Source organism: Hoplias malabaricus, chromosome 2 (genome assembly GCF_029633855.1).
Source record: "Hoplias malabaricus isolate fHopMal1 chromosome 2, fHopMal1.hap1, whole genome shotgun sequence".
Classification (NCBI taxonomy): domain Eukaryota; kingdom Metazoa; phylum Chordata; class Actinopteri; order Characiformes; family Erythrinidae; genus Hoplias; species Hoplias malabaricus.
In genome coordinates, this window is record NC_089801.1 from 79,539,993 (window position 1) to 79,594,027 (window position 54,035).

A 54,035-nucleotide genomic window follows, 5' to 3' on the forward strand; every position below is an offset into this window, starting at 1 on the left:
TTCAAAAGTTGGTTCATAAAATTTAACCCTTCGATACTCGTGACAATTACGCCCAGTGATGATGTAATCGTCTGAGTGTTTGACACTGTTGGTCTCTGCTGTTTTAAACCTGTGTTGGTTCTGCTCATCTATCGTGATCTGTGTGTATCTGACCATAAAGCTGTGTTCTTTGATTTTCCGCTGTCGTGTCAACAGCGAGGGCAGCGTCAATCAACGCCAGTTTACATTCCAGAGCCTTAAAAACATCAGTCCTCCTGCTGTTATGGAGATGCTCAGTCAGAGTCCGGTACCTGATTGTTCAGATCCTGATTTGCTAGTGACCCACTACGACGAGACACTGTCACATATTTTAAACCACTTGGCACCTCTAAGAACAAACACGCTTGGCTCCATTTCCTCAGCCTGCTCCTGTGGTGGAGAAAATAAACACAAGTGTTAAGAACTGAACTCTAACAGAGCATTTACACTCAGAGAGTAGTTTATTAACCTTAAGGTGGTCCACACACAGTAGCACAGAGCACTATGTGAATGAGGACAGAGAGGATGTTTTCACAGAGAGTTTATGAAGGTAGTTTATACGTCATAAGCATGAGATAATCACTCTAAGTTTCTGCAAGCTTCGTTTCCTTAGAGACGTCCCAGTTTGATAAACAAGGTGGAGGACAGAATGTTTTGTTTCTGATAAAGCACTGACCTCGAGACTGACCCGACGTTCACTTAGTTTCTGAGTTCTGTTGATGATTAGAAATGAATATAGAGACAAAACAAGCACAGGGTCTTTAACAGAGACATAAACACTTCCACTACAGTCCTCCCCTTGTCTCGAAGGACACTGAGAACATACAGAAACTCTAGGATCTGCACAAGGAAACTCACATTACTGCACACAGAGGTTAAAAGAGGAGAAAATAATGTATAAACGTTTAATACAAGAACTGAACATCAGCTGTTACATGTTAGACTTTCTGCAACAGTTTCATAAATTCTCATTAAAAACAGCAGTAAAACATTGTAACAGTCATCACATTTAAACTGAGTGATTTGTTTGTTCAGTTTCGATACAGGAGGTGGTTTTAAAGAGTTCTGTCTCATAGAGGAACCTCTTAGTGAAGTGAAGAAGATGGACTGAGAATGGAGAACGGGGATTAAAATGTTCCTGAATGAATTTACTGGTGAGATTATAACTAATTTGTGTCTAAACCCATCCACGCTTTATTCACTTCATCAAATGTATTTTCAGAAACTGAAGATTCAAAAGGATCAGTGCTGGAATGTGGCGTTAGTGAACACACAGTGCATGTGTCATGGTCATTACCAGTTGTCTTCACTGTGAAGTTCACATATCGCCAGTAAACATTTTTACTGCAGTCTATGAACCTCTCTGTAGTCTCAGGTTTTCTTCCCTGCGTATTTTCACTGTCATCCAGATGGACGCTGTCAGGACGATGCAGATGAAGATGAGTGCTGTCACCTTGCAGAGGTTGAACAAGACGTGAAATTGTCCTGCCATGGTGAATCTGTGGTGTCTGTTCTGGGGCTGGGGCTCTTTTACAGTGTGAGATGTGGACCCACGTGTCCCTCTCAGCAATCTTCACTGCGGTGTGAGTAGTCAGGAGCCCCTGGAACGGTCCTTGACAGCGATCCACTTTCCAGTTCGCCCTCCTGTAGACTTTAGTCAGGATCCAATCCCCAGGCTTCACTGTGTGTCCTGTAACTGCTCAGTAGAGACTCTCTCACCCTCCTGTGCACATCAGACAAAACAGAACACAATGTTGCACTGTATTTTTGCATGTGATCGTCTTCCAAGGCCAGCGTTTCTCTTTTGGAGCACATCCTGTATTTGGCGGACGGTCAAACATTATCTGGAAAGGGGAGAGTTTGGTCCTGGACCACACTCTTTGTCTCAGACTCGTGCACACACCAGCGGCAGGGCTTCCACCCGATTTAGCCCTGTTTCCTGACACACTTTGATCAGGTTTTGTTTTATTGTGCCATGTGCTCTTTCTACCGCCCCTGCACTCATAGGGTGATAGGCACAGTGTTTGTGTAGTGGCATGTCAGTTACTTCACTGATGTGTGTTAAAATGTTGCTAACAAACGATGGCCCATTGTCAGATGAGGTTTTCCTAGGAACGCCAAACCTAGGGGCAGTTTCCCTCAACAGTATTTTTGCTACCGTTAGTGCGTCTTGGTGAGAAGCGGGGAAAGCTTCTACCCGTTTTGAAAACATGTCAACGATCACAAGCACATACTTCTTTTTCAGACGTGGTGTTAATTCAATAAACTCCCATTTGTAGGTGATCAAAAGGCCTGTCAGGTTCTGGATGTCCATGTGTGTGTTCATTTGAAATGGCTCCTGTTGAGTTCACCTTCAGACGGTGAGACACTTTTTTGAAAAATGTTGTGAGTAATTTGAGAAGCCTTTTACAAACCACTGTTGATTTACTGCGTCTACCGTTCCTCCCCTCGAACAGTGCTCCACTCCAGGGGCCATTTTCACAAAGTAAGGAAAGTAGTAGGAGGGTAGACATGGTTTGTTGTTTGGTACCAACCAGATTTTCCCATTAAACGTACGCCCTGAGTTTCCCCATGTTTTCACATCTTTAGCTGTTCTGGTTTTTGAATTTCCTCAGGTGTAACATCCTGAGGTTCAACAATGGGGGCTTGTATTAAAAACACCCCAGGGTCAGACGCTGCCTTCTTAGCTGCAGCATCTGCTCTCGCGTTCCCCAATGCTCCTGGGGTTTTATCACTTGTGTGTGCGCGAACATGTGCTACTGCCACCTGTTTTGGTGAAAGAATGGTGTCCAGAAGTGCTGACACTAGTATGTGATGTGCAGGGGCCTTACCTGATGATGTTAGGAAATGTCTTTGTTTCCACAAGGTCCCAAAGCTGTGAACAGCCCCGTAACTGAACCTGGAGTCTGTGGAGATGGTGACTGCCTTTTCTTTGGCTAGTTTGCATGCCTCAGTGAGTGCAACTAGTTCAGCAGCCTGTGCTGAAAATCTGGAAGGTAGGCTGCCTGTAAACACAGTGTCTGTTAGTGTAACAACAGCAAACCCTGTTTTTGTCACGCCTTTAGAGTCTTTGTAGCTGGATCCATCTCCATAGAGGATTAAATCAGGATTATCGAGTGGAACATCTTTCAGGTCGTGGAGAGCAGACAAGGTCCAGTGTGTGCAGACGGTCATGGGGCTCCCCGTCCTGTTCTGTGGGAAGGAGAGGAGCTGGGTTCAACACCGTACACCTTTTCACTGTAACATTTGTCATTTCTGTCAATAACGTGTGATATTTGAGGCACCTGGCTGCACTGAGATGTGATGTCTATTTTTCCAGAAAGATCATGGACACTGTGTGTGGAAGGTGTAGGGTGATGTCTGCACACCCCACTATCTCTCTAGAAGCTACGATGGCCTTCTCTGCTGCTGCTACGGCTCTTAAGCAGTAGGGATAGCCCTGAGCTACGGTGTCTAGCCGCCCACTGGTTGAAGTTTGTACCGTGTTCTTGTAAGAGAACAGAAGTCATGTGGCCTTGTTTTTCATCTACAAATTGTTCAAAAGGTTTGTCTGGATCAGACAGAGCTAACACTGGTGTGTTCTGAAGGGCTATTTTTAGATTTACAAACGCCTCCTCCCCTTCAGGGGTCCAGGTTACTTTGGACGAGGCTGTTAGACCCTTTTTATGTGCTGTGTCGTGTAGTGGAGCAGAGGTTTGTGCATAATTTGGAATCCACATTCTGCAGTATCCAGTCAAACCTAGAAAAGAGAGGAGCTGCTTTTTTGTAGTTGGTTGTGTGCGATTTCAGAGACTCTTTCTGCACACAGTGACTTTCCCTTTGCTGACAGATCATGTCCCAGATGTGTGACTGTTGGTTGCACAAGCTGCATCTTGTACCTCTCCACTCTGTGGCCATTCTGTGCTCGGAAATGAAGCAGAGAGACAGTGTCAGTTACACAGGTGTTCTGATCAGGAGAACATCTCAAAAGATCATCTACGTACTGTAGAAGTGCACTAGGACCTGGGAGAGAGAGCTTAGCTCAGTTACCCCTCAGGGCTGTACTGAAAAAAGATGGTGACTCAGCGTATCCTTGTGGGACACGTGTGAATGTGTGTGATTTCCCTTGAACAGAGAAAGCAAACCAAACCTGAGAGTCTTTGTGCACTTTCAGACTGAAAAAAGCATTTTCCAAATCTATCACCGAGAGCCACTGTGAATTTTCTGGGACCTGACTCAGAACAGTGTGTGGGTTTGGAACTTCTGGAGCTCGAGCACGAATAGCCTTGTTTACTGCCTGCGAGTCTTGAACAAAGCCCCACTGCTCTGGTTTTTCCTGGAGCCGTTGATTTTATTACAGGCCAAATTGGAGATCTACACGGTGAGTCCGGACATCCCATAATAATCCCTCTCTCCAACAGACTGTTCAAAACAGGGGTTATTCCATCGATGGCCTCCTTTTTCAGAGGATATTGAGCTGTGCACGGCCTGTAATCACTTTCTGGAGTGATTATTAATTCTGGAGCTCCTTTCATAAGACCATCATATTTGCCTTTGGACCACAGCCAAGGTTCAATGGCGTCTAGAAAATCTGCTTCGTTACTGACACTGATTTGTTGAGACAAAAGTGACCCTTCAGCTCGGGCTGAGAATGACACATTTACTGTTGTTCTGTGTGTTTTTGGACGTCTTTAAATATTCCCAATGTTCAGTTTCACTCGGCTGTCAATCAGTGATTGTTAAACAAGTTAAAATTAAATTTGACACGTCTTTCCTTTGTTTATTTTTTCCCTTTGCTGAGGAAATGTGAGGTACCTCCCCTCGAAACCACTGACTCTGATCTGAGGTTAAATTCACTGCGCAGTCCGTCCACTGCTCTCCAGTAAATAGAGTGGTTACAGAGACTAACACACTGTCTCTACCTTGGGACACACACATTTGTTCCACATCAACAGGCCAGGTCTCCACACTAGCAGTGCACTGCACATCCCCTGAGGTTGTGACGTTATCGTAATTAAATGTTGCCCGTAAATGATTTAAAAAGGGGAACCACAGGTTTGATTTTTCTAACTGCCGTCCCATCCACACGTGTGTAAGATCGGATGGAGTTTGTGGCAAATGTAACACGTTTATCTCAACACCCTCCTTCGTGCGTGACACTTTCGTTCCTAATTTACACATTAGGTCCCGAGCTAAAAGATCCACAGGGCAGTTTGGTGATAGAAGGAAAGCATGTTTCAGGGCTGTGTCACTTCCTGCACGGTGACACCAAAGCTCCTCAGTGTAAGAGTCCATTAAAGGAGCTCCACCCGCCCCCAATACAGGTGTTTTCCTCCCTGATAAACGTGGGTCGGGTGTAAGGCCCCTGTTTTTATGATGTGTGTGTGGTGTGTGTTCTGACCCCTGTGTGATTCATGCCTCCTCTCCCTCAAGCTGTGTCTCTCTCGCTGCTGGTTCTCAGGACGATTAACAGCAGTGTGTCCCACTTCTTTACAGCTGTAACTCTTGTACTGAGAGAAGTCTCTGAAGCCAGTGCCACCTCTTCCACGTCCTCCACCTCTTCCTCTGTCTCCTCTGAAACCAGCTTTTGCCGCCTCCAGCACCGCACACTGCAGTTGGTGCTGCTCCTTTTCTCTCTTCTGTTGTCCTTTCTTCACTTCCTCATTCAGTCTTTTTTCGACGTGTAAAGGCCAGGACGGTCTGTAGTCGCCCTGTGTCCACTTCCACACAGTCGTCTCTCACCTTCGTCTGAATGTCGGATTTCAAACCACTCATGAAGCGTTCTTTTAAGTGTCTTTCCCACGGGCTCCTGTCGTTTCCGGGACAGTCGGCGGGTTTCTGAAGTCCGGAGCGAGCTTCGTGGAGTTGTTCCAGTTCATGTAGATAATCAGCGACAGTCTGTCCTTCTTTCTGCTCGCACTGAGACAGTTTGTCCAGATTCAGTCTGAACTGGAAACGCTGCTGCGATTCTTGTACAGAGGGCAGTCACTGAGACTCGAGAGGGTGATCCAGGCCCCATCACCTGGAAACTCTGCGTTTGAAGCGAGGTGCTCGGTCCCTCTGGGCTTTTCCTGAGGCGCTGCAGTGGGAGGAGGTCTTGCTGCTTTCTTTTTCCTGCTTCTTTCCTCCAGCTCTGATTTGCTCCTCCAGGACTTTAGCACGTTGCTGCAAACGTTCAAACTCTTCATTCTTCTGCTGATGGAGGAGGATTCCTCTCGTCTTCATCCCTTCTACCACTTTGGTGTTGGGTTGAGCTTGTGGTGTCTGGGGAGTAGCTGAGGTTAGAGGAGGGTTGATAAAGGCTTCATTGGCAGCATTCTCTTCTCCCTCTTCTGCTGTTTCATCTGCGTCATTATAGAGGAGGAGGAGGAGGAAGAGGCCAATCATCCAGGGATTCTTTCTGCAAATTCAAAAACTGACCACAGATCACTGTTTCTTTTCTCTTTAATGTGAGGTGTCTGATGTGTGTTTACGCTCCTGGGCCTTTTCCTTATCTGCCTCTTTCTGCGCTGCCTTTCTCCACTCTCCATAAGCACATGACACTCTGGTTTCCATGGGAACTCCTCTGATTTGTGTTTTATTGTGTGACTATTACAGTGCTCTTCAGGTTTATCAGACCTGTCGTGTTGAGCTTGTGATTGTTGTTTAAAGTCGACTAGTTCATTTCTATTTAACGTCCCCTCGGGGGGAAAGTGACAGTATTTTTCCACTCGTCTGATTGAACGCAGCTGTCTGGTTCCCTTTGTTTCATGCCTCTATTTATTCACCAAAAGGAGGGTCATTGCAGTGCACTATTGGGGCTGGGGAAGGTTTCCCTTTCCCTCTCTTTGAATGACTGTGACCCATTTCTGAGATTCTTGGAGCGACCAATAACTGAATCCCTTCACACAGACAGTGTTCTACAGACGTCACACGTATAAACTCCTTCTGAAACGAAAGACACTCACCAAGGAACTTTGAAAATAAATGTTCAACCCCCAGGTTCTGTCCTGAGTTTCAGCACGTCAGGGGACGGGAGGTCGGTCCGTGTCCCGTTCCTCAAACAGGTGAGATGGGGTTCAAGGGGAGATCAGTCCCTTTCCACTGGAAACCATCCCCCCTCCGAGACAGTGTTCAATATCCTGCCGACAACGACACACTGTGGTGGAGAAAATAAACACAAGTGTTAAGAATGAAACGTCCTGGAGTCTGATCTGCTCTAATCACAGTTACTCTGTCCTTCTACAGCGTCTCCACTGACACACACACACTCACACACACTCACCACCACATTCACTGAACCCCTCTGTGCTGGGTTTTATATGTTTATAGTTGTATTTTATTTTAATTAGGGGTTTTTCGAAGACAACATTTGTCACATTAGTGCACAATTTTATGTTCAGATGTAAAAGTTTCCATTAAACCCTTTGTACAGAAACGCCCTCTATTGTTAATCAACATTAATTAGTTCATAGCGTCAAATTATTTGATCAAAAAGCCCTCAACACCACCTCATATGTCTCAGTAGTAACACCACTACACACACACTGACTTTCAGCCCCCTGCTCGGTACTGACTGTTTACACCTGGAGCAGGACGACATTTAAACTCGGACATTTAAACCATAACAGACTGTAAAATCTCTTCAAATTCTGTCTTTAAAAAAACACAGTCTCAGGAGAGAGGCGCCGCACCGGTGAAAAGCTCCAAAAGACAATCCCTTACTCACCACGCCACAGTAAACGTGCCTTTATTTCCTGAGTAACGGTAACGCACTGTTCTGGAGCTCCTAGCGCCCAGGCAATGGTAAGTTTTGACGTAAAGTCTTCGTGAATTCAAAGTTGACGGCGTTCCTTCTTAGATTCAGTGCAGCTGTGGACCAATGAGCGGCTGCCGGCTGTGAGCGGGGTCCTATTCCCCGGGGGAGGGGTGCGCTGCTGGACGCCGCTCTCCACAGGGATTCGCTCACAGCTCTGGGGGGGCGGGTCAGAAGTGATTGACACCTCAATAAACCAATAGCAGGGACTCAGATGAAGACAAAGAGAGTCGATGTACCGAGATCACTCACTCTCTCTGGGACTGGGAGAGAGAGGGACCGCCTGGGAACATATTTTAGAGTAAATTTAAATTGACTTGTTTTATCGCAGAACAACCAAATTAAACCTTTATGTTTGGTGACAGACTATTTTAAACGTTTGGTCACTTTGAGGTACATACGGTCTACTTTCAGTGTTAAAGTCTACTTTTAAAGTGGAACCGCTCTAAAATGAGCCGAAAACTGCATCTGTGTAAGAATGAGTGTTTTAAAATAAGAGCGGTATTTCCAACGAGGGCCACAGGGGGGCAGTGTGAGCCCGCAGCGCTTTACCTCCTCTCCCTCCTTTAATGATTTTGCTGGTAGTTTTATGGAGAGAGATTAGTCTCAAAATACTTTACAAATGCGTAAATGTTAATCCACAAATTAAACACAAGTCACAGATATGTTTCACTGTTCACAAATGAACACATCACACTCTGTGTCTCACGGTCTGCAGTTTGTACAAATACAGTTACATTCATAAACACGTGTTTGGTTTTCATAGATATATCATCATTTTATGTGAAAATAAATACATTTGTTTAAATTTACATTGAATAAATTTGTAAAATCTCTGTCTCGAGTTTAAAATGTATTTGTAAAGTGTTGAATCTGCGTTTGTGGAAGTCACTGCGTTTATTTGTTTATTTCCTCTCGAGGGTTTTTATTTGGAGCAAACTGGAGGATTTCCTTTAATAAAATTTAGAATAAAAATGACAGGAACACGATGATTTAAAGATCCTTTATTGAAGCGACATGTCCTGATATCTTCATTACATTCACTAAATAGGACACATCTATAATTAAATTATATTTACAAACTAATTTAGGGGGCAGTGTGTTCATCTGAACACAGAGTAAAACATAATAAACACTCTTCACAACAAGGACACACTTCCTTAAAGAGTCATTTAAAACCATGCAGAGAAACTAGATGAAGTACAGTGCACTTCTCTGAACGTCTGTTTATATTCTTAGTTTAAGTTGAGCCACATTCACCTGAAAAGGGTGCACCACTGTCTCAGAATTCATTAAACCATCACTACATTACAGTGAGTTTCCACTTCACTAAGTTCACCTCACTTGTAGCTACATGCACTGACTACACTGTCATACACACCCACTGTGACTGAGTGCTCATGGTAGGTTTGCTGAATATTACGACTGTTTGTAAGTTATTAGCACCATTTCTCCCATTGTCCATTAATGGAGAGGAGCTGCTATAAATATTCATTTCAATAGTGGGCCATTTTCGAGGGTGTTAATTAAGGGTTTACACATTTAAACTGATTATAATCCAATACTGTGCTGAGTACAAAACAAATACAGTCCCATAATGTTCTGTAATCACATTAAATACACACTGAAAATAAACCCTACTGTTGATTATACACATTGATGTACAGTCGTCTACAACAAAAAGTGGACAGGGAGTGTTCTCCAAACACATTCAATATTTTGGATTAAAATTTCAGTCCAGAATCCCTCAGTCTATTTTACTACATTACTTCATGTCTCTGATCAACGTCATCATGCCATATAACACACAGCACTGTATTATTTAAACTCTTACCATTTCCCATCATTGGTCTCTACATTTTAGAGCTGTTTCCTGGCTGTGAAACATGTTCTGTTACGTCACTGTGGACATTTACATCACACAGTTCATCTCATCTTCTTATCTGTTTTGTCCCTTTAAGTGTGGCAACAGGACAAGCAAAGAAGTCCAGACTCTACTCCGAGCTGCTCCTGGGTCGCTGAGCTCCTCACACCATCACAGAGAGATGCCCAGTAACCCACCTCAGTTCCGCCTCTCGTATCCACAGACTTGTTCTTTTAACCATCATTGTCTTGTTCTTTTGACCATGATCTTTGGGTGGACACACAGACTGAGTGTAAAACTGAGAGCTTTGCTTTATGGCCCAGCTTCTTCTTCACCACCACAGTCCAGCACAATGACCACAGGACTGCAGCCACTACACCCAGCCTATGATCAATCTCACACTCCCTCTTCTCATCGCTCCTGAACAACTGACCCCAAGATACAGAGACTCCTCCAATTTGAGTGGGTTCTTGACCCCTACGTGGAGGAGCACACCATCTTTTTCTGGGAAATAACCATGGCCTCTTTGAGGTGCTGATTTGCAGACAGACTGCAACAAAAGCTCAAGTGCACGCTGGAGTCCTCCGTACACCATCATCTGCAGAGGTGACACCTCCCAAATCCCCTGAGAGAACACTCCTGTCCCATTAATATTTATTGGTGAATATAATTTCAGCTGGGAACCTGTTCTTTATCAAGTACATTACACTCATTAGTGGTGTCAGTGTAAACACACGACTGATCTGAAATGTTTTTAAATATTAATTTAAAATAAATTAATAACTCTATTAAATTTGACCATGACTTAATTGACCATCAGCTCAGAGAAAGTTAAACAAAGGGTCTGGGCCTGAACTGATCCGGCCAGAGATGCTTAAATACAGCAATGTGAAGCTTCAGATGGATTTTAAATACTGGTGAATTCCCTGAAATCTGGAATTAAGGCATAATCACTGCCATCTTCAGAAATGGAGATAAATATTGATCCAGCAAACTAAAAGTCTTCTGTAACAAAATCAATCACAGGATTCTAAATTTTAAATAAGTGCCAGATAATCAATAAATCACAAACTGGAGTCTTACCAAAACATAGAGCATCAGATCAGATCATCTACTCACCCTCCAAACCCTGATAAAAAATCAAGTCCATGACAGATTTTGTGGGATTTTAAAAAGGCTTTTGACACAAAAATGTTTTAAATGAATCCAGAGTGGTGTCGGGAGTCGAGTACAGCATCAGAAAATCAGTGCACAGTAACACACAATGTAAGAGTAAAAGTTGACACAAAAAGAACAGAGTGTTTTAAAGAAAGTAAAAGGTAAAGCAAGGCTCCAACTTTATTTAATAAATGAATTGACCAACTACAGGATTCAGCTGCTCCTGGACTTGCTCTAGACGACCAAGAAATCAAATGCTTACTTCACGTAGATGATTTCGTGATCTTAGCACCAACAGCAGATGCACTCCAACAGAATCTGTTCATCCTAGACAGTTACTGTAAAGATTAGGCCCTTAAAGTGAATATGGATAAAGCAAATGTTATTACTTCACAGAATAAACCTAGATTATAGGGGAATAAACACCTGTTCTTTCTTGGTGATATTTAAATTTCTCACATCAACAACTACACATACTTGGGTGAGCTATTAACCTCAAAAGGAAATGTCAAATCAGCAATTATATCCCTGACAGAAAAATCTCATGAGGTTTATTGCGCAATCAGAAAAAAACTGCTTCCACTGCCGATCCGGAGAGATACCAACAAAATCCCCCCATTCTTTGGAGGAGGAGGGTGTGTTGGTCTTCAGCAGCAGTATTTACTTGTTCTGTTGCTGTTACATATTGCAAGCTTTGATTCAGAGAAGAGCCTGAGTATAACCTCAAACCAAACCAACTGTGGGAATTAGGCCAAATCAAAGTCCCATTCTTAATCCAGAGACACTGTAGCAATTAAAATATCATATTTACTGTAAACCAGTGGTTCTCAAACTTTCAGCCCATGTGGATGTCTTATTCTGTACCTCGTGTTCCTGTCTTCTTCAGGTGCTTTAGCAGACCTCGAGTCACGGTGATCAGACTCCAGAGTGAAGAGGAATATAACGGGTTCTACACAAAACTACACACTTAAAAATAATGTTTTTCAAAGGTTCTTTTGTAATGAAAACATTTCTGTATAGAACCCTGAACACTTGAATGACCTTCTGCTTGATTATAAGGTGTGAATTGTGAATGGGTTCTTCAGACTGATGGACAATGTGCTATAGATGATTCTATATGGCACCTTTTAGAAAAGGGTTCTATACGGCAATGAAAAGGGTTCCTCTATTGTTACGCTCAGTGTGTGTCTGTGAACCACGTTTTTTTCTGGTCAAACAGCTATTAAGTAAAGTTAATTTATTTTGGTGACACCTGGCGTTGAGCGAGGTGAACTCGGGCTCATGTGCAGCTGCTCAAGAGCATCCCGCTTTCTTTTAAACGTTTCTATGACATATTTAAGCAGAATGTAAAAATGAAATGTGGGCAAAACCACGTTCCTAACTTCACTCATCAAAAGAGACGTCTTTAAATATTTTGACACAGTTTGTGTGTAACTTAGATAATATAATGCACCTTATTTTCAAATTAACTTTTTTTATTTTCTACTCTTTTATGACCACTAACTATGTCCCCTTTCAATGACTGGGTTTAGCTGCATTATTGCTGCACAGTTCAGTTGTTCCCGTTCACTCTGTATAGGCCAAACCGCCACAGAAAAGCAGGAAATGAAATGGGATGTTCTGGAGCAGCTGCACATGAGCCTGTGCTCACCACACTTAAAGCAAAGCATTGTTCTTTTAACACTTCACAGTTACACTAGGACTTTACAACCATTGACTGTTGCACAAAATGATAGACGGGTGCTTCCTGTTTGATTGGACGATAACATTTCTGATTGAAAGTTGGTGTCTGATAAACCATTGGCTGACGCTAGAAGTGATTGTCAGTGTCTCCGCCTCCTCATCACTCCCACTTATTGTCTGGGCTTGAGTTACATTAATGTAGGGAACATAACGGATACAGGAAGAGGGAGCGAGGGGCAGCGGGTAAGAACAGAAAGTAAAAATATCTTTGACCGCAGGAGCATTTACGGAAGGAGAGAGAGAGGCTGTTTAACGCGGTAAGATAAACTGTCTTTATTAACTGTGTACACATTTAATGTCGTATATTAAAAGCTGAAACTCAAACCACCTCATACCTGTGTGTGTTATCAACGTTAAAATAGTCGTGTTCAGTGCTTAGCTCCTCTCTCGCAGTGACGGAGACGTCCTGCCGTATCGCACACCACTGTCAGAAAATGTTTCCAGGATTTAAACTACAGACAGACAAATACGACACTTTAAATCCGTGTCCGAAAATGCTCCCAGCATTAAAAAAGAATCCGTCAGACATTTTGAAAGGCTAAATCCCTCTATCAGGCAGGAAAACCTAAAGAACACTGGAAAAGTAAAAGTGAATTGGGTTTATATTTTATACTTGATCAGTGGCTCAGTGAACATAATGTACTGGAAAAACAAAAGAGGAACTCTGTACTGCTGAAACAATGAACCCGTGACTCAAACCAGAAGTAATAGAAGTTTGCTGTTCCTAGATCATTGTTTTAGTACATTGAACCACATTAAGCGTTTTAGACTCTTCCACATTAAAATCTTACAAAAAGCTGAATATCTTTAAGGCCACGGAAGTTGATGTCAGAACCATCGCCGGTATTAAGCGCAGACTTGATGCTGTTGGAGTGGACTACAGAATGGTGCCAGGATGAAGGAGCAAAACCAATTCTGTACCCCACTCCGTGTTTTGTGTATGTTTTGCTTGGATCTACGTCAGCTGCGTGGGAATCATAAACGTTGTACTGATGGCCACTGCTTTTTCTCTAAATATAATTATATAACTGTTTTACAGAACAAGTCACCTAGGCAATGTAAACACAGCGTTATTACTGTTGTTCTCATAAATCTCATAACTAACGTTCACTCTCGCCGTCTCTCTCTCGCGCACGAGCTCACAAACAGCTGCTGCTAGAGGTTTGGCTCAAACCTCAAACAAAAAAGGTTTGTTGTTCCCCATCTTCCTCGCTTAATCCACACATTCATCTCTCAGAGTTGTTGAAGTTAGATAATGGAGGTGTTTTATCGTCTGAGCTGTGAGCTGCAGTTTTCTCAGTTAAATGAACAATACCTTAGTATGACAACAATGTTCCACTGAGCTGTAACAGGGAGAATAGAGCCTCTGTGGCTGCTACACTGGGTCCTCTGCTGGTTTACTGCACTAAGAAACTTCTGAATCACAGGGTGGAGGACTCTCCCGAGAAATGCGTAACGCTTTGCAGCACAAATCTCCTACGAGAAGAGTCTAGCTCAGTATTTCTGGTACAGAGGTTATATGGCAGAGAGAGTGATATATATATATTTAAAAATAAGGCCTTAAGTGCAGTAGAGACTATACATTTTACTCCTCCCTTAGTCCCTTGAACGTGCAAATGTAGACCAGATTCCTATTTGGAAAGGTTAAGAATCATATAGATCAGGGTCCTAGCCAAGAGCTGGCAGAGAGAAAATAGAGAGAAAATGGGAAGAGACGAGAGCACGCTGAACACCGCTGACACCTCTCTCACAGGATCCTTAAGAACCAGTAAGACACTGTTTCTGTAAATAAAGATGTATTCACACCTTTAACCGTGTCTGCAGAGATTATTTTCCATCACCTGTCTTCACAATACAGCAAATAAACAACAAGAGCAAGGAGAGAGAGAGAGAGAGAGAGAGAGAGAGAGAGAGAGAATGAACGGTCATACAAGTGTTAATACTGGACTGAATTTACACAGTAGAATACATCCCAATCTGTTTCTCACTGTCTGCAGTTTGTACAAATACAGTTAAATACATAGATATATCATCATTGTACACTTGTTTACATCTACATTGTATATATTTGTAAAGCCAAAGTCTCAGGTTTAAAATGTATTTGTAAATTGTTGAATCTGCGTTTGTGGATCAAGTCACTCAGCTACATACAGACTTTGTAACTGTGTTTGAGCAACTACACACACGTAAAATCCACAAATGTATTGGAATGATCAAATGTAAAACAACAACAACAATAATAATTTAAATTCACATATGTTTAAAAAAAAGATTTGCATTTGTAAATCAAATGTCGTAAATGTGTGAATCAGTACCTTCTCAAACGGCTTAAAATGTGCAAGAGCAAACCTTTTTAAGGTTCCAAATGGGACAGTGGGAGTTTTTGAATGAGGTGGAAATAATCCACACATTCGCCTTCTCTGCTGCGTGCGAATCTCTTTTTGCAGTTGCGGATTTAAGACCCTGTTTTGACGGCCAATTGATAGACCAATAGGACAGGCTTTAGCTGGACCAATCAGATCGCGAAGTTTGTTTAACTAATCGGAATCATTGAATCATTGATTTGTTTCTGTCAACCATAGCGCTTTTCCACAAAATGAACTCAGGTTCTTGAACCGGTTCCGTTCCTGATTCTTGGAACCTTGGTTCTTTCCAGTGAACTGCCGCGCGGAGAAACGTAACCAAGAGTGGCTTTTGTCCTATTATTTAACTCCGGTAAAGTTTGTTTCATATTCGCATATTCAGAATTCTTTCTTCAATAGCTCTCAAACGGTGCATGCAAATGACTTAATACTTGCAAAGTATTGTTTTTGGGATCCAAGACAAGCAACTACAACTCAGTTTATGTCAGAAATGTTTGCCATTTAAAAAACACGAAATATATTGTTTTCTATGGGCTGCCGCAATCTCCGCGAGAGCTAAGGGACCGTTTACAAACTACACTACACAGTAAAAACGAAGGTGACGAACCTCACACATGATGTATACTACATCTCTTACCTTGATAAATTTAACCCTTACTGGCCCGTGGTGATACATTTTTCATTATAAATGTCAATAGCTTTTGAACCTTTGATGATATGGTTTCTAAACAAGTTGTATTTGATCAAGTGCCACCCACATGACATACTACACCTGTTATTTTGGCAAATGTAACCATTGCTGGCCCGTGGTGATACATTTTTCATTATAAATTTCAATAGCTTTTGAACCTTTGATGATATTTTTTCTAAACAAGTTGTATTTGATCAAGTGCCACCCACATGACATACTACACCTGTTATTTTGGTAAATTTAACCCTTACTGGACTGTGGTGATACATTTTTCATTATAAATTTCAATAGCTTTTGAACCTTTGATGATGTGGTTTCAAAACAAGTTGTATTTGAACAAGTGCCACCCACATGACGTACTACACGTCTTATTTTGGTAAATTTAACCCTTACTGGCCCGTGGTGATACATTTTTCATTATAAATTTCAATAGCTTTTGAACCTTTGATGATGTGGTTTCTAAACAAGTTGTATTTGATCAAGTGCCACCCACATGACATACTACACCTCTTATTTTGGTAAATTTAACCCTTACTGGCCCGTGGTGATAAATGTTTCATTACAAATTTCAATAGCTTTTGAACCTTTGATGATATTTTTTCAAAACAAGTTTTATTTGATCAAGTGCCACCCACATGACGTACTACACATCTTATTTTGGTAAATTTAACCCTTACTGGCCCGTGGTGATAAATGTTTCATTACAAATTTCAATAGCTTTTGAACCTTTGATGATATTGTTTCAAAACTAATTGTATTTGATCAAGTGCCACCCACATGACATACTACACGTCTTATTTTGGTAAATTTAACCCTTACTGGCCCGTGGTGATACATTTTTCATTATTAATTTCAATAGCTTTTGAAACTTTGATGATATTGTTTCTAAACAAGTTGTATTTGATCAAGTGACACCCACATGACATACTACAACTCTTATTTTGGCAAATTTAACCATTGCTGGCCCGTGGTGATACATTTTTCATTATTAATTTCAATAGCTTTTGAAGGTTTTATGATATTGTTTCTAAATCAGTTGTATTTGATAAAGTGCCACCCACATGACATACTACACCTCTTATTTTGGTAAATTTAACCATTGCTGGCCCGTGGTGATACATTTTTCATTACAAATTTCAATAGCTTTTGAACCTTTGATGATATTGTTTCAAAACAAATTATATTTGATCAAGTGCCACCCACATGACATACTACAACTCTTATTTTGGCTAATTTAACTATTTCTGGCCCGTGGCGATACATTTTTCATTATTAATTTCAATAGCTTTTGAAGGTTTTATGATATTGTTTCAAAACAAATTGTATTTGATCAAGTGTCACCCACATGACATACTACACCTCTTACTTTGGCAAATTTAACTCTTTCTGGCCCGTGGTGATACATTTTTCATTACAAATTTCAATAGCTTTTGAACCTTTGATGATATTGTTTCAAAACAAATTATATTTGATCAAGTGCCACCCACATGACATACTACACCTCTTATTTTGGGAAATTTAACTATTTCTGGCCCGTGGCGATAAATTTTTCATTATTAATTTCAATAGCTTTTGAAGGTTTTATGATATTGTTTCAAAACAAAATGTATTTGATCAAGTGTCACCCACATGACATACTACACCTCTTATTTTGGCAAATTTAACTATTTCTGGCCCGTGGTGATGGGTTTTTGAAAATACATTTCAATAGCTTTTGAAGGTTTTATGATATTGTTTCTAAACAAGTTTTATTTGAACAAGTGCCACCCACATGACATACTACACCTCTTATTTTGGCAAATTTAACTATTTCTGGCCCGTGGTGATGGGTTTTTGAAAATACATTTCAATAGCTTTTGAAGGTTTTATGATATTGTTTCTAAACAAGTTTTATTTGAACAAGTGCCACCCACATGACATACTACACCTCTTATTTTGGTCAATTTAACAATTAATGGCCCATGATGATGCATTTTTGAGAATACATTTCAATAGCTTTTGAATGTTTAATGAAATTGCTCAGAAAGAACATGTAGCTGTTTGAATGAAGTAATGGTGGGGTAGGCAATAATTTGAGCAGCTTTTTTTAACAGGTTTTAAAATATTTTTATTGACCAACTGTCAATATTTTGCAGAATGTAAGTATATACACACAAAACAACAGCAATAGTTATAATCCAAAAAAATTACTTTCAATGTAAAAATTAAGTTGTCTGACTCATGAGAGACATAACTTTTGCCAGAGGTGTACATACAGTAGGTGTATGCAAAATGTTGGTGTTTCCACAGGATACATTTAAAGAAAGCTGGAGCAGACATTCCCAGAAACAGAGACTACCTTATGTAATGCATAACATGAGATGTGTTGCTACTTGTCTTGGACAATGTCCTAGATCCACAATGGCCCTTTACAGACAAACAGTCTCTGTTTCTGGGAATGTCTGCTCCAGCTTTCTTTAAATGTATCCTGTGGATACACCAACATTTTTGCATCAAATACAACTTGTTTAGAAACCATATCATCAAAGGTTCAAAAGCTATTGAAATTTATAATGAAAAATGTATCACCACAGGCCAGTAATGGTTAAATTTATCAAGGTAAGAGATGTAGTATACATCATGTGTGAGGTTCGTCACCTTCGTTTTTACTGTGTAGTGTAGTTTGTAAACGGTCCCTTAGCTCTCGCGGAGATTGCGGCAGCCCATAGAAAACAATATATTTCGTGTTTTTTAAATGGCAAACATTTCTGACATAAACTGAGTTGTAGTTGCTTGTCTTGGATCCCAAAAACAATACTTTGCAAGTTTTAAGTCATTTGCATGCACCGTTTGAGAGCTATTGAAGAAAGAAATCTGAATATGCGAATATGAAACCAACTTTACCGGAGTTATTAACCCTTCAATTTTGGAAAATATACTGGTCAACCAGCATGGTGTCGGCGGTCCTGCTGGTCGACCAGCGGGGTCAAGCTTGGTCATAATGATTTGATTGTTTTGCTTGGTTAAGTTAATCATGCTTCACCAACTATATTATGAAACAAAACAGTTTGGTAAAGAGCTGAGTTGGTCAAACAGTTGTTTTTATTCTGCAGGGATATGTAACTTACAGAGATGCAGAAAAAAAAGAATAAATATTTCATTATTGTGAAACAAGCTTGACATTGTAACAAGAAAAGAGCTTTTTTGGTGGCGTACAGAACCCTTCTTGATGCAAAGAACCCTTTAATCAGGCAAAGCAAACCACCATTTGCTGTGTGTAGGCATTCCTCTGTTAAAGGTTTTCAGTGTTATGGCTGGTGTTGGCCTTTAGCTGTAATATTCTGACATCCTTTTAAAGTAAGAGTCTCATAAATCAAACAAAGATTAGATGTTGTGTGCTACAACATTTTTAATGCTGAAGAAAAGAAAACAAATGCTACTTTTATTTTATATTAGATTAAAAAAAAAGACATGAACTAACCTGTTTTTGACTCGCATCAGTTGTTTAATGTTTTTAACTGATCTGTCCTATCTGGGAGGGCAGGGAACATGTCTGATTTGATTTTTGAAACCATCTGATGTCTGAAACCGTCTGATATTAACAAACTATGTAGTAAGTGTTGACGATACTGTTCTGGGAAAAAAAGTCACTGATTCTATAGATTTACACATGAGCTCGATGTCCGCATCCGTTTTACCTTCATAACAAATTTGCCCCAACTAGAAATATTGTGTTGATGCACCAAGTACTAAAACATGCTAAAATCCCTCCTGTCTGCCTCCCTAAAAAATTCAAACCAATGTATAATTCATAGACACATAGTATGGTGAACACTGAACTGATATCTGATTATTGTGTGGGCTACTTATTAAAAATCACCATTGTATAAAGCAGTAAACTTGACTCATCTTTAAAAACAATGGACAATGATGGGGATTTTAAATGCCATTTACTCAAACAGTATTTTCACTCCATGTTTCATAGGTACATAGTATGGTAAACACTGGACTGATATCTGGTGGTTGTATGGACTACTTGTAGTAACTCAGGCAGCTTATTCTTCTTTGTTTACCTTTAATGTGGTCTTGGCTTATCTTTACAGAGGCATGGCAAGTAAATCTCACTCCATATGAGTCAAACTACCAACTGATTCCTTTAGCAGACAGAATCATTCCTTTTACCTCAGAAGGATCAGAGACCCCCTACTGGACAATATATATGTGGCTATACTCCCGTTAAACCAAACATTTTTATACTGCATGTATCATAAGCCACTATAGCACACTACTGATTAGAAATGACAATTTTATGGAGCATTAAACTTTACCAATCATTAAAAACCACTTAAAAATCTGGGGATTTTGGAAGCCATTTACTCAAAAACTATACAGTAATGTCACTTCCTATTTTACAGGTACGTAGTATGGTGAACAATGAACTGATATCTTTTGAATTTATTAGAAATGATCATTTTATAAACTAATCAATTGTGATGGCTATGCCCTTAAAATTAAGTGGTTTTTTTCTGGACTTCACGCACGTTGAGTATTACCACTCAGTCAGTAGTGAGGGTTTCTCAAACGGCAACTGTCTTAACCGCAGTTATTTAATTGTGTTTTTTGTTTTTTTTTGTTTGTTTTTTTGGCAAATGTTGGATTTAATGTGAAGGAGACAAATATTTTGACGTTCACAGTATGTCATACTTTATACATCAACTCCTTGTTCAGCGATGACTTTATAAACACAGTTTCTATCCTGTGGTTTAATTTGTTTGTTGTGCCTCAGAACAGAATCCTGTTGAAACAATTGACAACTACATTTTGATGTAAAGAAATTCACATGTGAAGTCAGATAAGTTAGGCAGGGTCCTTGGTTATGTACCCTGTGGTGTGAAGTGGCTTCTCAATCAAGAGTTTGTGCATTTTCTGTTCCTTAACATGCAGAGTGTGATCTAAATGTGATCCTAATAACTTTACAGCCTATATTTATTTTATAGAAGTGGACCGTTTTTCATTTTGTCTTCTTACATAGTACTTTTATCCCCATCCCATAAAACCTGGAGCACCACCATTCTGACTCCTTTATTCAGGAAGGTGCCATCATCTATATTTCCAGGGAGTCCCATCATTCAAGCTGAGTTATAGGTGTTTAGTGTGTGCTCTATTGGTAATATTACACATGAAATTAAACACTCTTAAAGCCATACATGGTTTCCTTATTAAAGACAGTAGTTCTGTGTAGAAACACTGACATGCTTTGAGTTCTTTGATGGTAAAAAGGTTCAGATTGATGGAGGATGTGTTAAGGACAGAACCTTAATGAAAAGGGTGGGGAGGCACACTAACAGACACCAGCTGGGACGAGGTGGGAGTGACTTTTTTTTTCTTTAGATAGAAGCACCTCCAGCTGAGGAAGAGCAACAGTGTTTGTCTCAACCAAATAGTTTTTTGGTAATGTCCTTACCTCAAAAATACAGAACAAAGCACATCTGTATCGGTTCACTGCGTATTGTATTGTGAAAATACGGGACGTGCTGCACCACCGACAACGTCAGTGTAGAATGAAAACAAATGTAATCTATAGTTTATTTCCGAATAGAAAGCAGGTGTTGAACAATGTTGCAATACCAACGTTGATTCACCTTTCAAAATGGAAATATAATTCAACGATGATTCACCCCTGTCCTGTGACATTGATTTAACAGTGACTCAACATTGAAAGGCAGCTTTTAGACGAAAATGAGCCACGGCTCACTTCAGTGTTCACTTGGTTCTTTTTGTACTTCTTTTGCATATTCACCATATTACATCAGTAAACTTGTTTCTCTGCACTTATGTTTTGAGTGAAACAGAAGGAGATGAGAATGTTGGATTAAATGGGGAGAAAGGGACGGCAGGTGGAGCTAGGGAGAGAGTGAATTAAAAATGGTGCGGAGGAAGAGAAGAAATAATAAGGGAAGGGTGGGAGATTTTATAACCGGCTTTGAGTGTTCTCTCTTGAAAGAGAGAGAGAGAGAGAGAGAGAGAGAGAGAGAGAGAGAGAGAGAGATTCAACTGTTCATTACGATCTGTGTTTCAGAATCTCGGTCAAAAACTCTTCACACGGAGCAGACAACAGCATCTCCAGGGTCCAGCTGTGTCTGTGAATGTGAAAACTTCATGATGGAGCCTCCTAGCACAACAGACTTCAGCAGTGGAACCTGTGACACCAAGTGAGTTAGGAATTATCAATAATATAAATGAGCAATTTGTTATATTTCCACAAATAGGAGCAGGTTTTAAAATAATAACGATCATTTTTTACCATTACATTCATTTTCACCTTGTTAAGCCATTTTCACCTTAAACTTACATTACACTTTCCTGTGACTTAGTTAACGGTGGTCTTTGCTGTCACTGCGCGAAGATAATATAATATTACACTTATCATAATTTCACTTCCATCTACCAACTTGTATTTTATATAAACCACAGTGGATAAGCAGACTCATGTGTCTCTTGTTTTCATGTAAACAAAACAGTACTTCCACAAGAACCAGTCTCCATTCCTGTGTTCTATGGGACACAAGAACCTTATTCCTGATTTGTAGATTCTGTGCTAGTCACTGCTTGTTTGAATAAAGGTAACTGAGCTGAACTCTGTCCATTTTATCTTCAGTTAGTTCAAAATGCAGCAGGCAGAGTGCTCACTAGAGCTAGAAAATCTGACCATATAACCTCGATTCTGTCGTTCCTAAACTGGCTACCTGTAAAATTTCACATTGATTATAAAATACTCCTCTTAGCTTATAAACCTCTAAATGGTTTAGGCCCACAGTATCTTACTGAACGTCTCATACCCTATCTCCCATCACATACACTTTGTTCACAGGACGTTCGTCTACTCTCTGTTTATTACACATTATGAAAAACACTGCAGAAGGAAGAGCATTTTCTCACAAAGCTCCTCAACTCTGGAATAACCTCCTGTTACTGTTCGGGGCTCAGACACACTCTCAATCTTTAAATCTAGATTAAAAACCTAACTTTTCAAACAAGCTTTTGGCTCTCCCTTGCCTGCTTTCTTTCTCCTGTCTCTCTCATACCTCGAAATGTCCTGCTGCTCTCCAGGTGCTGCCCTGATCCAGCCCCTGACCCTGTGTATTCTGTACAAGATCTTGGCAGCATCACACTTGGCCTTGCAGAGAAGATATTTTATCCCAAATTAACTCTGCACCTGCTTTTACCTTTACACAGAATCACTGACCACATCCTCCTTCCTCAGACTCATATATCACTAATATTTTACCTTCACATTACTATAACTCATTTATCTCTGTCAGTTTCATTTTTACTTCTGTTCTCTGTTGTGTCTCCGGTGTCGACCCAAGGAGGATGGGTTCCCCATATGAGTCTTGGTTCCTCCCAAGGTTTCTTCCTTGTGCACTGAGGGAAGAACACACAAGCAGTGACCCAAGTCAAAGTTTGAACCTGCAACCTCAGGACGCTGGAGCTGTGCGACAGAGACACTGCCTGCTGAGATCTGTCTTCAGGCTTCACCGCTATGTTTCCATTGACTCTCTGTGGATGTCACAATATCTTCAACTAAATCAGGAAAACACTGAATTGCAGGCCCCTTAGATACATTTCTAAAATCCAAAGGACAAAATCTTGGTGTAATTTCAGACTGGTTAATTATCTTTGATCATGACTGACAGTAATGATGCTGATAAATAGAACAATTCTTCCAAATATGACCTTTAGCTTTCACTAAATATCCAGACTGAACTCATTCTCATTTCTCCACTTTATTTATTTCAGACGGCAGACGTTCAGAGCAGAACCTCCAGAGCCCAGTGGTGTGTCTATGAAGAGCAATGACTCAATGGCTTTTCCTCTTAATTTCAGTAATAAAGGAACCTGTACTGACCCAAGGTGAGACACAAAAACACCACATCTTCACTTCTTACTTTGGTGTACACTGCTGCTTTGCTGCAAGACTTTTTTTTCTTTGATGCAGTTGTTGCTGTTGAATACAGTCTTCATGTTTGAAGTGTCTGTAGGGATGGGCAATAGACAATAATTGAACTGACAAAACATTTGAGCCCGGTTTTTGCCATGTGAGCCGAAAGGAAACACACCAAGACGCTACTCACATTGTTTATAAATGTGTCTAGAATAATTACAGGATGGAGACGTTAAAAGTGTAATATCTGGGACCTCATGTATTTGGCCGTGTAGACCATGGGCAGTGCCACTCACAGCAGCATAAAACCAAGCTTTTTAATAATTCTGTTAAAATACTGAGAACTTTCAGTAGTCCTCAGTGCAGGAATTATACTGAACCTCTTCTGAAATCACCATATAATCTTTCTTTCTTCAGCATGAAGGATCACGTATAATTAGATATTTTTATTAATTGCAGCATTCATGAAATGAAGAATTAATTGCTCTGTATTCCCAATGACCCAGGTTATTCTCCACTGAGTAAATTATCCATAGATTTATTAAGACCATTCAGATTCAGATAATTTCCAACTGCTTTTATCACTGGCATTAAAACAATACAAAAAAGGCATTAAAACAATACAAAAAGAAGGATTTTTGTGGTGTTCCACATGGTTCAGCCAAAGATGTTAATTTATACATTTCCATTCCTACATTCATTCATTCATGTTCTGTAATCAGTTCATCCTGTTTAAGGCCATGGTGTGAATCACGGTGCACAAGTCAGGAACACGGCCCCAGTCCATCACAGACACTCACACTTATGGACACTTTTAAACAGCCAATGCATCTACCATTGTGTGGACTGCAGTAGGACACTAGAGCACCCTGAGGAAACCCTGACAGGAGGGCGACAGGCGGATCACACCACACTCCTCACAGACTGTCACCTGAAGGTGTGACTCAAACCCAAACCCCAGGAAACTGGAGCTGTGTGACAGAGACACTGCCTGCTGCTCTACTGCATCCTGTTATACATTTCCATTCTTTCTGAAAATCAGTGATCGAGATCTGTCATCAGGCTTCAAGGCTATGTTTCCAATATCTCTCTGTGGATGTTTCAGTATCTTCAACTTAATCAGGAAATATACTGAATACTGGATGGTAGACTCCTGTAGAGTTCAGTTCAATTATTAAACTAATCTTTCTCATTTTTACAGGTTATGTTTCAAGCAGCAGACATTCAAAGCAGAATCTCCAGAGCCCAGCTGTGTGTCTATGAAGAGCGACATCTCGATGCACCATCCTCCTTTTTTCAGTAATAAAGGAACCAGTACTGATCTGAGGTGAGTATTTCTCTCTGTGGAAATCTTCAGTAACTAAATCAGGAAATATAATGTGTATGGAGTTGTAGGCTTCTCTTTGTATTATGTTTTATCTTTTATTTAGTGATGCACAATACGTCGGGGCCTGATATATTTTTTGCTGATGTGTGGATTATTTTAGTTTTGTTATCGCTGCAATATTGGAATTTTAGGTGATATTACAACCGATAATGTAAACCTCCCACCCTGGATTTTTTTTGGTGCTTGCTCATACGCCCTGGCGTCTAGTGTGTGGAAGATTTTACACATTTTCTGCAGAGAACCGTCTCTGGGATTCTCCATCGCTACAACAGATGTCAACAGATGTGTTAAAATATCAGTGACACTCGGTGTATATACATTTATAGCGGTGTAAACAGCACACACACACACACTGGTTTAAATGAAAGAAAAATACTCTCAACCACCACAGAGTCATTCAGCATCTGAATTTATTACTGAAACACACTCACTCAATCATTCCTTCTGCCCTTTTCTCTCTCTCTCTCTCTGTCTCTAGCTCTAGGAGGGATGTACTACTCCAGGATGGTTCCAGGTGTGGAGTGTGTGAGCAGATTCAGACAGATCCAGTCTCTATCACCTGTGGACACTCTTTTTGTAGACAGTGCATCAGGAGCCTTAGGGACCAGTCTGTCCAATCAGGAGACTTGACCTGTCCCTGCTGCAGAAGGAGGTTTAAAACAGGCTCTGTTCAGTTTCCACACACGGAGGAGCCCATGGAGCTGGATGAATACAAACCAGTGAATGACGTCCTGCTCAGTGTCTCAGAGAGAAACAAAATCAGCCTGAAGAACAAGTACGAGAGCTTATTTGAGGGATTCAAAACACAAGAGAATAAAATCCTCCTGAACAGGGTTTACACTCAGCTCTACATCATCGAGGGAGAGAGGGAAGGAGTGAATGAGGAACATGAAGTTTTACAGATTGAGAACAAACCCTGGAAACAAAACCTGCCAGACACACCAATAAACTGTTTAGACATATTTAACCCTGTACAGTGCACGATGGGAGAAATGGAAGAAGACGACACCAGAGCTGTGATGGATGAAGATGTGAGACGTGAAGAAGGAGAAGAAGATAAAGATCCACAAGTGGAAAAACTTAAAAGCGTTCTGACTAAAGGCATTGCTGGCATTGGAAAAACTGTCTCTGTGCAGAAGTTCATTTTGGACTGGGCTGAAGGAAAAGCCAATCAGGATATAGAGTTCATGTTTGTGCTTCTATTCCGAGAGCTGAACCTGATTAAAGACAAACAGTACAGTCTTCATGGACTTCTGTGTGCCCTCCATCCTGAGCTCCAGGGTCTGGACACAAAGGAATATGACGTGTGTAAAACTGTGTTCATATTTGACGGCCTCGATGAAAGCAGAATTCCACTGAAGTTCTCAGAGTGTGAGAAAGTGTCAGACGTGACCAAGGTGTCTTCAATGGACGTGTTGATGACAAACCTCATCAAAGGAGACCTGCTTCCCTCTGCTCACATCTGGATAACCTCCAGACCAGCAGCAGCCAATCAGATCCCCTCTCAGTACATCAGCCGTGTGACAGAAATTCAGGGATTCAATGATCCACAGAAGGAGGAGTACTTCAGGAAGAGGATTAGTGACCAACACCAAGCCGACAGTGTCATCTCCCACATTAAGACGACGAGGAGTCTCCACATCATGTGCCACATTCCAGTCTTCTGCTGGATCTCAGCAACTGTGCTTCAGCGAATCATGAAACAAGGGACCACAGAAATCCCTAAAACTCTGACTGCAATGTACTCACACTTCCTGTGCACTCAGACAATCATGAGGAAGGAGAAGTATGAGGAGGAAGATGAGAGAGGAACTCTACAGGAACACCTGAGATCCAACAGGAACATGTTTCTGAAACTGTCTGAACTGGCTTTCAAACAGCTGATGAAGGGCAATGTGATGTTCTATGAAGACGACCTGAGAGAGTGTGGGATTGATGTCACTGAGGCCTCAGTGTACTCTGGGATTTGCACTGAGATCTTTAGGGAGGAGTCTGTGCTTTACCAGAGGAAGGTTTACTGCTTTGTGCATCTGAGCTTTCAGGAGTTCCTGGCTGCTTTCTATGTGTTTCACTGCTGTGTGAGCAACAACAGAAAGGAACTGAAGTTTCTGAAGCTGAAAACCAGGATTTGGTCTTATAGGGTTTCACTGGACGAGCTGCTGAAGGGAGCTGTGCGTACAGCTTTAGAGAGTAAGACTGGACACCTGGATCTGTTTCTCCGTTTTCTGTTGGGCATCTCACTGGAGTCCAATCAACAACTCCTGCAGGACCTACTGAAACACACAGTGAGCAGCTCTAAGAGCATCAAGAAAACAGTTAAGTACATCAAACACATAATACAAACAGAGGATCTTCCTTCTGACAGATCTATCGACCTGTTCCTCTGTCTCACTGAAATGAACGACTCCTCTTTATCCAGTAAAATCCAGGAGTATCTCAAATCCAAGAATCAGTCAAATGAGAGACTGTCTGCTGATGAGTGTTTAGTGTTAGCCTACATGCTCGTGAACTCAGACGAGGTGCTGGATGAACTGGACTTGAGGAAGTACAACACCACTGAGCAGGGTTATTGGAGACTGATCCCAGCTGTGAGCAACTGCAGAAAGGCCGTGTGAGTATTGTTTCTACATGTTTTTTTTTATGTATTCCAGTGTTGTTGTTGACTGAGACAAGTTTCCAGATTGTTTTACGGTGAGTAGAAGTTCCTCACTGTGTGTATAATTAGGATGTGATAAATAAAATGAATGAGACATTACAGAACAGGTGGAGTTTGATGAACATGGATAAGACTGATGTCTTTCTCTTGTTTTCTCACTCACACTGTATCTCACACAAATCCCCCAAGTTTATAAAAGCAGCAAATCTAATCATTTTTGATTCCTGTGAGACTGAATTTCAAGGAGTGTTCAGATTGTAGTTCAGTCTCCTTGGGTTGGACCAAATATGTAAATTCATACATTGATATATTTTAGTCCAGGTTTGGTCCTGTACCAAATATGTATTTTAAAAAAAAAGCGATGATGTATGATGTATGCAAGTGACACATGTGTGACATTAGTTTTGTCGTCTGAACAATGCCCCACACTGAGCTTAATGCACTTCTCTGGGCTGTGTACCTGGTGGTATATTTTCAACTGGAAACACAACAAGACGTGGTCAAATGGATAAAGGAGTCAAAACAGCACCTGAAATTCCTCCACTGCACAGAATAAAAAAGGAGTTGCTGCTTGTTTGATGAGCACCAGTGTCAAAAGGAAGCGTTCACATTTGCTCTAACAAACCAAACTAACAGACAGTTCCTCACCTTCATGTTTTTTACTGTATTATTCACTGTGTTTACATTGTGTTGCAGATTGTGTGGCTGTAAGCTGACCATGAATTCCTGTGAAACTCTCTGCTCTGTTCTGAAATCATCAAACTCACCCCTGAAAGAGCTGGAGTTCAGTGAGACTGAGCTGCAGGATTCAGGAGTGGAGCTGATCTCTGAGGCACTGAAGGGTTCAAACTGTAAACTGGAGACTCTCAGGTGAGATTTTGGATGAAAGTCCATGTGGATAATGAGTGTATTCTCCTGCTCTGATTGGCTGTAGTTTGCCCTCAAAAAGCATTCATTGATTTTACTATTTGTGTTTGTACTATATTCCATTAGTAAACTGACATTTATTCCCAAAAGAAAACATTATTCTCAGGCACAGAGACAGAGAACCATTCCTGCAGAGCAGAAATCAGAGAAACGGCATTTTACCAGTGATAATAATAATAATAATAATAATAATAATAATAATAATAATAATAATAATAATTTACAGCATTGTAGCGCAGCAGGTTAGTGTCGCAGTCACACAGCTCCAGGGACCTGGAGGTTGTGGGTTCAAGTCCCTCTCCGGGTGACTGTCTGTGAGGATTGTGGTGTGGTCTCCCTGTATCCACGGTCCAAAAACACACATTAGTAGGTGGATTGGTGACTGCAGATGTGAGTGTGTGAGTGTGTCACCCTGTGAAGGACTGGTGCCCCCTCCAGGGTGTGTTCCTGCCTTGCACCTAGTGATTCCGGGTAGGCTCCAGACCAACTACGACCCTGAACTGGATAAGGGTTACAGACAATGAATGAATGAATAATAATAATAATAATAATAATAATACTTGCTGCATTTCAGAAAATCTATGATGATTTGGAAATCTATGATGAGAAAAGGAAAAAGGGAGACCAGGTTTTCCTTGATTATTCATTCATTCATTCATTCATTATCTGTAACTGCGTATCCAGTTTTTGACACATTTCTTCACAGGCCTAACACGGTCAGTGCTCCATTTGCAGTTCTCTAAAAAGCCGTGATAGAGCACAACACCATAGTTTATCTGTGAAAGGAAAATGGAAATGTGCTACAACCCACTGAAGACGTTAACAGAGTTAGTAAAGTAATGATATTAATGCTGTTGTGAACAGAGGGACTACTACGACTACATAAGACACGACAGAAGACGATCAGTTCAAGGAAGGACTAGAGACTAGACCCTGGGCTAAAGTGAGACTAAGACCAGTCACTCACTCCCCTGCTCTTATGTGTGTATTCTCCTGCTCCAGCCGACTGTAGTTTACTCTCGCTCTGTTTCTGTTTGTGAAAGAACAATAAAGAGTGTTTAGTTTGGAGTGAATGTGGAAATAGAATGTAAATAGCACTAAAATATTCAGAATAACATTCAGAACCAATGTTCAGATTGAGCTCATAATGTACACACCCCTGAATAATTAATATTGGAGAAATACTGATGTATGAAAATCTCATAATTCCTGATTCACATGAGTCTGAATTTCACATTCTCTATTTTAACTTCACTTTCTCCTGTATTTACTTTACCTTGCAGACTCACAGACTGTAAATTCACCCTGAATTCCTATGAAAGTCTCTGCTCTGCTCTGAACTCACCAAACTCACCCCTGAAAGAGCCGGACCTCAGTCAGACTGACCTGCAGGATTCAGGAGTGAAGCTGGTCTCTGAGGGATGGAGGAGTTCACACTGTACACTGGAGATAATCAGGTGAGATTTCTGTGATTTCATTCCTGAATGATTCAGCTTTGAAGAAACAGTAAACTACGCTCTGTTTATAAAGAGACCATTTAATAAAGGCGTGTCTTTGATTTGGGCAGAGATTAGCCAAAAATGTTTGATATTCAGAATGATTTCTGTTTATGGGGCAGGGAATGGCTACCAAACTGTTTATGAGTTAGAAGGTTTTACATTAACAGCTGAGTGTATGTATTAATAATGTTTGTGTAGATATAGCATTTTTAATGTTCTGTGATATTATTTTCTGACGACAAAATATTAGTTTTATTAAGGTGTTATAAATGTTTTTCTTTCTAAAGAGCTCTGTTTATATTGTTTTGATTCAGATAAAAGAATATCTCATATCAACTAAACTCCCTCAAGCATTGACCATGACAGAGGAGAAAAATCAGAGGCTAAGATGCAACACTTTAAAAGCTTTATTTATAACAACAAGCACAATTCAATATATAAGTAAATAAATGGTATCTGTCAGACGTTCAGACCTTACATGAGCCATAGACACGTCAGAGCAGCCAATCTGTGTTGAAATAGAAATGGAAAGAGCGGAGTACACACACACACACACACACACACACACACACACACACACACAAACATACACACACAAAATACTTGCTCGTGATTCAGGTCTCCTTTCAAGATGCTTCTTTATTTTGACTTGTTTTAAATAACAATCATTGTCCAGAACATCACAGCAAAGCAGAGGTTGTGAAAGCAGAATTTAATCATTCGTTGTCTGTAAGCGCTTATCCAGTTCAGGGTCACGGTGGGTCCAGAGCCTACCTGGAATCATTGGGCGCAAAGCAGGAACACACCCTGTAGGAGGCACCAGTCCTTCACAGGGACACACACACACTCACACCTACGGACACTTTTGAGTAAGAACACACCACACTCCTCACAGTCACCCGGAGCAGGACTCGAACCTACATCCTCCAAGTCCATGAAGCTGTTTGACTGCAACACTACCTGCTGCGCCAGCTGTAGCCGAGATGTTACTGTGCTGTCGCCATGTGTCCTGTCACACTAATACTGGAAGTATGTCACAGCGGCTACTGTGCCTGTGTAGCGGAAATAGTTATGCACACGTTGCGGTGGCATAAGCACTCCATAGCGGAGTCAATTATAATTAATTATTCTTTTATTAATAATTCATTATTATTTTATTAATAATTAATTATTTAATTCATTCTGCTAAGCTCCATGTTTGGGAGCCATTAACTAAGTTTAGCATATTTATTATAGTTTTTATTTAGTATAGTTTATCCCAGGAAGTATTTCAGTACCAACCCGTGAAAGGAATGAGACCATGTGACCTTAAATATCCGTGAAGGGCTGGAGATAGTTGGGATCATGTCGCTGATGTGCGGTGTTTTCCGGCGTGGCTTCCTGAAGAATTGCAGACGCTGGCTGTGTAGTTTGCAGCCGCGGGCATTCCTTTTCTCTTGAGACTTTCAGACACAGCGACATTTCAGTCGGCTGGTGGCGTTTTGAATGTCTCGGTGGGGATTCTCCATCATCGCTGATCTGCCGCCTTGTGAGAGAGAGACACACCCATGCAGGTCTCTTCTGAGGGTGCGTGCAGCCGTCTTCATCGTTGCTGGACCGGAGGCGTTGTCGTACTTACACACAGTAGAACAGCGGCTCCTGTGCCGGTACACACAGCAGAACAGAGGGTCCTGTGCCGGTACTTACTGCAGCACATCGGGTCCTGTGCCGGTACACACAGTAGAACAGCGGCTACTGTGCCGGTACACACAGTAGAACAGCGGGTCCTGTGCTGGTACACACTGCAGCCGCTGTTCTACTGTGTGTACCAGCACAGGACCTGCTGTGCTGCAGTGTACACCGGCACAGTAGCCGCTGTTCTGCAGTGTGTACCGGCACAGTAGCCGCTGTTCTGCAGTGTGTACCGGCACAGTAGCCGCTGTTCTGCTGTGTGCACCGGCACAGGACTCGATGTGCTGCAGTGTGTACCAGCACAGGACCCGCTGTTCTACTGTGTGTACCGGCACAGGAGCCGCTGTTCTACTGTGTGTACTGGCACAGGACCTGATGTGCTGCAGTGTGTACCGGCACAGGAGCCGCTGTTCTACTGTGTGTACCGGGACACACAGTAACATCTCAGCTACAGCTCCTACTGGAACCCTTAGAGCATCTAATTCTGTTAAAAATGTCTTTATTTTGGAAATATTAGTGAAAAAGCCACAGATTTAAATGTTAAAAAATTTATTTAAAAACCCATTTGATACATTTAGAGAATCATCTCATTACTCCCTTTTTTTGGCGACCGACTGGGGATTTGAGCCCCCAGTTTCAGAACTGTGCAGTTACCCTTCACTACTCCACCACCCATTCTTACTCCTCCTCCTATGTTCCTCTGTTACCCCTCACTACTCCAACACCCATTCTTACTCCTCCTCCTCTTCCTCTGTTACCCCCTCACTACTCCACCACCCATTCTTACTCCTCCTCTGTTCCTCTGTTACCCCCTCACTACTCCACCACCCATTCTTACTCCTCCTCCTCTTCCTCTGTTACCCCCCTCACTACTCCACCACCCATTCTTACTCCTCCTCCTCTGTTCCTCTGTTACCCCCCTCACTACTCCACCACCCATTCTTACTCCTCCTCCTCTGTTCCTCTGTTACCCCCCTCACTACTCCACCACCCATTCTTACTCCTCCTCCTCTGTTCCTCTGTTACCCCCTCACTACTCCACCACCCATTCTTACTCCTCCTCCTCTGTTCCTCTGTTACCCCCTCACTACTCCACCACCCATTCTTACTCCTCCTCTGTTCCTCTGTTACCCCCTCACTACTCCACCACCCATTCTTACTCCTCCTCCTCTGTTACTCTGTTACCCCCTCACTACTCCACCATCCATTCTTACTCCTCCTCCTCTGTTACTCTGTTACCCCCTCACTACTCCACGATCCATTCTTACTCCTCCTCCTCTTCTCCTCTGTTACCCCTCACTACTCCACGACCCATTCTTACTCCTCCTCCTCTGTTCCTCTGTTACCCCATCACTACTCCACCACCCATTCTTACTTCTCCTCCTCTGTTCCTCTGTTACCCCATCACTACTCCACCACCCATTCTTACTTCTCGTCCTCTGTTCCTCTGTTACCCCTCACTACACCAACACCCATTCTTACTCCTCCTCCTCTGTTCCTCTGTTACCCCTCACTACTCCACCACCCATTCTTACTCCTCCTCCTCTGTTCCTCTGTTACCCCTCACTACACCAACACCCATTCTTACTCCTCCTCCTCTTCTCCTCTGTTACCCCTCACTACTCCACGACCCATTCTTACTCCTCCTCCTCTGTTCCTCTGTTACCCCTCACTACACAAACACCCATTCTTACTCCTCCTCCTCTGTTCCTCTGTTACCCCTCACTACTCCACCACCCATTCTTACTCCTCCTCCTCTGTTCCTCTGTTACCCTTCACTACACCAACACCCATTCTTACTCCTCCTCCTCTGCTCCTCTGTTACCCCTCACTACTCCACGACCCATTCTTACTCCTCCTCCTCTGTTACCCCCTCACTACACCAACACCCATTCTTACTCCTCCTCCTCTGTTACCCCCTCACTACACCAACACCCATTCTTACTCCTCCTCCTCTGTTCCTCTGTTACCCCCTCACTACTCCACCACCCATTCTTACTCCTCCTCCTCTGTTACCCCCCTCACTACTCCACCACCCATTCTTACTCCTCCTCCTTTGTTACCCCTCACTACACCAACACCCATTCTTACTCCTCCTCCTCTGTTCCTCTGTTACCCCTCACTACTCCACCACCCATTCTTACTCCTCCTCCTCTGTTCCTCTGTTACCCCTCACTACTCCACCACCCATTCTTACTCCTCCTCCTCTTCCTCTGTTACCCCCCTCACTACTCCACCACCCATTCTTACTCCTCCTCCTTTGTTCCTCTGTTACCCCCTCACTACTCCACCACCCATTCTTACTCCTCCTCCTCTGTTCCTCTGTTAACCCCTCACTACTCCACCACCCATTCTTACTCCTCCTCCTCTGTTCCTCTGTTACCCCCTCACTACTCCACCACCCATTCTTACTCCTCCTCCTCTGTTACTCTGTTACCCCCTCACTACTCCACCACCCATTCTTACTCCTCCTCCTCTGTTCCTCTGTTACCCCCCTCACTACTCCACCACCCATTCTTACTCCTCCTCCTCTGTTACTCTGTTACCCCTCACTACACCAACACCCATTTTTACTCCTCCTCCTCTGTTCCTCTGTTACCCCTCACTACTCCACCACCCATTCTTACTCCTCCTCCTCTGTTCCTGTTACCCCTCACTACACCAACACCCATTCTTACTCCTCCTCCTCTGCTCCTCTGTTACCCCTCACTACTCCACCACCCACTCTTACTCCTCCTCCTCTGTTACCCCCCTCACTACACCAACACCCATTCTTACTCCTCCTCCTCTTCCTCTGTTACCCCCCTCACTACTCCACCACCCATTCTTACTCCTCCTCCTCTGTTACCCCTCACTACACCAACACCCATTCTTACTCCTCCTCCTCCTCTTCCTCTGTTACCCCCCTCACTACTCCACCACCCACTCTTACTCCTCCTCCTTTGTTCCTCTGTTACCCCTCACTACTCCACCACCCATTCTTACTCCTCCTCCTCTGTTCCTCTGTTAACCCCTCACTACTCCACCACCCATTCTTACTCCTCCTCCTCTGTTCCTCTGTTACCCCCTCACTACTCCACCACCCATTCTTACTCCTCCTCCTGTTACTCTGTTACCCCCTCACTACTCCACCACCCATTCTTACTCCTCCTCCTCTGTTCCTCTGTTACCCCCTCACTACTCCACCACCCATTCTTACTCCTCCTCCTCTGTTACCCCCTCACTACTCCACCACCCATTCTTACTCCTCCTCCTCTGTTCCTGTTACCCCCTCACTACTCCACCACCCATTCTTATTCAACCTCCTCTGTTCCTCTGTTACCCCATCACTACTTCATCACCCATTCTTACTCCTCCTCCTCTGTTCCTCTGTTACCCCCTCACTACTCCACCACCCATTCTTACTCCTCCTCCTCTGTTCCTCTGTTACCCCTCACTACACCACCACCCATTCTTACTCCTTCTTTTCTGTTCCTCTGTCACCCATTCTTACTCCTCCTCCTCTGTTCCTCTGTTACCCCCTCACTACTCCACCACCCATTCTTACTCCTCCTCCTCTGTTCCTCTGTTACCCCATCACTACTTCACCACCCATTCTTACTCCTCCTCCTCTGTTCCTCTGTTACCCCCTCACTACTCCACCACCCATTCTTACTCCTCCTCCTCTGTTCCTCTGTTACCCCCTCACTACTCCACCACCCATGCTTACTCCTTCTCCTCTGTTCCTCTGTTCCTCTGTTACCCCCTCACTACTCCACCACCCATTCTTACTCCTCCTCCTCTGTTACTCTGTTACCCCTCACTACACCAACACCCATACTTACTCCTCCTCCTCTGTTCCTCTGTTACCCCTCACTACACCACCACCCATTCTTACTCCTTCTCCTCTTTTCCTCTGTTACCCCCTCACTACTCCACCACCAATTCTTACTCCTCCTCCTCTTTTCTTCTTTTCCCCCTCGCTAGTTCAACACCCATTCTTACTCCTCCTCCTCTGTTCTTCTTTTCCCCCTCGCTAGTTCAACACCCATTCTGACTCCTCCTCCTCTGTTCCTCTGTTACCCCTCACTACTCTACCACCCATTCTTACTCCTCCTCCTCTGTTCCTCTGTTACCCCTCACTACTCTACCACCCATTCTTACTCCTCCTCCCCTGTTCCTCTGTTACCCCTCACTACTTCAACACCCATTCTTACTCCTCCTCCTCTGTTCCTCTCTTACCCCTCACTACACCACCACCCATTCTTACTCCTTCTCCTCTTTTCCTCTGTTACCCCCTCACTACTCCACCACCCATTCTTACTCCTCCTCCTCTGTTCCTCTGTTACCCCCTCACTACTCCACCACCCATTCTTACTCCTCCTCCTCTGTTACTCTGTTACCCCCTCACTACTCCACCATCCATTCTTACTCCTCCTCCTCTGTTACTCTGTTACCCCCTCACTACTCCACGATCCATTCTTACTCCTCCTCCTCTTCTCCTCTGTTACCCCTCACTACTCCACGACCCATTCTTACTCCTCCTCCTCTGTTCCTCTGTTACCCCATCACTACTCCACCACCCATTCTTACTTCTCCTCCTCTGTTCCTCTGTTACCCCATCACTACTCCACCACCCATTCTTACTTCTCGTCCTCTGTTCCTCTGTTACCCCTCACTACACCAACACCCATTCTTACTCCTCCTCCTCTGTTCCTCTGTTACCCCTCACTACTCCACCACCCATTCTTACTCCTCCTCCTCTGTTCCTCTGTTACCCCTCACTACACCAACACCCATTCTTACTCCTCCTCCTCTTCTCCTCTGTTACCCCTCACTACTCCACGACCCATTCTTACTCCTCCTCCTCTGTTCCTCTGTTACCCCTCACTACACAAACACCCATTCTTACTCCTCCTCCTCTGTTCCTCTGTTACCCCTCACTACTCCACCACCCATTCTTACTCCTCCTCCTCTGTTCCTCTGTTACCCTTCACTACACCAACTCCCATTCTTACTCCTCCTCCTCTGCTCCTCTGTTACCCCTCACTACTCCACGACCCATTCTTACTCCTCCTCCTCTGTTACCCCCTCACTACACCAACACCCATTCTTACTCCTCCTCCTCTGCTCCTCTGTTACCCCTCACTACTCCACGACCCATTCTTACTCCTCCTCCTCTGTTACCCCCTCACTACACCAACACCCATTCTTACTCCTCCTCCTCTGTTCCTCTGTTACCCCCTCACTACTCCACCACCCATTCTTACTCCTCCTCCTCTGTTACCCCCTCACTACACCAACACCCATTCTTACTCCTCCTCCTCTGCTCCTCTGTTACCCCTCACTACTCCACGACCCATTCTTACTCCTCCTCCTCTGTTACCCCCTCACTACACCAACACCCATTCTTACTCCTCCTCCTCTGTTCCTCTGTTACCCCCTCACTACTCCACCACCCATTCTTACTCCTCCTCCTCTGTTACCCCCCTCACTACTCCACCACCCATTCTTACTCCTCCTCCTTTGTTACCCCTCACTACACCAACACCCATTCTTACTCCTCCTCCTCTGTTCCTCTGTTACCCCTCACTACTCCGCCACCCATTCTTACTCCTCCTCCTTTGTTCCTCTGTTACCCCCTCACTACTCCACCACCCATTCTTACTCCTCCTCCTCTGTTCCTCTGTTAACCCCTCACTACTCCACCACCCATTCTTACTCCTCCTCCTCTGTTCCTCTGTTACCCCCTCACTACTCCACCACCCATTCTTACTCCTCCTCCTCTGTTACTCTGTTACCCCCTCACTACTCCACCACCCATTCTTACTCCTCCTCCTCTGTTCCTCTGTTACCCCCCTCACTACTCCACCACCCATTCTTACTCCTCCTCCTCTGTTACTCTGTTACCCCTCACTACACCAACACCCATTTTTACTCCTCCTCCTCTGTTCCTCTGTTACCCCTCACTACTCCACCACCCATTCTTACTCCTCCTCCTCTGTTCCTCTGTTACCCCTCACTACACCAACACCCATTCTTACTCCTCCTCCTCTGCTCCTCTGTTACCCCTCACTACTCCACCACCCATTCTTACTCCTCCTCCTCTGTTACCCCCCTCACTACACCAACACCCATTCTTACTCCTCCTCCTCTTCCTCTGTTACCCCCCTCACTACTCCACCACCCATTCTTACTCCTCCTCCTCTGTTACCCCTCACTACACCAACACCCATTCTTACTCCTCCTCCTCCTCTTCCTCTGTTACCCCCCTCACTACTCCACCACCCACTCTTACTCCTCCTCCTTTGTTCCTCTGTTACCCCTCACTACTCCACCACCCATTCTTACTCCTCCTCCTCTGTTCCTCTGTTAACCCCTCACTACTCCACCACCCATTCTTACTCCTCCTCCTCTGTTCCTCTGTTACCCCCTCACTACTCCACCACCCATTCTTACTCCTCCTCCTGTTACTCTGTTACCCCCTCACTACTCCACCACCCATTCTTACTCCTCCTCCTCTGTTCCTCTGTTACCCCCTCACTACTCCACCACCCATTCTTACTCCTCCTCCTCTGTTACCCCCTCACTACTCCACCACCCATTCTTACTCCTCCTCCTCTGTTCCTGTTACCCCCTCACTACTCCACCACCCATTCTTATTCCTCCTCCTCTGTTCCTCTGTTACCCCATCACTACTTCATCACCCATTCTTACTCCTCCTCCTCTGTTCCTCTGTTACCCCCTCACTACTCCACCACCCATTCTTACTCCTCCTCCTCTGTTCCTCTGTTACCCCTCACTACACCACCACCCATTCTTACTCCTTCTTTTCTGTTCCTCTGTCACCCATTCTTACTCCTCCTCCTCTGTTCCTCTGTTACCCCCTCACTACTCCACCACCCATTCTTACTCCTCCTCCTCTGTTCCTCTGTTACCCCATCACTACTTCACCACCCATTCTTATTCCTCCTCCTCTGTTCCTCTGTTACCCCCTCACTACTCCACCACCCATTCTTACTCCTCCTCCTCTGTTCCTCTGTTACCCCCTCACTACTCCACCACCCATGCTTACTCCTCCTCCTCTGTTCCTCTGTTCCTCTGTTACCCCCTCACTACTCCACCACCCATTCTTACTCCTCCTCCTCTGTTACTCTGTTACCCCTCACTACACCAACACCCATACTTACTCCTCCTCCTCTGTTCCTCTGTTACCCCTCACTACACCACCACCCATTCTTACTCCTTCTCCTCTTTTCCTCTGTTACCCCCTCACTACTCCACCACCAATTCTTACTCCTCCTCCTCTTTTCTTCTTTTCCCCCTCGCTAGTTCAACACCCATTCTTACTCCTCCTCCTCTGTTCTTCTTTTCCCCCTCGCTAGTTCAACACCCATTCTGACTCCTCCTCCTCTGTTCCTCTGTTACCCCTCACTACTCTACCACCCATTCTTACTCCTCCTCCCCTGTTCCTCTGTTACCCCTCACTACTTCAACACCCATTCTTACTCCTCCTCCTCTGTTCCTCTCTTACCCCTCACTACACCACCACCCATTCTTACTCCTTCTCCTCTTTTCCTCTGTTACCCCCTCACTACTCCACCACCCATTCTTACTCCTCCTCCTCTGTTCCTCTGTTACCCCCTCACTACTCCACCACCCATTCTTACTCCTCCTCCTCTGTTACCCCCTGAATAATCAACCACCCATTCTTACTCCTCCTCCTCTGTTCCTCTGTTATCCCCTCACTACTCCACCACACATTCTTACTCCTCCTCCTCTGTTCCTCTGTTACCCCCTCACTACTCCACCACCCATTCTTACTCCTTCTCCTCTGTTCCTCTGTTACCCCATCACTACTTCACCACCCATTCTTACTCCTCCTCCTCTGTTCGTCTGTTACCCCCTCACAACTCCACCACCCATTCTTACTCCTCCTCCTCTGTTCCTCTGTTACCCCTCACTACTTCAACACCCATTCTTACTCCTCCTCTTCAGTTCCTCTTTTACCCACTCACTACTCTACCACCCATTCTTACTCCTCCTCCTCTATTACCCCCTCACTACTCCACCACCCATTCTTACTCCCCCTCCTCTGTTCCTCTGTTACCCCTCACTACTTCAACACCCATTCTTACTCCTCCTCCTCTGTTCCTCTGTTACCCCTCACTACACCACCACCCATTCTTACTCCTCCTCCTCTGTTCCTGTTACCCCCTCACTACTCCACCACCCATTCTTATTCCTCCTCCTCTGTTCCTCTGTTACCCCATCACTACTTCACCACCCATTCTTACTCCTCCTCCTCTGTTCCTCTGTTGCCCCCTCACTACTCCACCACCCATTCTTACTCCTCCTCCTCTGTTCCTCTGTTACCCCTCACTACTCCACCACCCATTCTTACTCCTCCTCCTCTGTTCCTCTGTTACCCTCACTACACCACCACCCATTCTTACTCCTTCTTTTCTGTTCCTCTGTCACCCATTCTTACTCCTCCTCCTCTGTTCCTCTGTTACCCCCTCACTACTCCACCACCCATTCTTACTCCTCCTCCTCTGTTCCTCTGTTACCCCATCACTACTTCACCACCCATTCTTACTCCTCCTCCTCTGTTCCTCTGTTACCCCCTCACTACTCCACCACCCATTCTTACTCCTCCTCCTCTGTTCCTCTGTTACCCCCTCACTACTCCATCACCCATGCTTACTCCTCCTCCTCTGTTCCTCTGTTCCTCTGTTACCCCCTCACTACTCCACCACCCATTCTTACTCCTCCTCCTCTATTCCTCTGTTACCCCATCACTACTCCACCACCCATTCTTACTCCTCCTCCTCTGTTCCTCTGTTACCCCTCACTACACCAACACCCATTCTTACTCCTCCTCCTCTGTTCCTCTGTTACCCCTCACTACTCCAACACCCATTCTTACTCCTCCTCCTCTTCTCCTCTGTTACCCCTCACTACTCCACGACCCATTCTTACTCCTCCTCCTCTGTTCCTCTGTTACCCCTCACTACTCCACCACCCATTCTTACTCCTCCTCCTCTGTTACCCCCTCACTACTCCACAACCCATTCTTACTCCTCCTCCTCTGTTCCCCCTCACTGCTCCACCACCCATTCTTACTCCTCCTCCTCTGTTCCTGTTACCCCATCACTACTCCACCACCCATTCTTACTCCTCCTCCATGAACTCTCCATTCATTATTGAAGTTCCACAACAGGCCATTTATCCATTTACAGATATCACAACAACATAGTATCAGTCATATTTATGGGATATAGAGTCTGTCGATGTTAAAGGTGACTTTTACAATTTTAATAAAAAAATACTTTTTTGTTAAATTCATAAGATGTTTCCTCACCATTTGCTGCTCTTCAGTCTGTTTGCACACTCAAAACCAGTCTAATGTGTTTACACAGCCTCAGTAAAGACGGTGGTGATATTTAGAGCAGACTGTAGCTATTTTCCATTGAGACTAGTCCTCAACACTGTCTTCATCTGACTGTAACTGTCTTTTCCCCCGTTTCTGCCTCCTGAAGTGAGAGGGAGTTTAAAGAGAGTTTAATTTTGGGGGTGAAAGTTCATGTGGAGAAGAGAATACAAACAGTGCTAAAAATATTCAGAACAATATTCAGAAAAAATGTTCAGACTGAGTCTGTTATTAATGCCCCTCTGAATAATGTAAATAATGGAAAGTATTATTTTACTCATTAATCTCATTAAACTGATTCTGAGTCTGAAATCCACATTCTGTTTGAACTGTGCTGTATTTACTTTGCTTTTGCAGACTGAATGTGTATAAACTCACCATGAATTCCTGTGAAGTTCACTTCTCTGCTCTGAAATCACCAAACTCCTCCCTGAAAGAGCTGGACCTCTGTGACACTGAGCTGCAGGAATCAGGAGTGAAGCTGATCTCTGACCGACTGAAGTGTTCAAACAGTAAAGTGGAGATACTCAGGTAAGACTGAAACATTACACGAAGATAAACAAGTTTTACAGAAGTAAATGTTAGGAAAGAAAAGTCTTTTATAAGAATTTCTCCAGACTAAATCAGTTCAGTGGCGGAGTTTCATGGCCCTTCACTGCAGCATGTACAAAAGACTGTTCATTTACCTGTTTTCATCCTTCAAGTCTAGTATGCCTGTAGTTTAGTGTTTTGTATGTAGTTCTAATTTCCGCCACTAGGCGGCTACCCGAATGCACCGATGCATAATCCTGCTAACACACGTGGTTCAGAGAGGTATTGGCATGAAATGGTCTTCATTTAATCGGTCTCATTAACAGTGTGCGTCCATTGAACGTGAGGAACCTTACTTGTGCTTTATCTTTGGTTGTATAAGACCGAAATATATATATTTTCACTGTGTTTTGTTTAGTTGAGTGTTTTTAAGTAATTTGGGGAAGTTAGCTGCTAGCTACTAGCTTTACCTAATTGAGGTGTGTAAGCCTGTGTGTGACGCAGTACATGTCCGTAGTTTATGTTTTTCCTAATTAAATGCATCCATAAAATGTTTGTGTGATGTATACCTTGTGTTGAGTAGATTACTTTTAGCTGTGATAAGTAATGTATGTGCGTTTATGTTGTACATCTTCAGTTCATTTATAGTCAGGTCTTAGCCTCGTGACAAGCCTTTAATGATGTTTATTTATTATGGACATTTTAAGCTGTATTTGTAATAAGGGGATTACTCATAGACCAGTGTTTCTAATTGTATTTGTTTATTATCTCTGTGTAGAACACCACACCCACTTCTACTTACATGTGGAGACCTGTACCAGATTAATATTAATGGACAAGACAAATTAAAGACAATTTCAATTTAAATCCTGGACCTGAATATTATCTCCTTTTATCTCAACTCACCTGAACGTATATAATTGTTGTCCAGACCCGCCCCCTGAAGTGATTGTTAATACACATACAAACCAGTTACAGTCATTAATACAAGCAGGTGACTTTAAATTGTTCTTCTAGACAATAAGTTGGAATAGAGATTTTTTTTTTTTTTGCTTCTTCTTTCTTATAAAGTTTAAAAAGTCTAATCATTAAAGGAACTTTATGTAGTATTTTTACCTTAAAATTCATTCATTAATTCATTATCTGTAAGCCCTTATCCAGTTCAGGGTCACTGTGGGTCCAGAGCCTACCTGGAATCATTGGGAGCGAGGCAGGAATACACCTTGGCTGGGGTGCCAGTCCTTCACAGGGAAACACACACTCTCACTACTTCACTCACACACTTACACCTATGGACAATTTTGAGTCGCCAATCCACCTACCAACGTGTGTTTTTTGGACTGTGGGAGGAAACCGGAGCAAACCCACTCAGACACAGGGAGAACACACCACACTCCTCACAGACAGTCACCCGGAGCGGGACTCAAACCCACAACCTTCAGGTCCTAGAGCTGTGTGACTGAGACACTACCTGCTGCACCACTGCTACCTTAGAATTACAGTTTCAAAATGTTTGTGATGCTCCTCCGACGTGTAAGAGGGGGATTAGCGCCTCTCTCACTGCTGCGCCGGGCTGGTCCCCTAAAACCTGGCTATGCAACTTCAGAATCAAGGGGTGGAGAACTCTGGTGAGAGCTGAGTAACGCTTTACAGCTCACGAGTGTTTAGTATTAGTGTTTAGTCAAGTTTATAACAGTAGTGTTTTCCACACATCATAATTCTTGATTCCTGTGAGGGTGAGTTTCACATTCTCTGTTTTAACTCTACACTGTGTTTACTTCTCCTTACAGATTGTCTCACTTTAATCAGTCCTTGAGATCCTATCAAAGTCTCTGCTCTGTTCTGAAATCACCAAACTCACCCCTGAAAGAGCTGGACCTCAGTCACACTGACCTGCTGGATTCAGGGGTGAAGCTGATCTCTGAGACACTAAAGAGTTCACACTGTATACTGGAGACACTCAGGTGAGAGTTGTGTGATTGTGAGTTGAATGTCCATGTGGATAATGTGTGTGTTCTCCTGCTCCAGTTGTCTGTAGTTACCCTCACAAAGTTTAGTTTGGAGTGAAATTCCATGTGGAAATAGAATGTAAATAGCACTAAAATATTCAGAATAACATTCAGAACAAATGTTCAGATTGAGCTCATAATGTACACACCCCTGAATAATTAATATTGGAGAAATACTGATGTATGAAAATCTCATAATTCCTGATTCACATGAGTCTGAATTTCACATTCTCTATTTTAACTTCACTTTCTCCTGTATTTACTTTACCTTGCAGACTCACAGACTGTAAATTCACCCTGAATTCCTATGAAAGTCTCTGCTCTGCTCTGAACTCACCAAACTCACCCCTGAAAGAGCTGGACCTCAGTCAGACTGACCTGCAGGATTCAGGAGTGAAGCTGGTCTCTGAGGCACTAAAGAGTTCACACTGTAAACTGGAGACACTCAGGTCGGTTCTGTCAGTTCAGACTTGATTTTTAATGCTTCACCAATATTAAATTTATACATCTTGATCATTTTATTTAGAGGGTACAATGTTGCGCCCCACACTCTTTTGTAAGATGTATCTAGAGGTATCAAGGGATGGGTGTAACATGGAATGTGTGGTGTAATGTGGAAGTGAGGGAACAACAGAATGCTCTTTTCAGCTTTTATCTAAAGCGAAGTACAAGGTACAATAAAGCAGCAGTAGTGGTATGATAATGGTTTAAGAATACAACAATGCAAATGTAGTTGTAGCAGTGATATGAAAAGTAGAAGACTATGAAAAATCTCAAATGCTAAAACCAGCCGACTACTACTGGGTGGACTGTGGATGGTGCCAAAGAAAAGAAATAATCAAAAGTTCTGTAACAAATAAAACTAACATGCCCCAAAAATACAGCTGTGGCACTCACCCCTTACCTAGTGTGTGTATATACAGGGTTTGTCCTACCATGGAATGTATAGGTGCCTGTACTTGCCTGTCCACACCAGTAGTGGTGGTAGAGAGATTTAACAAGGGAAGAGCAATCCACAGATTTAAAATGGCTAAAGTGAAGCTAGGCTAAAGTAAAGTTAGCAGCACCACAACTAAACCTCAAACTCTAGCTAGTGACAGCAACAACAATCTCAATTTGAGCTAGCAGCAAAGATCATCAAACAAAATAGCAGCAACATCTGTAAACATAAGCTAGCAGCAACAAGCCTCAAACCATAAGTTAGCAGCATTCAAGTATCACACAGGTAAAAAGCTCCTCCCCCTCATTGTTCCACTTGGTGGGCTTTATATCCAAGAGATCCTGCCTCTTCTAGGTGAACAGCTCGTCCTATAGGAGGATTAGGACAGCAGTCTTGGGCAACAGCTCCCCCATTGGCTGAACAGGTAATAAACTAGAGAGAGAGGAATTGAAAGAAAGTAGAGGGAGAAAACAAAACAAACAGTGCCTCTCTGGCACGTAACATACAATATGAAATATTAAGATGAAGTCAGGTGCTGGATTCCTACATTATAATTCACTACTCACAAAAATCAGATCATCTCCTACATTATCTCTGCTCTCTGAACACTTCAGGACTTCTGTAAAGTGTTTCCACTGCTGGAGTAACAGTCAACAGCAGACTCTCCCCATGGTGATATTATCAGTCATACAGGCTATGAACCAGAGCAGAGGTTTATTATTATAGTGATATACAGACTCTGACTCTTTTTTTTTTTTATCTTTTAATGTGTTCTACACAGAGTCTGATCAGTGTAATGTAAAAGATCAGACTGAACTCTGTTATTCCTAAAGTTATCTTGTTATTTGAGGCATTTCTCTTTAGCTGCTCTAAGAGGTTTCTGTGAAGCTTCAGTTCTGTTCTGTTAAACTGTGTGTTTTAATGTTTAAATGAAGCATTCTCTCTCCCCACTGGAGGAAACATGAGTCACAGTTGGATTTTTTACTTTGTTTTTGTTGTTGTTTGTTTGTTTCTCCTCTAAATGAAATCAACATGTCTTTCTTAATCCTTTCAGAAATGTTCCTGTAACTATTCAGTGAGTAATGTCCTCTCTCTTTACAGACTAACTGGGTGTAAACCTGGGGAAAAGTCTTGTGAAGATCTGGGCTCAGTTTTACTGGTGAACTCCTCCCTGAAAGAACTGGACCTCAGTAACAATGACCTGCAGGATTCAGGAGTGGAGAAGCTCTCTGCTGGACTGAAGAGTTCACTCTGTAAACTGGAGACACTCAGGTCAGAGTTCTGGGATTTTATTCTTCATTTTCTACTCCTCACAAATATGACTTCATATATTACAAAAAAAAATAATTAAGCTCTAGTATAAAATATTACGGAAAAGACTGGATTACTAGATTATAATTTACATAATGTAATATATAATGTATGATGTGCAGTTATTTGTTATTGTATAACGTACAATGAAATGTGTCCATCGCATTTACCCCATCTGTGGCAGTGAACACACATCCAGAGCATTTGGGGTTCAGTGCCTTGCTCAAGGACACTTCAGCCATGGATGTTCCTGCTGGACCTGGAGATTGAACCAGCAACCTTCCGGTACCAAGCCCGGTCTCTAACCATTAGCCAAGGCTACACTCCATTGGGATTAAAACACAAGTACTTTTTAATGTGTGTCTGTGTCTGTAAAAGGAAACATATGGCGTCACATCAATGTCAAAAATAGAGGACGCAGTAACACCAGGTGGAACATTTAAATCTGTACCTTTTTAAAACTGTGTTAGTTAATCGCAAATGTGAAACCCATGAGCACAGAGAGAGAGAGAGAGAGAGAGGAATTGCACTCACACACAGATCATAATCTCACTCTCAAACTGTCTGTTTTTTTTTATTCTCAAAGCTTTTTTACCCTCTTCATTTTAAATGTTTTGAAATGGGAGGTTTGTGACAGTTTGTAAATTTTCAGAGTATGGCTCCAAGGCCGTCCCACAGCATGTCTGTGCAGTGAGAGCGGGTGGAACACAAAGTAAATGTAGCTAGTGAACAGGAGTCGACTCACGAACAAATCTATTCTTTGAGCATCTGGAAGTACGGATTGACTCTTGGCAAATGATTCAGAGAATCAACCTCATAGATTTCTAACATCTTCCTGCAGTGAACATCATTTCCACAGGTTTATCACATATTACTATGATCTGAACTCACTGTAGACAGTGAAATATGACCTTATCTCCACTCTGTTTATCCATGGTGCTGTCCCCAGGGAAAATAGCAGCTCTGCTTCTCCCAGTAGGAGGGACATATACAGTGTATGAGGCAGTCACAGAACTAGGAGACATCAGCCAATAGCATTCACTGAGAGAAATGGCCCTGACTCTGCCCCCAAACTGTCACAAACCTCCCATTACAAAACCTTTGTAAAAGAATAATATTAGGATCATAACTTAAACAGGGAGGTCATAGTATATAAACCTTTACTGGATTAATGTCTGTATATTTACTTCTAGTAATAACCCCTCTGTGGGACACTTGTGTTGTGATAATGTTGTGTTATGATTTGATTTCATTTCTATTGAGCGAGGTTTTGAACAGACTCTAAAATGTCTTAGATTTATGAAAACAAACATCCAGGTCTTTTTATTAATTATGTTAAGGTTTTTAAACATTTTTTATAACTTTTACCTTTAGATTTCAACCTGTTTGATACTGCTGTTTTTGTAAATTAAACAGAATTTGGTGCTTGTTGATTTCATTCTAAACAGCAGCTTGTTTTGCTCTGAGTAAATACCACATCTCTCACTTTACCTCTCTCTCTCCCTCTCTCTCTGTTTCTCTGTCTCTCTCGCTCTCTCTCTCTCTGCAGATTGTCTGGTTGTTTAGTTACAAAGGAAGGCTGTACTTTTCTGGCTTCAGCTCTGAGCTCAAACCCCTCACACCTGAAAGAACTGGATCTGAGCTACAATCACCCAGGAGACACAGGAGAGAAGCTGCTCTCTGTTAAACTGGAGGATCCACACTGCAGACTGGACACACTCAGGTACGGGCAGCTTTCTGTATTTGTGTGTGTTCAGTTACTGATGTCATCTGCTGTTATTGTATTTCTATAAAGCTTTACAGCTCATTGTTCCTTCTTCATTTATCCACTGCTCTGCTCTAGTAGTATTTAATGGTTAGAGTACCACCCTTCACCACTCTGTCTCCACTGTTCAGTGTAACTGTTGTCAGGCTGAAGACTGTACATTCAGTGTTTAGGGAAGTAAGGGAGTACTCTGGTACAACAGTTCTACGACCTCAATGCTGAAACACTTCAGACTGAAAGATCCTACACTATTGCTGCATCCTGAAACTGAGTTGACTAGTTCATCATTATCTCTGTATTCCTATCATTTTGGGGCATCTAAATGGGTCCGGATCAATGGTCAACAGATTGAAGAGAAGACTATATACCCAGAGTGGTGTTATCAGTCAAATAGGCTACAAACCAGAGCAGAGCTTTATTTATTATAGTGATATACAGCCATTGACTCTTTGGTTATTAATATTTTAATGTCATCTACAGAGAGTCTGGGAAGTGTAATGTAAAAGTTTTGTCAAATCTGTGTTCTTCCTAAAGTTATTCTGTTATTCGGGGCGTTTCAGTTTAGATTCTCTAAGAGTTTTTGTGTTTATCTGTGAAGCTGCAGACCATCAGTTCTGTTCAACTGTGTGTTTTGTTGTTCCTGAATGATCCTGATAAGAGATCACACAAACACTTGGTGAAGTAGAATGGTATAAAATGGAGAGTAGAACTCACTGCTGTGTTTAACAGTGAAAGTAAGAGCATTTCCCACAGGACTGGGACTAAATAGCAGTGTGGTCTTTAGAAAACCACTGCTCAGTGTTAGAGATTAATCAGAAAACAAGGCTTCAGTTCGCTATGGAGCATAAAGACTGGACTCAGGAGCAGTGGAGAAAGGTCATGTGATCTGATGAGTCCAGACTGACCCTATTCCAGAGCGAAGGGGGTGTCAGGGTCAGAAGGGAAGTGGATGAAGTGATGCTGCCGTCATACACCGTGCCCCCTGTACAAGCCTCTGGAGGCAGTGTTATGATCTGGGGGTCTTCAGTGGGTCAGGTCTAGACTCAGCAGTGTTATGATCTGGGGGTCTTCAGTGGGTCAGGTCTAGACTCAGCAGTGTTATGATCTGGGGCTCTTCAGTGGGTCAGGTCTAGACTCAGCAGTGGTGTGTGGCAGTAAAATGAAATCCACTGAGGACCTGAATGGACTGAATGACCAGGTCGTCCCAGCAGTGAATTGTTCCAGGACAACACCAAGATTCATTAGGCTCAGATTGTGAAAGAGTGAGGAATCATTTTCACACATGAACTGACCACCCCAGAGTCCTGACCTGAACCCACTGAGAGTCTTTGGGATGTGCTGGAGAAGACTTTACGGAGTGGTCTGACTCTCCCGTCGTCAATACAAGATCTCCACCAAAAATGAAGGCAGCTCTGGAGGAAATAAATGTTGTGGTGTTGTAGAAGGTTGTAGAAACAGAGCCGTGGTGAATGTGGAGCGTAATCAAAGCTAAAGGTGGTCCAGTGAAATATTAGAGTGTGTGAGTTGTGTTGGTCGGGCAGTGTAGGGGTCTGTGATGAAATGGTCAGTGAGAGCAGGTACAAGGCAGAAGAACCTAATAAATGAGCAGCTGAGTGTAGGATCTAGAAAGGGTTTAATGGAGCAGTTGTAGAAGAGCGACTCTGCTGCATTATTCTGTGTTGAAGGCTGAGAGGAAACGAGGGAAATTGTGGAAATGAAACACAGAGAAAGAGAAACAGAATATTTCTCTGTGATAAAAAGACAGAGAGGATGAAACACCACAGATGATGATCTTTCTTCTGTTTCCAAAAATGACATCAATGAATGACGCTGTAATGAAGCTGAATGTGGGGCTCAGAGAGAACAGTGAGAACACACACCACTCAAACACAACCATCAACTCACAACTGCGTGTGTGTGTGTGTTGTAGGTTGGAGCATGGAGGAGAGATCAGGATAAAACCAGGACCAAGAAAATGTAGGTTCTCTCTCTCTCTTCCTCTTTTGCTTTTTCTGTTTCACTTTCACTTTTCCTTTTCTCTCCTGCTCTTTCTCTTTACTTTCGTTGTGTCTCATTTTGTGTTGTTTGTGTGTTTTTTAGGTACCACTTCAGATTAAGACTTCACTTATTAAGGTTTATAAATGGTTTAATTATTAATAGTTATGTTGTTAACACATTAATAATCAGTTATAAGACAGATATAAAGAGCACCAGTGACCTGTAGTTTGCCAAATAATGCACCAACATCCATCTAGTTAAACTTCAGATCTTGCCAAATACTGACCTCACCATACCTCCTCTATCAGTCGACATTAACCCTGTCAACTCCAGCACATATTTGTTAATGAGTTTAACCCTTTAATGAATTACCCACCACCACTCTAATGATAATGTGGTGAACCTTAACATGTGAAATGACTAAACTCACATTCTCAGGTCTGAGCTTATTCTTTACCTCCACATTTTCACTAAGTTCTCTCACACTTTCAGTATTAGACACAAAAGAGTTCACTGTCACACTTCCTTTCTCTGTGTTACAAAGGATTATTAATCACTTTTAAAGCGTTCACAGTGTCATTAATAACCATGTAATAACAGGCTTTTAAACCATTTATAAACCTTTATTAGTGTATTCTTATTTTAATTTGGTACCATTGTGTGTTGTGTATCTTGTTGTGTGCAGATGCCTGTGAGCTCACACTGGACCCAAACACAGTGAACAAACACCTCTCTCTGTCTGAGGGGAACAGGAAGGTGAAGCGTGTGATGGAGATACGGTCGTATCCTGATCATCCAGAGAGATTCAGTGACTGGGAGCAGGTTCTGTGCAGAGAGAGTCTGACTGGACGCTGTTACTGGGAAACTGAGTGGCTTGGGGGAGGGGTTGATATTTCAGTGGCGTATAAATCAATCAGGAGAAAAGGACTCAGTGCTGACAGTAGGTTTGGAGCGAATGAAAAGTCCTGGAGTCTGTTTTGCTCTAATAACAGATACTCTGTCCTTCACAATGAGAACAGAACTGCTCTCCCTCCTCCTCCCTCCAGATCTAACAGAGTAGGAGTGTATGTGGACTGTCCGGCCGGCACTCTGTCCTTCTACAGCGTCTCCACTGACACACACACACTCACACACTTACACACACTCACCACCACATTCACTGAACCCCTCTGTGCTGGGTTTTATCTTTCTTATTACTCCTCAGTGAGTTTGTGTCAGATAAAATAGTGCTGTGTGTGATCTATTGTTTTGATTGGTCTTTTCTGTCAAACGAGCTGCTGCTTTAAAATGTGAGGAGAATCACAAAAGACGATGAAACAGAAATGAAGCTCAGTTTGTAAAAGAAAGCGAGCAGAGAGACTCTTCAGGGACAAAACAGTGATAAAACCTGGATCTGAGTGAACACTACACCCCTGCACTTCTCTCTCTTTTATATCCCTGATGTAAACAGGATTTTTCAGCTGTTTATTTGATTTCTCTCGTTATAAAGCGCTGTGTTTATTTACACTGTGTGCTGGTCTCCATCGTCTCTCACATCAAATCTATGGGGAGTCAGTTACAAAACAGTGGATTCTCTGTCTCTGACGTGTCCAGCTCGGTCCTACTTCTGTATCCCAGGCTCCTCAACACCATCTGAACGCCTCTTCTCTACAGCAGGAAATATAGCTTCAAACAGAGAGAACCAGCCTTAGCCCAGAACATGGGAGAGGTTTCTATTGTTACTCTGTAATGAAGGAGTGAGGGTGTGAGTGAGTGAAGGTGTTTCCTGTAGGAGGAAAGAGGACAGAGGGGATCAGGGTGTAACGGGTGGGTTGTGTTCATCTGTGTCGTCAGTGTAAACACAGACCCTCGTCATAGTGCACTTCCACCTCCAGAACTCTTCAGATATTTGTAAATATTAAATATTTAGTTTTCAAACGACGCCAAACACAATGTAAGTGTGGGCTAACACTGAACTGTCTTTGTTCTTGTTAATCTGGTTAATGGTGTAAACTGAGCACAGACAGTGTGTTGATGCTGAGTGGACGGGGGTTAAGAGATGTGTCTTAAAGCTGAAAGGAAACACAAACATAGGAACAGAAGGAAAAGATGGGGCTTCTCTAAGAAACTCTTCTCCTTTCTGTGAGATTGGATTCTGGGGGTTTGTTGTGGGGGGAAATGAAAGAGTGATGTTTGTTGGTGGAAAAGAAGAATTCTGAAATATACTTTTATTAAAGTTTAATATTATGAACATTTAATAAATCTCTTAAAAAACAGAAGTCTGTCTTTCTACTGCATCTCCACACACACACACACACACCCTGAAGCCCTAGTAACGGGTCTAGTAACGGATTCTGAATAAAATTCAACATTTTCTCACATTTTAAAGCAGTGAGAATGTGGCGGTCACACCCTGTTACTGAAGAAGAATATTCTGTTGTGTTTCACTGCAACAACAAGCTGAATGTATGAGAGTAAAGACTATAAGAGAATGTAAACACAAAAGATCCTCAGTGATTTCTCTGGTAAAAAAGAAAGAAAAAGACCCAATGTTCCCATGACTAACTCCACAGCTATTAAGAGCTTTATTTATATAATCAGTTTATATAATCATGTACCAACAGTGGAGATGCACAGACTGATCGTCCGTGACCGGAAAAGGCCGGTTTTTATCGTGATCGACCGGTCAGTGTCTCCACACAGATTTGTGCCGGTCGCATTTACACATGTGCACCACACGAGGGCAGCAGCAGCAGCGCAAACACAGCCACACACTCACTGTTTAAGCACTGTTTCCTATTGTACTACACTTGTGCACTTGTTTTCATTAGGAATCGTTAATAATTGCTCTTTATTTTATTTAGGGTTTTTTTTCGAAGACAATATTTGTCACATTAGTGCACAATTTTATGTTCAGATAAAAGTAAAAGTTTCCATTAAACCCATCTTCAAATTCTGTCTTTAAAAAAACACAGTCTCAGGAGAGAGGCGCCGCACCGGTGAAAAGCTCCAAAAGACAATCTCTTACTCACCACTCCACAGTAAACGTGCCTTTATTTCCTGAGTAACGGTAACGCACTGTTCTGGAGCTCCTAGCGCCCAGGCGATGGTAAGTTTTGACGTAAAGTCTTCGTGAATTCAAAGTTGAGGGCGTTCCTTCTTAGATTCAGTGCAGCTGTGGACCAATGAGCGGCTGCCGGCTGTGAGCGGGGTCCTATTCCCCGGGGGAGGGGTGCGCTGCTGGACGCCGCTCTCCACAGGGATTCGCTCACAGCTCTGAGGGGGCGGGTCAGAAGTGATTGACACCTCTATGAACCAATAGCAGGGACTCAGATGAAGACAAAGAGAATCGAGGTGCCGAGATCACTCACTTTCTCTGGGTCTGGGAGAGAGAGGGAGCGCCTTTGAACATATTTTAGAATAAACTTAAATTGACTTGTTTTATCGCAGAACAACCAAATAAAACCTTTATGTTTTGTGACAGACAAATTATTACTATAGGTCGGGCACTTTGAGGTACATACTCAGTTCGTTACTTATTCGCCAGTTTCTTATTCGGACTCTATTCCACTTTTAATGGTGCAGTAGTTGCATTCTGTCGCCGCTAGATGGCAAAGTACGAACACACCTTCCATAACATGGAAAAACTACACGTTTAGCTTAATTTCGTGGATATTATCTCTTTATTTTCAAAGTGTCTCAAAAATCTGAAAGTCTCACTGAAGACACAATATAACACACTATTAATGTCCTGAAGATGAAGAAATGTCACAGTGGAATTGTTTTTTTTATAATGGCCCTATAAACATAGCATTGGAGATGATAGAATGTGTGGAGAAATTGCGTATTTGGCTTAATTCATTGGACATTATCTTTTTACTTTTAAAGAGTCTCAAACATCTGAAAGTCTTATTGAAGACACAGTGTAAAAGACTCTCAGAATCCTAAAGATTAAGAAATGTCACTGTGGAACTGTTTTGTCATAATCCTGTGAATATAGCACATGACGTGATGAATATGTAGAAACATTAACTGTGGAGTAAATGTCCTATGGCATTTTTATGTTTTAATTGTCAGATTATCAAGAATCTGATATTGATTTTACAGAAGGTGTAGCACAAATATAACACCCCAAAGTGTAGAGTTTAATTCATAAAGGTGTGTTTGTTTAAACACTGAATGTCAATGTGTATATTCACGATGCCTGGTTATTTCCAATATTATTATATTCTTATTATTATGACATTTTATAACATGATGTTATGCCATTTAATTAGTCTGGTTGCCTGGCAACATTTTAACATTAAAGAGAGCCTTAAATATGAATAACAATGTGTAAAAAAGCACAGAAAAAACTGGGCAGCTGGACCCATGAGGCTCAACAAGGCAAAGCTTTCAAGTACAAGGTCTAAAGG

The 54,035-nt window shown here is 42.6% G+C and overlaps 1 protein-coding gene across 1 annotated transcript; it reads left to right on the forward strand.

Annotated features, from left to right (window-relative positions):
• The first annotated feature begins 12,720 nt into the window (after positions 1-12,720).
• On the forward strand, positions 12,721-50,964 carry LOC136687335 (NACHT, LRR and PYD domains-containing protein 3-like). The gene is made up of 12 exons (XM_066661721.1): positions 12,721-12,814; positions 21,670-21,802; positions 23,391-23,504; positions 24,737-24,862; positions 25,401-25,898; positions 25,959-27,533; positions 28,275-28,448; positions 43,903-44,076; positions 45,669-45,839; positions 47,428-47,601; positions 49,574-49,620; positions 50,327-50,964. Exons 2-12 carry the CDS (start codon positions 21,750-21,752, stop codon positions 50,866-50,868), a joined length of 3,648 nt encoding a protein of 1,215 aa, XP_066517818.1. The 5' UTR covers positions 12,721-12,814; positions 21,670-21,749; the 3' UTR covers positions 50,869-50,964.
• The last annotated feature ends 3,071 nt before the right edge of the window (positions 50,965-54,035 follow it).

Excerpts from the sequence above, each read along its gene's own strand:
- LOC136687335 (XM_066661721.1), top strand. The coding sequence starts at position 21,750 with ATGATGGAGCCTCCTAGCACAACAGACTTCAGCAGTGGAACCTGTGAC. Across the intron at positions 23,505-24,736 it reads GGAACCTGTACTGACCCAAG|GTTATGTTTCAAGCAGCAGA; the intron begins GTGAGACACAAA and ends TCATTTTTACAG. Across the intron at positions 28,449-43,902 it reads TGTAAACTGGAGACTCTCAG|ACTCACAGACTGTAAATTCA; the intron begins GTGAGATTTTGG and ends TTTACCTTGCAG.